This window comes from Phodopus roborovskii, unplaced genomic scaffold (genome assembly GCF_943737965.1).
Source record: "Phodopus roborovskii unplaced genomic scaffold, PHOROB, whole genome shotgun sequence".
In the NCBI taxonomy this organism is placed as follows: Eukaryota; Metazoa; Chordata; class Mammalia; order Rodentia; family Cricetidae; genus Phodopus; species Phodopus roborovskii.
The window spans coordinates 555707-627795 of record NW_026125538.1 but is presented as its reverse complement, the minus strand read 5'-3'; the positions used below and the strand labels follow the sequence as shown (position 1 = coordinate 627795).

Below are 72089 nucleotides of genomic sequence, written 5' to 3'. Positions count from 1 at the left end.
TTGTCTCTAATTTCTTCTTCTACCAACTCTGTTGCACATAGCTTGTTTGTAGTTTGTAAAATGGTGTGCCTTTCCAGGGCCCGGTAGGGCATATATTTAAAAAAAAAAAAAAAAAAAATTGGCCTGTTCCATTTACAGTGGATCTACTTTCTTGTCATTGGCAGTTTTAAGTCTTCCCTATGTCTTTAAATATCCTGTTTGCCACAATGTACAAATCAGAAATCACACTCTGATTATTTCTTCTTATTTTTACTCAGTCCTGTACATCTGTAAATGTGATTTAAATGTAACTTTATATATAAATGTAAGCTAACTCTATATACAACTTAAATTCAACTGTGCTGTTTCAAATATTTCTAAATTGTTATATATCTTTAAATGATGGTAAACATTTAAGGCTATAAAGGTCTATTTCAAATTAACAAAATATTTATGCTACCCAGTCCTTCCTGCAAGCTGTTTATAAAGTTTAAGCTTCTATTACAAAAGGGAGTTTTTCTCTACTTCTTTGTTCTTTACAGGTATAAATCTGACCTACTAAGCTAAAATCAGTTACAGTCAGGCTGGAGGGCTCTGAGTATCCCTCCACAGCCTCTCAGCTTGGATTCAGTTTTCCAGATAGATTAATTAACTACAGGGATAAAATCTTACCTAGTCACCTAGTGCTCAAGGCAAGTAACTAAAGAAAAATTTTGTCTGCTGAGGATATCTAGAGGATATGGTATTTAAAATGTTTTATTAAAAAGCTTTTATAACAGAGAGAGACAGACCAGCTGCTAGCACCACCCATTTCCTCCAAGAAGACTGATGGACACTGAAGAAACTCCACCCACTCCACCCACAAAAGTGGCAACACTAGCCACTGAGGAATCCTGGCTTTTACCTCAACTGCTGAAAAGGACTCTAAGGACCATGGACAAGAGGGCAGTGGAGTTGACATTCTTCAAGTTGGTTGGGCCAATGGTAGGTAAGTCTTCCAAAAGCTCCTAATCCACAGGTCTCAAGCTATCAGCAGAAGGCAGATGTCCTTAAAGCCTCTGACCTCAAAAACTGTGGAGGACCTGGGTTGGGAGGGCTGTCCATGCTGCCAGCTAGTAAGTCCCTGTTACTCTCTAATCATTCAGGTAAATTTTTATCCTTCTCAAGAACTCTGGTGCTTTTGATGACTGGTAGCTCTGCTTAAAGGAGCAGCCAAGGCTCTAACTGCTACAAAACGGATTTCAGGAACGGGTGTTTAAAGGTTTATCTATGTGAAGATAGGAAAGCATAAGATGTATGAGTGTACATTATAAAGGTCTGAGAATGGGAAGGTCTAACTAACAAGGTGGATAAATGCAAGTTATGAAGTCTGAGGATGGAAATGTCTAAGATGATTAAGTAAGGTATATGAATTCAAGTTGTGAAGATCTGAGGAGAAAAAAGGCTTAAGTGATGACAGAAAAGTGATTTGAGACACTCAAATGAATGAAACATGTTCCAGATTTTTCTCTCTCTCATTATACTACTGTCTTAACATTAATCAATGAAGTTTTAATGCAACACTAATCCAATTATGACAGAATACTAAACACCATACTATACCACTATAAGATCATAAATCAAGGTACTTTTCATTGTGCTAAAGATCTGTCAATTTTAAAAGTGCTAATTCTTTCAGTCAAGTCATTTCTGACATGAGTATGCTGCTAATGTAACTGATATTTATGTTTTCACAAAATCAAATGATTAGTGTAAGTTCCAGGAAGCTGAAATGGATCCACCTAAACAGGTCTCAAAGAGATGCTAAGAGTACCATACAGCCAGGACTATGATGGAACAACCAGCTACTCCAGGACATGGCAGCACCCCATCTTTCTCAGGCCCTCCAAAGATGATTAATGACCCCCAAGTCAGCAGGAAGCAATCTTGAGAACTCGGTGTCGTTATTCCCTAATATGCCATGCCTAACTCCCCACCTTTTTAATAATAATAAGAGGTGGGAAAGTTGGAAAGTGGCATCCCCCCACCCTGTAATGATGGGCAGGACATGTCACTTATTACGGGGCTGCGTAGGGACTCAGTACACATGTGCCAGCTTCCCCTTTTAAGCTAGCCCCCCACCCTCAAGTCCTCTCACCTCTCTCTCCTCTCCTCTCCTCACCTCTCTCTCCTCTCCTCTCCTCACCTCTCTCTCCTCTCCTCTCCTCACCTCTCTCTCCTCTCCTCTCCTCACCTCTCTCTCCTCACCTCTCTCTCCTCTCCTCACCTCTCCTTTCCTCTCCTCTCTTCTTCTTTCCTCTTCTCCTCTGTTCCTGGTGCCTCTATGTCTCTTTTCCCTTCCTTCTCACTCCCCTTTCTAAATAAGCTTCTCACTCAAGCTCTGTCTACCTGGTGTGTTATTTCCTCTGCCTCTGTCTCCCTCACCTGTTATGGAACCAACTATGCTCTCCCATGCAGTCCCTTACCCTGGGAGCCTCATGAAGAACACACCCATCACCTTCAAGCTTTATCCTATCCTAACTGTAACTGTAACAAAAGAACAACAGTGGAAACCAACACTCCTGTCTCTTTCAAGTCCTTGATAGTGGCACTAATTTCAGCAGTTCCTTCAGCTATATAATATTGGTTTTGTTTCACTATTTTCCCTGGTAGAGGTAACTCCAATAGTTTCCAATTGGCATTCCTAACCATAATAGCTTCTACTCTAAACATCAGGGAACAAATGTGTGAATTCTTCCAACTTCTAAAAATATATAATCCAAATATGCAGTCTGTAACTGGAGAAAAAAATCACAGGATGAATTATGAACCTACTTACCCAATATGAGTTGGGCTTCAGTCAAAACTCCATTTTATTGCCATTTCAGAACTGTAATTTTGTGCTATTATGAATCATAGTATAAATAGCTGATATGCAGGGTATTTGAGATGTGGCCCATGTGAAAAGGTTTTTTTTTATTCTATCCCTGTGGGTCACATCCCACAGGTTGAGAACCACTATCAAATATATCCAGGAAGTCTCATTCTCATTCAGTGTGTAGTTACTGACATGAACAAACAAGTTGGTTTTCAATGACAGGGTCCCAAGGAAGAGGTCCAGAGAAGAGAAGATAAAGGAGAAAGCTGGAACCAGGAAGTCTTGCACAAGCTGCTACATCAAAAGCAACTTTATTAAGAAGTACAATGTCTCATATACATTTTTAAAGGGAGAAATGGTACAAAATCAGCAGGAAATATATTCAGCAATGTTGTACAAGGTGAACGTTAGCATAAGAAAAATTGAGTTCTCAACATGAAGACACAAGTTCCTCCCAAGACTCTAGCCCCAGGCTTTTACTGGCTTTGTCAAACATGCTACTGAATTTCCTCAAGGAATTATGCTCCTTCTTCATGCATCAGAGTCTCAGGAAAACCCTTGATCTTCCTGGATCTCAACTTATACCCTTGTAAAATGTTTTAGATCTCTCTAAGGAAGGATCTGAGAAAGGCTAACAATAAAACTCGAGTATTTTTAACAAGTTCCTTCTTGAGGACAATCTATCTATTTCTTCATTCAAAGGGTTTCAAAGGGTTCTGAGCTGTTTTTATTTGTTTGTTTTGTTTTTTAGTTTTTGAGTTGAATACAACTTTTTTCTTCCACTGTTTAACATTTAATTTAACTTTTTTATTTAGATTAGAATCAATCTTATTTTACATATTAATCTCAGATCCCTTTCCTTCCCATCCTTCCATGCTTCCCACCAACTCCTCCATCCTATTCCCTTTCAGCTCCCCAGGGAGGATAAGGGCTTCCTTGGGGAATCATCAAAGTCTGTTACATCATTTGGGTCGGGGCCTGGGCCTCCCAAATGTGTGGAGGAGGCTGAGAAGGTATCCTACTAGGGGGAATGGGCTCCCTAAGTCCATTTGTACACTATGAATAAAAACTGATCCACTACCAAAGGCCCCATAGACACCCATGCCACACTCAGTGGGCCAGGTTCAAGTGCAGAAATTGGTTCATTGGCCCAGAGTCCCTGGTGCCATGATCCAATTTAGGCTTTGTTTCATTTTATTCTGAGAATTTTTATGTTTATAGAGATCAAGCAAATGTTCAACAGGCTTCTAGATTTTTTTTTTCATTCCTAGAAACACCATGCCTGATTAGCCAGTACCAGAGGTTCATAGGAATCAATTATCTTGTGCTATGCATTCCAAGTCAGATCATTACAGACATTTCCTTGTCTTTGTTGCCTATTATAATAATTAGATTTATCTTATCTTTGATGATTCAATACTGCCATTGTGCTCCTATTATTCTGGCACAAAATTAAACTTACTATATTTAGTTCATCCAACTAAGTAGCAATAGCTCCCAAAATAATTTTGGTGCTAGACCAACAACAAAACTCTTCTAATGTGCTGGTGATTTTCTAAACAATATTATTATTAATATACTGGTAAAGGAGATGTCTTGTGAGACTTCACAATGTGTAGGATTAACTTTTATATGGCAAATTTAACCCAAAATTGGTTATTTCTTTTAGTTTTAAAAGTCCTTTATGAACACTAAGCCAAAGGATATCATGTATCTCCTGATACTTTTCAGTATGTCATCTTTTGACAAATGCTTCGTCCAATTAATCAAACAAACATCTTATTTAATTGTTCAAGCTTCCATATAAAGCATAAACTTTATTTAGTGGGTCTGTAGAGATAAATTCATACTGATTCAGTTTTATGTTCCTTCCACCATTATCCCACACCCTTGAGATACATCCCCCAGACTTCTACTTGAACGAATTAGTAAACTCATTAAGCACTTCAGTGGTATGATGCACATCCTCATGCCATATACTCTCCATCTCCCCTTTAGATTCTGTTTTGCCCTAAGTCTGGATTTTGGTCTTATGGCTCTGAAAATTGGAGGGTTTAAAGTCTTCAGTCTCAGTAGGGCCTTCCCACACATCTCCATCCTAAATTTACTCAATCCCATCCCTTCCCAATTATCTCCCAAACTTTAACATCTCTCACACTCATTTATGACTAATTTTAGGTGTCGACTTAACCGTGTCTAGAATTTACTAAAATCCAAAAATGGAGGGGCAAATCTGTGAGAGATTTTTCTTTAATTTGAAATGGGAAGATCTACTTCTAATCTGGAAATTTGAAGTGGGAAGACACACCTTTAATCTAGACCATTTGAAGGTTGAAGACCCTCTTCTCTGATCTGGCCATGCCTTCTGCTGGAGGCCAATGTAAACACAGAAAAAAGGAAGCTTTTATTTTTGTTTTGTTTTGTTTGTTTTTTTTTTTTCAATTGCTCTTACCTCATTAACAAATCTGTTCTGTCACTGGCATCAGAGACTAGTTCTTTGGAATACCAGTGTATATTGAAAACCAGCTGGGACATCCAGGTTTATGGAATGAATAATATTGAACTATTTTACATTCTGTTCACAGGCAGTCATTGTTGGATTAGCTGGGCCACATCCTGACAGTCATTCTTATAAATGGAGAAAGATGGTGGAGGGAGATCATTCTGGCTGGCTCTTGAATTTTCATTGAACTCTGTGGCTGATGAACTTTCTTTTCCAAGGTATATTTAGAAACTTTTTTACAGTTTATGTCCATCTAGAACAAGTTGATCTTATCACTAAGTTTATTCTTTTTTCTTTGTCATTATGTTCTAAGATGCTAGATGCCACAAGCAAGAATAATTATTTTCCTTATTTTTCCGCAAATAAACAAAATTTTATGTATAGAATTACTAAATTCCTTGTACCTCATAATAAGTGAATCAGGCTAATCAAATACATTTGATAATAAAGCTATTAAATAGTTCACATTGTGAATTTTTAATAACTCCATTCTTTTAGAAGCTTCAGTAATTATAGGTGTTTTCAAATAGAAAAGATTATATCAAATACTTTAAAAATTTTTCATAATTCTGTTTCTCTAGATTCAATTTGTTTATCAGAATTCATATTGGGGTTCTCAAGAGAAACAGAACTGATATATTATTGTCACTAGAAAATGTGTGTGTGTGTGTGTGTGTATTTCATTAGAGGAACAGCTTACATGCTATGGTCCATTTAGTCTAGTAGTGGCTGTCTCACAACAACAACAACAACAAAAAAAACAAAATTCAACTTTTTTTTTCTGTTCACAAAGCTGAATGTCTCTTCTGGTATTCAGCATACATCAGAATCCCAAAAATGCAAGCCCAATGACCAGAGAAGAAATGCTTTATCAGCATGATAGATGAACTTGCCAGTGAGAGCAAGGCAGGCAGGCAAAAATTAAAGTTTTCTTCTCTCATCTCCTTTTATATGGTATGGCATAAGAAATTGTGGTCTAGATTTGGGGTTGAAATTTTGACCTCAAAAGATCTAGGAATATCATCAGTACCATCTTTTATCTTCACTATCTTCTTTTATTGTCTGCTGTACCTAGGGTTTTCTGGACTTCTTAATACTGGTAGCTCTTTTAGTAGATTTTGACAGTTTTTTTCTGTTATTTTATTGAAAATATTTTCTATGTTTCTGGTGAAGTATTCATCTGTGCCCATAATTTGGAAATTTGTTTTCTTTATAGTGTGTCATCTCCCATTAATAATTTTAATATGTCCCTTATCTTAATTGGATGATCCAATGAATTCCTTGATCCTATCTTCCAGCATTGATACTATGTTTTAAACATGATCCATACTAGTAGTGAGGCTTTCCTCTTAGTTTTCTGTTTGGCTTTTTGGGTTTCTCATTTAAATATCATTTTATTTGGTTTTTTCTTCAGGAATCATGTCTCTATTGAATTCTGTTTTAAATGCTTGTATCGACTTCCTTATTACATTCAGCTCCTTTTCTTTTCTCTTGGAATGTACTCATGTATTTTTATTTTTTGTTTGTTTCAGGAGTGATGAGTTATTTGAACATGAATATAATGATTATTTGAACTCTTTTCTGTATGGAAGCTATTCAAAATCATTCCTTTTCTACCCATCATATAGAACTAGAATTAATGGGAGAAGACATGCTTCTTTTATTTTTATTGCTTTTGCTTCTTCACTGTATTTTTTTTTTTTTACATCTCCAGCTATTTTGTTGGGGGATTATTTTTAGTTCTTATGATTTTAATACTTATGTTTAATGTCTTTTGAGATTAACATGCTGAAAAAATTTCTTTTCCTTCCCCTCTCTGCAACCCTTCTTATGGAACCCCCTTGCTGTCTCTCAAATTTACGGCTTCTATTTGTAATTGTTTTACACACACACACACACACATTCTTTCTCTTGAATATACATATGTGTGTGTGTGTGTGTGTGTGTGTTGTGTGTGTGTGGTGTGTGTGTGTGTGTGTGTGTGTGTGTGTGTATGCATGCTAATTGGCTATGTTTTTTCAACTTTTTTATTCAATCTTCTTTCAGTTTGTGTGTTTAAAATGTTCCAAATAGAACTAGTTCATATAAGGTTGAGATGTTAATTTTCTGTACATAATTGGTGTTTCTTTTGAGGCTTAATTTTTTTTCTTTCTTTCTTTCTTTTTTTTTTTTTTTTTTTTTTGCCTTCCACTTAGGACAAAATACCTAGGTGAGATCACAATTTACATATGGGTTTTCACCTTGTACTAGAAGTTGTGCTGAGGAACTCAGTGTGTACATATGGACCTTACATCATGTCCACATTCTGGGTTCATAGCTTCTTGTTGTTTCGGGCAGACCTTTAGGCCTAACCTGGAGTTAGATATAGTACCCACCCTGCTTTTTAAGTATCTGTTAACCAGCACTAAATGTTGTGCAACTCTTAACATACCTGGCAGAATTTACCCTTCTTTAGATCTCTTTCCACCCCATGTCACCAGATTTTGTTGACAACTGCTATGAGTTGCAGAGCTCTCTGCATGTCTATAGGACTAATTCTGGTTCAAATCCAATCCCTCACATTTTATTTCTGTATGACATTTTCTAATTACTGTTGCAATTTCCATTATGTTCTCTATAAATTAGTGCTTTCCAGGAATGAGCATATCTGTTTAGAATTAATTGGCTCAACCACAATGTGAGGCCACTTGTTTAAGAAAACATTGATAAAGATATTTAGGCCCTATGAATAATTGTCCAGATGAAACTGAGTTTGAGGCACTGACTAGCACATATAACATACATTAACTTGTCACATCTTCCATCATAATTTTACTGTCTTCAGGACTCCAGAGCTGAGTGCACTAACTTACAAACTGTAATTCTGAAATGATTATAGCACATGGATTCATGTCCCCACATTGGGCACCATTTTGTGACATGGGGTTTCTGTTCCAGCAGGTTCCACTGCCCTTCTTAGCCCCAAAAAAACCCATGGACACTATATTAGTTATAAATCAGTTGGCCAGTGACTATCACTTCTTATTGTTTAGCCCTGTCTTAATTATTAACCCATTTCTATTAATCCATTTATTTCCAAGTGGTCTAACCTTACTGGGTAATGCCAGACCTGCAACTCCTTTGCCTGATACATGATAACTGTTTAGCGTCTCCACAGAGAAGAGCTCAATTTCCTATTTGTCCTTGCTTAAATCCTGATTCTGTCCTGCTATATCAACTCTTGTCTGACAATCAGTGTTTTATTCATTGGCCAATAAGAGAAACATATACACAGAACATTCCCCATCAAATAACCATCAGGAAGATGTTTTGACTTCACAAGGAAAGGATCAAGTGGTTTAGAACTTGTGATGGTTTGAATTATAATAGATCTGTTTGGGAAGGATTATGAGGTATGTTCTTCTTGGATATAGTGTGGTATGGGGTGTTATTTGAGTCTTCAAAATCTTCCTAATACCAATGAACTCCCTGACTCCTGCTTGTGGTTTGACCTATGATTTCTAAGTAGTTCTTGGGCCTTGCCTTCACTCTTTTATCATGGACCCTAACTTTTTAAACTATAAATCCAGTTAAATATTTTCTGATGGGGGATGTTCTTCTGTGTATATGTTTCCCTTATAGGCTGATGAATAAAATGCTGTTTGGCCAATAGCAGTAGAGGCAGGAAGATAGGCAGGACTAGGAGATGAGGAAAATGCTGGGGAGAGAGACAGAAAGGTGCTGGAAGGAGTTGCCATGCAGCTGCCAAAGGAAAAACATGCCTGGACATTCTCCAGTAAGCCAAGACCATGTGGAAATAAATAGATTAATAGACATGGGTTAATATTTAAGACAGAGCTAGCCAATAAGAAGCCCTAGCCATTGGCCAACAATTTTATAACTAATATAATGTCTGTGTGTTTATATGGTGTTGAATTGGTGGTGGGACCTGGCATGACAGAAACCTCATGCAACAACTTTCTTTTTTTTTATGTTCCCTTGTTTGCTTGCTTATTTCATCACAGCAATAGAAAAGTAACATATACTGAAGGGTATAGTAGGAATGGAGAAATACTCCAAAGACCTGGACCATACTAGTTTTTGGAAAGAGTGGAAGACTTATGGAACTTGGACAATAAAGCATATTAAATGATATAATCTGGCTTTAACAGTTCATATTAGCTGAAGCCTTGAAGAGAGTTGAGAGATATGTGGACTGTAGAGGCCCAATTCAAGAGGCTACAGAGAGGAGTGAGGACTCAACAGTAAGTAGGCTTGAGGAAATCCACGTTTTATATTGGGAAAGAATGTGGCATCTTTTTGACCTCACCTTAAGACTTTGCCTTGCAACAGGTTACTTTAGGTGTATTTACATAGACAAATATACATGCATGTGTTCATTAGTATAAGAAGAACAGGGAAGGGTACATGGAAGGCTTTAGATGGAGGAAAGGGAAGGAATAAGGTAATTAAATCATAATGTCAAAAATAAAATATAAAAATATGTAGATCACTAAATAGTCCATGTTTTCATGTTTTTTTTAAATATTAGAATTTTTTGACTAAATTTCTATCGGTATTTTTTTTCATTTTTTCCACTTTTATTTAATTATTTATTATTCTTATTTTACATATCGATCCCAGTTCCATCTTACTCCATTCCTCCCTCCAACCCTCACTCCCTCTCTCACACTCCCAAGCCCCCATACCACCCACCAATCCCATTCCCCCCACTCCACAGGGAGGGTGATGCCTTCCAGGAGGGTAAAAGACTCTGTCAAGTCATTTGAAGTGGGGACTAGGCCCTCCCTCCTGCCTCTAGGTTAAGGGAGTAACCCTCCATGAGGAATGTGTTCCCAAAGGGAGGGATACATCCTGGTTCTACTGTATGAGGTCTCTTAGACTACCCAGGCCTTCTAAATGAGACCCATGTTCAGGAGGACAGAGCTGATCCAATGATGGATTCCCAAATATCAGACTGGGGGCCCATTGGCTCCTCCTTGCTCAGGTCTACTTTCTCTGTGGGTTTCTGTAGCTTGGTCTTGCCCTCCCTCTCTGTATCTGAGTTCCAGGTAGGTTCAGTGTTTAGCTGTGGGTGTCTACTTCTATTTCCATCAGGTACTAGATGAGGGCTCTATGATGCTGGATAAGTTAGTCATCAATCTATTATCAGGGAAGGACATTTATGGTAGCCTTTGCACAGTTGCTCAAATTGTCAGTTGCGGTCAGCCTTATAGGTCTCTGGACATTCCTCTAGAGTCAGTTTTCTCTTCAAACCTATAATGACTCCCTCTTTAATGGTTGCTCTCTCTCTTTTTTTTTCTATTCCTCCACTGACTCAATCTTCCTAGTCCCACATGCTTTCCTCTTTTCCCCTTCTCTTTCTCCTAGCTCCCTCTCTACTCACTGTCCCCCCCCCACTCCAAATATGCTCAGTAGATCTTTTTCCTTTCTCCTTAGTGAGAGAACTTGTATGAAATTCTTAGATTCTTCTTTGTATCCTGGTTTCTCTGGTGGTGTGAATTATAGGCTGGTGATCCTCTTTTTTGTGACTGGGTTACCTCATTCAGGATGATTTCTTCAAATTCCATTCATTTGCCTACAAATTTCAAGATTCCATTTTTTTTTATCAGCAGAGTAGTATTCCATTGTGTAAATGTGCCAGATCTTCTTTATCCATTCTTTAGTTGAGGGGCATCTAGGTTGCTTCCAGGTTATTGCTATTACAAATAATCCTGCTACAAACATAGTTGAACAGATGTCTTTGTTGCATGGATGTGGATCATTTGGATATATGCATAAGAGGGGGATTGCTGGGTCCTGTGGTAGACTGATTTCCATTCTCCTGACAACCGCCATACTGATCTCCAAAATGGCTGTTCCCCTTTCCCACATCCTCTCCAGCATAAGTTGTCATTGGTGTTTCTAATTTTAGCCATTCTGGTAGGAATAAGATGGTATCCAAGAGTTACTTTGATTTGCATTTCCTGATGGCTAAAGATATTGAGCACTTGCTTAAGTGTCTTTCAGCTCTTTTGGATTACTCTATTGAGAATTCTCTCTTCAGTTCTGTAGCCCATTTTTAAATCAGATTATTTGGTGTTTTGTTGACTAGTTTGGAGTTCAGCCCAATGTCAGATGTGAGGTTGGTAAGATTTTTTTTCAGTCTGTGGGCTGCTGTTTAGTCTTGTCAACTGTGTCCTTTGCCTTACAGAAGCTTCTCAGTTTAAGGAGGTCCCATTTATTAATGGTCAATCTCAGTGTCTTTGCTACTGGAGTTATGCGCAGGAAGCAATCTCCTGTACCAATTTGTTCAAGAGTACCTCCCACTTTCTCTTCTAAGAAGTTGTGTGGCCTGATTTATGTTGAGATCTTTGATCTACTTGGCCTTGAGTTTTGTGCATGGCAATAGACATGGGTCTATCTGCAGTCTTCTGTATATCATCATCTACTTGTGCTGGTACCATTTATTGAATATGCTTTCCTTTTTCCGTTATATACTTTTAGCTGTTTTGTCAAAATTCAGGTGTTTGTATGTATGTGAGTTAATATCAGGATTTTTGATTAGATTCCATTGGTCTACCTGTCTATTTGTGTGCCAATAACAAGCTCTTTTCAGAACTTTAGCTCTCTAGTAGAGCGTGAAGTCAGAGATGGCGATGCTTTCTGTAGTTCCTTTGTTGTACGTGGTTCTTTTGGCTATCCTGGGTCTTTTGTTTTTCCATACAAAATTGATTATTATCCTTTCAAGGTTAGTGAAGGATTGTGCTGGGATTCTGATGAGGATTGCATTGAATTGGTAGATTGCTTTTGACAAGATTGCCATTTTTATTATTTTTATCCTACCTATCCAAGAGCATGGGGGATCTTTCCATTTTCCATTTTCTGGTATCTCATTTAATTTCTTTCTTTAAAGACACAATGTACTTTCACATGTTTGGTAAGCGTTACCCCAAGATAGTTTATGTTGTTTGTGGATATTGTAAAGGGTGATGTTTCTCTGTTTCTTTCTCAGCCTCTTTGTCATCTGTATATAGTAGGGCTACTGATTTTTTTTGTTTGTTTATCTTGTATCCTACTCATTTGCTAAAGATGTTTATCAGCTATAGGAGTTCCCTGGTAGAATTTTTGAGGTCGCTTATATAAACTATCATATCATCTGCAAACAATGACAGTTTGACACCTTTATTTCCTATTTGTATCCCTTTGATATCCTTTGGTTGCCATATTGTTCTAGCTAGAACTTCAAATGAAATATTGAAGACATATGAAGAGAGAGGACAGCCTTATCTTGTTCCTGATTTTAGAGGAATCACCTGAAGCTTCTCTCCATTCAGTTTGATGTTGGCTGTTGGTTTACTGTATATTCCTTTTAATGTGTTTAGGTATGTTCCTGTTATCCCTGATCTCTCCAAGACCTTTATCATGAAAGGGTGTTGAATTTTGTCAAAGGCTTTTTCAGCATCTAGTGAGATGATCATGTGGTTTTTCTTTTTCAGTTTGTTTATATGTTGGATCTCATTGATTGATTTTCCTATGTTGAACCATCCCTTCAACCCAGGGATGAAGCCTGTTTGGTCATGGTGGATGATTTATCTGACGTGTTTTTGGATTTGGTTTACCAGCATTTTATAGAGTATTTTTGCATCAATATTCATGAAGGATATTGGTCTGTAGTCTTTTTTTTTTCTTAGTTGTGTCTTTGTATGGCTTGGATACCAAGGCAATTGTGGCCTCTTAAAAATAATTTGGTGACAGACCTTCTGCTTCTATTGTGTGGAACAATTTGAGGTGTATTCGTTTATCTCGTCCTTGAATGTCTGGTAGAATTCTGCACTGAATCCATCTGGCTCTGGGATTTTTTTAGTTGTGAGACTTTTGATGACTGCTTCTATTTCATTAGGGGTTATATGTATGTTTAAGTTGCTTATCTGTTCTTGATTAATTTGTTAAATGATAGTTATCCAGAAATTTGTCAATTTCCTTTGAATTTTCAAATATTATGGAGTACAGGTTTTCAAGTTATGACTGGAACATTATCTGGATTTCCTGTGTTCGTTGTTATGTCCCCCTTTTAGTTTCTGATTTTGTTGATTTGCATGTTCTCTCTCTGCTTTTCGGTTAGTTTGAATAAAGGTTTGTCTATTTTGCTGATTTTCTCAAAAAACCAACTCTTTGTTGCATTGATGTTTTGTCTTATTTTCCTGGTTTCTACTTTATTGAATTCAGCCCTTAAATCGATTATTTACTGGCTTCTACTCCTCCAGGGTTGAGTTTTCTTCTCTTTTGTTCTAAGGCTTTCCATTGTGATGTTAATTCTCTGATGTGACTGTCCTCTGCTTTCTTCATATGGGCACATGTGTAATGAACTTCCCTCATATCACTGTTTTCAAAGTGTCCTATAAGTTTGGGTATGCTGTGTCATCATTCTTGTTGTATTCTAGGAAGTCCTTAATTTTTTTCTTTGTTTCTTCTTTGACCCAGGTATGGTGCAATTATATATTTTTCAGTTTCCATGAGTTTGTATGGTTTCTGTGATTTGTGTTGTTGTTGAATTCCAACCTTAAAGTATGGTATCTGATAAGATACAGGGGACTATTACATTTTTTTTTTTGTATCTGTTGAAGTTTGTTCTGTCACTAGTATGTGGTCAACTTTAGAGAAGGTTCCATGTGGAGCAGAAAAGAAGGTATATTCTTTTGTGTTTGGTTGGAATATTCTATAAATGTCTGTTAAGCCCAATTGAGACATAATTTCTGTTAGTTCTTTTATTTCTTTGTTAATTTTCTTTCTGGTGGTCTTGTCTAGTGGTGAAAGTGGGAGTGTTGAAGTCTCCATTCTGAGTGTGTGATGTTTTATGTGAGCTTTGAGTTTTAGTAGTATTTTTTTTTTTTATGAATGTACATGCCTTTGTATTTGAGGCATAGTTGTTCAGAATTGAGACTTTGTGCTGATGGATTTCTCCTGTGATGAATATGAAATGACCTTCCTCATCTCTTTTGATTTTGGTTTGAAGTCTAACTTGTTAGATATCAGGATAGCTACACCTGCTTGCTTCTTGGTCCATTTGATTGGAAAATCTTTTCCCAACCCTTTACCCTGAGGTAATATCTGTCTTTGTAGCTTAGATGTGTTTCTTGTATGCAGCAGAAGGATAGAGTCTGTCTTTGTATCCATCCTTTTTATAGGAGAATTAAGACCATTAATATTGAGGAAAATTAAAGACCATTGATTGTTAATGCTTGTTTGTTTTAGATATTTTTGTTGGCAGTGGTCTTGTGACTATATTTTCCCTCTTTTACCCTTGGTGGGTTCTGGTGAAGTGGGATTATCTTTTGCCTATGTCCTGTGAGCGTAGTTAACTTCTTTGGATTAGAGTTTTCCTGCCAGATCTTTTTGTAGCGCTGGATTTGTATATAAGTATTGTGAAAATCTGGCTTTGTCATTAAATATATTGTTTTCTCCATCTATAGTGATTGAGAGTTTTGCTGGGTATAGTAGCCTGGGCTGGCATCTGTGGACTCTTAGTCCTTGTAGATCATCATTCAAGGACCTTTTGGCCTTTATGCTGATAGCAGATGTCTTGACCCAATTTTCACTCATCAGTTTGTTTCTCAGTTTCTATTAGTTTATATTCTTTATGTTGTTTCAATGGTTGTTGAAATACATGTGTAGCCAATACATAGTAGACAGGATGCTTGGTGTTATTTAAAACTTTTTATATTTGTTGAGACTTGCTTTGTATTACATATTGGTGAGTTCAAGAGAAAGATCTTGAGATGCTGAGAAGAAAATACAGTGTTTAGATGAAATATTCTGCTCATGCCTGATTGGTCCAATTATTTTATGATGCTATTTAACTAAAATATTTCTCTACTTTTTTTTCTTGATAACATGTCTATTTATGATAGTGGAATATTAAATCTACCTACTCTCATGATTTGAGATCCAATATATGATTTTTATCTGTGATACTGTTTCTTTTATTAGCTAGGGTACACTTGTGTTTGGTACATTAATATTTATAACTGTAGTATTCTTTTGGTAGTGGCTTTTTCCCTTAATGAGTATGTAATGGGGAGCATGGCAAAAAGTGGAGGACACTGTGTGAAAATAAGAAACTGAGGAGACCATATTTTCAAGATAAGCATGAAGTAGAGAGACTGAATTGCATATAGAACAAGACTGTTATTTCAAAGATCAATAATATTCCCCTTTCAGCAAGGCTGTACATCCTATAGCTCCTCCCCAAAGTACTATTAACGGAAAATGCAGAAATTTCTTATCTCCACTTATATATTGGCATGTATTAATTATTTTTTTCTTCTGCCACATTTAAAGTACACAGTCTCATATCACGATTCTCGCTCTATTTTGGGTTCACATAGTTAAACTCTTGTGCATGAGCATATCAGTTTTCCTAATACCAGTTGTTAATTATATTGTCTTTCTTCCAATGTGTGGTGTTTAGGAGCCTCCTTATGAAAAATACATGGCCATAATGCATGGATTCTAATCTGCATATTCTATTATTTTCCACTGATCTATGTATCTGCTTTTATGCCAGTACCACACTGTTTTCATTACGATAGCTCTGTACTATAACTTGAGATTGCGTATGATATTTCCTGTAGTATTATTAGTAAATATTTTAATCTTTCAAATTGCTCATCTGTTGCATAATCTTCAATTAAATTTATGTATAAATTATATGTTGAAGATATTATAAAAATTTATGAATTTTTCTTGAAAATTATCCACAAAAAATGGAAATTAACAGGAATGTAAGAAAAGGGGGTTCCATTCAATGAAATTATTCTAAACTTATTATAGCACCACCAGTGCACCAAGAACTTCATGGTTGTTATAATCACAGCACTACCCAGACATAAACATAGCTCATTATGAGGCAAAGTATTAAATGCAAGCATCTCTCTTGGTCATGCTAAAGTTGCAATAGCCTCATTTTCTAACAACTCCCACTGAGGTTTGGATTCCCAGTACTCCCCAAATTCTGTCTCCAGTATTAAAGGAAGTGAAAGATACTCTGAGGAATGGTATGCAGGTCATTAAAGAAAACAGTAAGCCTATTTTTTTAAATATTATTTGGAATATGATGATCCTCATACTGAATGCTGGTAAAGGTAAGTGAAAATATTGTAGAAAACAAATTCATTAAATGTATTATGACCAAGATGGTATTGTAATGGATTGTATTAACCAGAAGGCTGAGAGCTAAGTTAACACCACTTCCCAGTAAGGTAGAACTAATTGTTACTATGAAAATTAAAGAAATATGATCTCAAAGTTATACTGCAGAGGGAAAAAAGTGTCATTAGATTGTCATTCACTAATTTAAATGAATAAAAGAAATGCTGTATGATCATGAAAGCTCATGCTACAATTGAAAAAAAAACAGGCTAGGGCTGTTGTTCTTTTCAAGATTCAAGTGGTTGACAGAGTACATAATATGTGTATTTGCAGTTTGAGAAGGAAATAATGAATTACCCTGTGATTGAATTTATATATTTAGAAAAATTCTTAAAAATAATCTTTAGACCCTAAATGCAAACAAAAACAAAAAAACAAAAACAAAAAACCAACCAACCAAACAAACAAACAAAAATCAGTGATCATTGGATAAAGGGGAGAGCTATAAGATGTTTTACATTAAAATCAAAGAAGAAAATATAAATAATTTAAACCTCATGTTTTTGGTTGTCTTAGAGGAAACTGTGCTTGAATTTAAGTAATTGGAAACTATTAAAAAGATGTACTGAATAAATGTAATTTTTATAAATGTTCACATTATCCATATCACATCCTTTTTGGTTTATTCACCATAAAGTTTATTTCACTTTTGAAGGTGTCACATGGAAATGATCTGTCCTACACTGTTAAGGTTTTATTCACATAGCTTGTTTTCCTTGTAATTGTGTATTTCTAGATTATAAGCTCTCTGCATAATAGACATTGCTTACATGAGAACAGTTGTAGCTAATTACATTTTAAAGACCTTTTTGTCATTGAATTTTATATTGTAAGAAATTCATGTGAGAAATAGTGTTCAAAGAACATTTAATAATTTGATTATAGGATATACCCTTTCCATCTGGGGGCATGTGGCATGTTGATATAAACCCGCATTTTTGTTTTAGATTGACTTGTTTTAATCACTGTTACTCATTCTTGTTAGCTATATAATTAAAAATATCAATAGATTTTACATTATATCTTCCTTATAAGGCAACAATAACACTCTTATATCATGTGTTTGCTATGAGCATTAAACACTTTACCATCCATTAAATATTTAGGATAAAGCCTAGCACTTAACAATCACTTTACTGTAATTAATAATGCCTTATTTCTCCAGAAATCATGAATGATGTTTTAAAAGCCCACTAAGACAATTTAGCCTTAAGCATTGTATGCAGAGAGAATCTATACATGAAAACTGAGACAGCTTGTTGTTTGATCCTAAACCAGCAGATACAAACACATACATTTACCACAGGAGGTCTTTGCTGGGAATTGAGAATGAAGCATTTGAAGATACAAGCTCAAAACCATCTGAGTCTGGGTCTGCATTACATGAAATCTTTGGAATACATTAAAAAAAAAAAACACTGAAAAGAAAAAGTATTTTTAATGAATTTGAAGATTGGTTTCAATGTATGAATTGAATTCTAATTTATGTCTGTTCCAAAAACAGTAGATAACCTTTTTATTTTTTTTTTATCTTTTCAGAAATACAGAACACAGAACAATGTATTTATTTTTACGATTCTATATTCCTTATTTATTTCAATAACCTAACTACAAGGAATCCAATCAACTGGAGACTATGATAAATTAGAGACAAAATAGTTATTACCACCTAACTTTTATGTTTATTTCTATGTGAACAAATGAATGGGAAAAAGGAAGATCTACTAAAATGCATCATATGATATGATAAAATGATACAACTTACGCCTTTTCAAATGCTTTCCATTTTGTACAATAATGTTGTTTTCAAATGTTGTGATACATAAAATCATTTCAAGTTATACTCTGATATCCTAATGTGTTAGACATTGCATACTTTCAAATTATCAGTTGATATTATCAATAAATAGTAAAAATACAAATACGCTAACAGTAACTGTAGCTTGCATTTTTTTTCACCTCCTTGTTTTTAAGGAACTTCTGGAAGCATTCTGAATTGAATAAATGGGTTATGAAAATGGATCAACTGTGACAGAATTTATTTTAGTGGGATTTTCTGGAGATTGGCAACTTCAAACTTCCTTCTTTGTAACATTTTCTTTGATCTATGGTGCAACTGTGGTGGGCAACACTCTTATCATAGTCACAGTGGCAGCTAATTCTACCCTTCATTCTCCCATGTACTTTCTTCTTGGAAACCTCTCCTTTCTGGACATGTGCTTTTCTACTGTCACAACTCCCAAGATGATCAGAGACTTGCTTGCAGAACACAAGAGCATCTCCGTATGGGGCTGCATGGCCCAGATGTTCTTCATGCACCTCTTCGGGGGTGCTGAAATGACACTTTTGATAGTCATGGCCTTTGATAGATATGTGGCCATATGTAAACCCTTGCACTACAGGACGATCATGAGTCACAAGTTGCTGAATATCTTTATAATACTTTCCTGGACAATTGGCTTCATACACACCATGAGCCAGATGGTACTGATAGTGAATTTACCTTTCTGTGGCCACAATATTGTAAATAACATATTTTGTGATCTCCCCCTGGTAATCAAGCTTGCTTGTATCGAAACAAACACTCTGGAGCTATTTGTCATTGCTGACAGTGGCCTGCTGTCTTTTATCTGTTTCATCCTCTTGCTTATTTCCTACACTGTCATTCTGGTCACTGTAAAACACAAATCACCTGGCAGGCTTTCCAAGGCTCTGTTCACATTGTCTGCCCACATAATCGTGGTCACTCTGTTCTTTGGACCCTGTATTTTCATCTATGCCTGGCCATTCGGTAGGTTTGCGAGCAGTAAAGTGCTTACAGTATTTTATACTGTTATCACTCCCTTACTGAATCCTATTATTTACACACTGAGAAATCAGGAAATGCAAAATGCCATGAGAAAATTATGGATGCAACAAGTTAGTGTCATGTGAAACATAAAATGAACTGTATATATTACTACTGCCTTTGAGTATCATGACTAGTTAAATTAAAGACTATGGATAATGTACTGTTTTACCCTTTATGTATGAACCATACATTAATAAAAACAAATGACACCGATGAATTACTCTTTCATTAGCAGTGATTGTTTCATGTTTTCTCAGCATTTTTATTTTGGACATTCCCAATAATGAACATTTCCCTTTTTTGAATTACTAAATCTATTAAATCTACTGAAAACTTTTACTAAATTAGGAGACATAATATAAATTATGATGCCCTGCATTTATATCCTGGCACTCTATACTATTCATACTCATATATGTATGTAGGTGTGTGCGTGTGTGTGTGTGTGTTTGTGCTTTTATCATAACACTATTCTAATAGTGGTATTCTCATGTCAGGTCTGGGAGCAGGAGCTTTTTGGTCCTCTAAACTTTGGAAGACAGTGTCCTGCCCCAAACAGGACTCAGTAGCTTCTTCAAAGACAGGGCTGTCTAGAGTACCAAATTCACAATCCTTTCATGAGACAAAGAGTACCAGGAAGAACAAGGAAGGAAAAAAAAAAAAAAGGCTTCTCTCCTTTCCTAACTACCTGGACTCTGAACACAGCTCAAAGACTTGGCTCTCTCATAGACAAACCACTCTGACTGAACAATTTTCAAGTATGTTTTTTCCAAGCAAAGGCTCCAGTGCTAGCTCAACTAAATCAGGGCTATGACGTGGAGGGCACAACTTCCTTGTGCTGGCAGATAGCAACCTGGAAAGTTAGAATTGGGTGTAGTTAACAACCTGGTGATCTTTGGCTATCTGTAGGGCCAGGAGTCAACAGAATGCCCCAGACACCTGAGCATTATTTTTCAATCACTAGAACCCATTCTTATGAAAGAGGTCCCATGTATTTGCAAAAGAATTGGGTATTATGTTTATGCCATAGATCTTTATCCTGAGTACGGCTTCTGAGTCCATAGAACCCATTCCTATAGAAATGGTCACAAGTACTTTGAAAAAGACATGCATGTTGCAAAGGAGTTTCAAGGTAGGTATACCTTAAGCTTTATTGTAATTCTTGTCATGAGAATTTTCCCCCAAAGTTGCACCGTGCTTAAATATGAGGAAAAAAAAACTGCTCAGGATCAGAATCTAAAAGTTTGAACCAACAGAACCTAACTAAATTGTCTTGAACTGGATTTTTCCTTTAAAAAACATTCCTCTGTCTGTCTTAGCATTTGCAGGGACCTCCCTCCCCTCACACACACACATCCTTTGTAGTGAAGCAGACCAATTTTACTTGGTAGTTTGGATGAATTACCCCTCATATGGTATTGTTCTTTTCTTAGTCTGTTTGATCCGAAGATCAAAATGGTCAAAGGAAGTCTGAGCTTCCAATTCAATTGAATATTTGTAATGTTTACCACCTAGAGTACTCTCAAATCTGGAACCAAAACTTCTAGGCTTTCAGAATTCAAAGTCACTGGAACAGTAATCAAAAATTTTCCTAGTGGGCCATTAGGTGTAATAATGAATGCAAATATTCCCATTTAGATCCCTTGACTCCTGGTCCCATTAATACTAGCTATGGGAGATGTAGCATTTCCCTGGCTGTGAAGTAATTTCCTTGGCAAAGCATTAATTTGCTGAGCAGCATGACATTGGATATGATATATTGTAAGTCCAGGAACAATAGTTTTGCCAGATGTATTAGGGCAGAAAACGTAGATTCAAAAGTAGAATAAATACCTCTTTCAGTAAGGACAAATCATTGTCATTTCTACAAAGGAATTGGTTCAATATTGGCAACTTGTCTCCAAGTTACTGTATGGTCACCTGCAGAATGAATCCATATTGGGGGCTTAATGTTGTCTCTGCATTTGGCAGATCTGGTACTCAGCAGCAGCTATAGTGAGATCAGTCTTAATGAATGGAAACCTACCCCATAAATAATCTCCATCTCCTTCAATATGGATACTTGCTGTGGGGCCACTGAGAAATAACCGGAATCACCAGGTAATAAGGCTAAGTGTTGACAGAATGGGTTATCCTATCATCTTGATTATTCAATTTCTACTCAGCTGAAATCATCTTGTGGAACAAAATTATCTTCAAATCTTCTACTCATTCAAGGAGATACATACACATATTTCTCACACAAATGAGTAACTATGTACATGTATAATAATTGTTTTTTTTTTTTTTTTTAAAGAGGCCATGATTTTGTAATAGAGTGAGAGGAGTACATGGAAAGGGTGGGAGGGACAAAATGTAAATGCAAAAATGACACAATTATGTTTAAATTACACACACACACACACACACACACACACACACACACACACACACATAAATAACAAAGAATTATTTCACAGCAGCCTTCAAAGCCAGTGGGGTCATCAAAGACTCTACCCAACAAAAGTATTTATTAATATTAAAAAGAAATTAAAATTTTATAAGGTAAAAACAGAAAGGAATCTATTGCTACAAAATCAGTTCTACAGAGAATACTAGAAGCAATGCTTCAATATAAAGAGAATGATAAAAAAAAACAAAAAACAAAAAACAAGAGACTACAGGAAACAAAGCAAAATTGCCAGAATATTTAAGCAAAAAAAAAAAAAAATCACAAAAAATGAAAGGAATAGACAATTTTAATAAAAACTGTGTGTTAATGATCATAATTACCAGTAAAAATCATAGCAATAATGGATTAGAAAACAAAATCCATCTTTTTACTGTCTGTAATACCATTTTGTATTAGGTAATTTTTTTGTCACTGTAATAAAATACTGTCTTAGTTAGGGTTTCTCACATTTTTTAATTTGGTTTTTCAAGACAGGATTTCACAGTACCTGTGGAGCCAGTCCCGGAATTTGCTCTGTAGTCCAGGCTGACCTCCAACTCACAAGCCTGTCCTGCCTCCCAAGTGCTGGTAGCTGGTATTAAAGGCACATACCAGCACAGCCAGGCCTTTAGTTACAATGTCTCTTGCTATGAAGAGACACCATGACTATGACAACTTTTTTTTTTTGTTTTAATTTAAATTTGAAACAAAGTTGTTTTACATGTCAATCCCAGTTCCTTCACCCTCCCATCCTTCCCTATCATCCCCACAAAATCCCAGCCCATCCCCCTTTTGCTCCCCAGGGAGCATGATGCCATGCCTCCCACCCTGATAGTAATGGACTAAACCTGTGAACTATAGGCTAGCCTCAGTTAAATGTTTTCCTTTCTGAGAGCTGCCATGGCATAATGCAGGCAGATGGTACTGGAGAGGTAGTGAGAGCTCTACATCTTCATCTTTAGGCACAAGGATTGATCTGTCTTACTTATATGATAAGTAAGCTTGCCTCCTCATTGACATATTTTCTCTAAAAAGGCCACACCTACTCCAACAAGGCCACACCTCCTAAAAGTGCCAATCCCTATGGGGCAGGCATTCAAACACATGAGTCTGTGGGGGTCATACCTATTCAAACCACTACAAATACCCTGAGAAAAGCAACTTAATATAAAAGGGAGAGTGTATTTGGGTTTCAAAGGGATAAGAATCCATCATCATCAGGAAACATGTAAAAAGCAGAAGACATTGTCTCAGAGTAAGAAGTTGAAATATCACACTTTTAAAGAAAAGCATGAAGTAGAGCGTGATGACATATTAGTTATGATTTACTAAAGCTTGCCTGAGGATTCAGAAAGCAAAGTCAGCTACAAGCCTTTGAAGCCGAGCACATACTTTTAATCCCAGCTGCCAGAAATTAGGAGGCGGTGGTATGGTATTTTAGAACTCAGGATTAAGAGGTAGACAGATCTCTCTGAGTTCAATGCCACAGAGGGATCCATGAGATTGAACCAGTCTAAAAGAGTAACAGATCACAAGCCTTTAATCCTGGCACTAGAAGGGTATAAAAGACAGAAGCAGGGTCTTCAGTATTAGGATCAGGCATTCATTCTCCAGCCACGCTGAGGAGAGGTTACAGTGAGGCTTGGTGCCAATTTGTGAAGACAAGATTAGCCTAATCAGTCAGAGGCAGAAGTAAGGAAGTAGTGACCAGCTGCTTTGCTTTTCTGATATTTAGCTTGAAGTTTGAACCTCAATATCAGTCTCTGGATCTTTCATTTATCATGTTACAATAGAGAGAGCAAATTGGGTGTAGGGCAAGGCTATGTTACTTCAAAGCCCAGCAATATACTTCTTTTGGCAAGGCTAAACCTCCTACAGCTCCCCTCCAAAGTGCTACCACCAGAGAATGCACAAAGTTCTCATTTCCACTTATATGTATTAAATAATTTTTCTTCTACTTTTCTGTATGTACACATCTAGCTTTCCTAATACCATTTGTTAAACATAATGTCTTTCCTCCAAGGAGCCTTTTTAATAAAAAAAAAGAATAAGAGAATGTAAATGCATGAATTCTAATCTGTGTAGTCAATTATTTTCCATTGATCTATGTATCTGCTTTTGTGCCAGTACCACACTATTTTCATTATGATATCTCAGTATTATAACTTGAAATTTGGTTTGGTTGTTCCTCTAGTATTATTAACAATTTTTGGTCTTTTAAATCTTCCCTTTCCTGCATGATCAAGAGTTTATATATAAATTATATATTGATTATGGATTATTCTTTGAAAATATCCACAAAAATGGAAATTAACAGTAATGATTTCAAGTAATGTATGAAAAAGGAAGTTCCACTCAATAAATCATTCTAAACTTATTATATTACCACCAAAACACCAAGTATATTATGGTGGTATAATCAAGGTGCCACACAGATAGAAACACATCTCATTACAAGGCCAAGAATTAAATGTAAGCATCTCTCTTGGTCATGCTAAAATTGCAATAGCCTCATTTTCTAACAACTCCCACTGAGGTTTAGATTCCCAGTACTCCCAAAATCTGTCTCCAGTAATTGGTCCACATCTTTAAAGGAAATGAAAGATACTCTGAGGAATGGTAAGCAGGTCATTAAAGAAAATAAGAAGCATATTTTCAATTTATATACAACTTTGAATATCATGATCTTCATTCTGCATGTTAGGAAAGGTAAGTGAAAATATAGTAGAAAACAAATTAATTAAATTTATTAAGACTAAAATGATACTTTTTTGTCTGCATTGACCAGAAGGAAGGTTTTAACCTTTGAGGCATTAAATACTTGATCTGAGAGTTAACACTACTTCACAGTAAGCCAGAACTAACAAATACTGTGAAAATTGGAAAAAAATATGCTCTCAAGATTGTACTGCAGAGAAACCAAAATGGCACTAATTTGTCAATGACTAATTACAATGAATATAAGAAATGTTATATTCACAATAAGCTAGCACTAACAAATACTGTGAAAATTGGAAAAAATATGCTCTCAAGATTGTACTGCAGAGGAAAAAAATTGGCATTTATTTGTCAATGACTAATTACAATGAATATAAGAAATGTATTCACAGTAAGCTAGAACTAAAAAAATACTATGAAAATTGGAAAAAATATGCTCTCAAGATTGTACTGCACAGACTAGCGCTATTGTTCTTTTCATGATTCAGATAGTTTACAGAGTACATAAACATTTGTGTATATTCACAATTTGAGAAGAAAATAGAGGATGAGATTGCATTCTAAATTAGATATTTAGAAAACCCCTTAAAAATAATTCTTAGACTGTAAATGAAAACAAACAAAAATCAGTGATCATTGGATAAATGGGGAAGAAATATGAGATGTTTTACATTCAAATAAAAAATGTAAATAATTTAAGAATTTTATCATGAGTATTCCCCACAGGAGGAAAAACAAAACAACTGGTAAACAAAGCAGCCAAAGGTATATATCCAAAAAAAAAAAAATGACTGCAATAAATGTAAAAAATATATGGAATTTGATCCACAAAATGCTTTTGATTGTCTTGGAGGAAAATGTATTTGAATTCATGCAATTAATAAATACTATAAAGTTGTATTTAACACATTTCATTTTATAAATGTTCATATGTTTTCTATATCACATCTTTTTTTTCTTTATTCTCCATGAGGTTTTTTTCAGTTTTGAAGGTGTCATATGGAAATGATCTTGATTTTGTTTTGCATAAGTTCTACACTAAGTTAAGGGTTTTTCACATAGCTTATTTTCTGTATCATCATGTACTTGTAGCTTATAAGCTTTCTGCATAAGAGATATTGCTTATGTAAGAACAGTTGTAGTTAATTACTGTTTTGTTTTCCAAGCAGGGTTTCTCTGTGGCATTGGAGGCTGTCCTGGAACTAATTCTGTAGATCAGGCTGGTCTGGAACTCACAGAGATTCTCCTGCCTCTGTCTCCCGAGTGCTGGAATTAAAGCCAAGTGCCACCACCATCACATGGCTTGTTAATTATATTTTTAAGATATCTCTTTTTTTGTTGAATTGTATCTTGTAAGAGATTCATATGAGACATAAGTTCAAGGAATATGAATCAATTTTTTAAAAAATATGTCCTTTCTATTTTGGATGCATGTAGCATGTTGATATAAACCTAGTTGTTGGTGTCAGATTGACTTGTTTTAACCACTTGCATTTATTCTTATTAGCTATATAATTGTAAAAGTGTCAATAAATTGTATATTATAACTTCCTTCTATATACATGGCAACATAATATTCTTGCATCATGTGTTGGCTATGAGCACTAAACACCTTTAATGTCCATTAAATAAACAGCTTCAATGTTCATTAAATATTTAGAAAGAAGCATAACACTTAGTAATCACTTTACTAAGAATAATAATCTTTTATTACTCCAGAAATTATGAATGTTATCTAAAACACCTAATAAGATAGTTTAGCCTTGATCATTGTAACAAAAGGAGAATCTATACATGAAAACTGAGACATGTTGTTATTTGTTTCTAAATCAGTGAATGCAAACACATACTTTTAACATAAGAGGCCTTTGTTGCCAATTGACAACAAAGTAGTTGGGGGACACAAGCTCAAAACCATCTGAGTATGTGTCTGTGTTTCTTGAGATTTTTACAAAATGCCAAAAAAAATATTAACAGGAAAATTATTTTTAATGAATTTGAAGATTGGTTTTCATGTACAAATTGAATTCTAATTTGTGTCTGTTTCAAAAACACTAGATAATCTTTCTTGATCACTTCAGAAATACAGAGCAATGTATTTACTGCTATGATTCTACATTCCTTTTATATTTAAATATTTAAATAACCTAACTGTGAGGAATCCAATGAAATGGATGGAGACCCTGGTATATTAGAGACAAAATACACAGCTAATACCATCTAATCAATATTTTTTATTTCTATGTAAAAAAATGAATGGGAAAATAAAATTCTACTAAAATATGTCATGTTATAAGATAAAGTGATAGAACTTCCTCCTTTCAGCTGTTCTCTATTTTGTATAAGAATATTGTTTTAAAATGTCATGATGAATAAAATCATTTCAAGTTATAAGCTGATATACTGACGTGTTAAACATTGCATACTTCCAAATCATCAGTTGATAGTATCAACAAATAGTAAATATACAAACACGTTAATAGTAACTGTGGCTTGCATTTGTTTTCTACCTCCTTGTATTTAAGGAACTTCTGGAAGCATTCTGAATTGAATAAATGGGTTATGAAAATGGATCAACTGTGACAGAATTTATTTTAGTGGGATTTTCTGGAGATTGGCAACTTCAAACTTCCTTCTTTGTAACATTTTCTTTGATCTATGGTGCAACTGTGGTGGGCAACATTCTTATCATAGTCACAGTGGCAGCTAATTCTACCCTTCATTCTCCCATGTACTTTCTTCTTGGAAACCTCTCCTTTCTGGACATGTGTCTTTCCACCGTCACAACTCCCAAGATGATCAGAGACTTGCTTGCAGAACACAAGGGCATCTCTGTATGGGGCTGCATGGCCCAGATGTTCTTCATGCATCTCTTCGGGGGTGCTGAAATGACACTTTTGATAGTCATGGCCTTTGATAGATATGTGGCCATATGTAAACCCTTGCACTATAGGATCATCATGAATCACAGGTTGCTGAATATCTTTATAATACTTTCCTGGACAATTGGCTTCATACACACCATGAGCCAGATGGTACTGACAGTGAATTTACCTTTCTGTGGCCACAATATTGTAAATAACATATTTTGTGATCTCCCCCTGGTAATCAAGCTTGCTTGTATCGAAACAAACACTCTGGAGTTATTTGTCATTGCTGACAGTGGCCTGCTGTCTTTTATCTGTTTCATCCTCTTGCTTATTTCCTACACTGTCATTCTGGTCACTGTAAAGCACAAATCACCTGGCAGGCTTTCCAAGGCTCTGTCCACATTGTCTGCCCACATAATCGTGGTCACTCTGTTCTTTGGACCCTGTATTTTCATCTATGCCTGGCCATTCGGTAGGTTTGCGAGCAGTAAAGTGCTTGCTGTATTTTATACTGTTATCACTCCCTTACTGAATCCTATTATTTACACACTGAGAAATCAGGAAATGCAAAAAGCTATGAGAAAACTATGGATCAAACAAGTTAACTTTGTGTAGAACTTATAGATTGAGCAGCACATTATTACCACAGCTTTTGAATAGCATGGTAGATCAGTTAAAGACTACTGATACTGTACTGTTTTACTTTTATATTTGTATCATACCCTAATAAATAGAACTTTATACAAATGTATTACTGTTTCATTAGTAGTGATTGTTTAATGTTATTTTTTCATCATTTTTTATTTTTAATATTTTCCAATAATGAACATTTCCTGTCATTTGGATCTTCAAATCTAAAGAAAAACCTTCCTTAAATTACCATATATTATAAAAATTATGGCATATAAAACCTGGCATTGAATATATTTATGAATGCATGTAGAACTGACACCCAGTTCTAATGGTGGTATCCCAGAGTCAGGCCTAGTAATAGGAGCTATTGGTAATCCAGACTTTGGATGACAATGACCAGTCCCAAGTAGGATTCAATACCTTCAAAGAACAGTCTAGACTACCAAAGTCCCACGCCTAGCTTGAGATGAAATACAGGATATTTTGTTTTTCTTTCAACTTAGTGTCTTCACATGAATCTACTGATATTTTAACTACTGTCTGTTTCCTCTTGGGCCCAGAGTCAGAACCCCACTGCTAAAGCTGCAGCCTAATGAGATTTCTGGTTCTGTCAGCAGAGGCTCTGTGGCTGCTGCCAAATGTAGTTTTTAACTAAATATCTTTTTATTTACCAATAAATACTAGGGAGTCAGATGTTGGTTTGAAAACCTGCTAGCTCAGAGAGGCTGAGAAGCCACAGCTAATCTTCCTTTGTGGCCAGAAATCCAGCAGGAGACCACCTCTCCAGTCATGCCAAACAGGGAAAAAAATATGCCAAACTCTAAGTCCCTCCCTACTCCTTCCTTTGCATACCTATATTCATCTTCCTGACTCCTCCATACTCTCCATAGCTAATTCCTGTCATCTAGCTGCTGGATCTGCCTCCTAATCCAAGGTTATTTTATTGACCGTCTTGAGTTTCACAATTCAATCAAATATCCTACAACAGGGAAGAACAAGAAAAGCAGGCTTCTTTCCTTTCCTAAGTTCCTGGATTCTGTTCAAGGCTCTCAAACCTGCCTCTCTCATAGACAAACTATTCTGACAGAATGAACTCCGAGCAATTTTCAAATACATTTTCCCAAGGAAATTTCCCAGTGCTAAATCAAGTAATTAATTCAGAGCTATGAACAAGTTCTTCTGTTATTTCCTGCAGGCCAAGACCCTGTGTTATCTATCAGAACAACAGATCACAAAAGTACAATATGGACTGTGATCATCTTAATCTGCTTCTGACTCAGACCAAATGCAAATGAATGACTATACAGACATTACTTTTCAAAAACTACAACAGGAAGGCAATATCTCTTGGTTGATCCCTTGTCTGTGACCTCATTGAAACCCCCACTATTAGAAAAATCCAATAGAAACATGAGGAAAGGTAGATCTATAATTCAAATCTTTCTCTATAGCCGGAGTTCTAACACTGCCATGGTCTGTCACTTTGGCTGAGTAGGACCATGACTGTTGTTCATTTGATTGTACACCCAATGGGTCCCTGTCTTGCCAATTCTGCGGCTCTGTGGAAATGGGCTAGTTTCCCTGACTTATGCATAACTGTTACCAACAATCTGGTTCCAGTTAGAACTGGGAAGCAGATGGAGGGGCAGAGACGCAGGGTGGCCTTTGGGAGCATAGAGTCCATTACATGGAAACAAACTTTGTAATTTTTGAATGGTTATTCCTCTATCATTTTGAGTCCTGATAGTTACTAAAGGGCTAGGGTCCATCCTAGTGTTCTAGTGGATTCTACAGAGGGAAACAACCATCCCACTGTTTTTTTTTTTTTTTTATAGGAAAGAGAATACTCTTCTCTGGAGTCTCTAAGATAGACTGTCTTGCTGCTGCATAAGTGTCTGACACTAATCAGGACAATGCGTGAAAGGAAAGACAAAAGGTGTCTGAACCCCAAGCTAGGCAAATATCTGGGACATACTTAAGAAGCCTTTGTTAAGTGGGGGACAGGTTGTCCTGTATTAATGGGGCCTGGGATTAATTATTGCAACTTCCTATGTACCAAGATAACAGATACATTATTGTGGCTCATTTGGAATACAGCACAGTTCCTTCAGAAATCCTTTGGGTATTTGGACTAGAACAAGGGAAAGGTGGATCTACACAATTCTAAAGTGAGCAGACAATACCCTCAGATGTAAATGATAAGTAACACAAGAGCAGTGTGTCCTGTTTATATCCAGAAAATATAGTGGTACCAGGAAAACAGATCACAGAGTATCTTTAGAAAAATAACCTTAATGTAGAAGGGTGAGGGTTAACAGGCCATACTGAGCACCTACCCTATCCAGTCGCAGTCTCTTCTTGATTTCTGTATTTTACAATCTAAGGTTTTGAGTTTTCATATATGTTCAAACCACACCCAGTGTCTCAGTTCTTTAGATTGGGTAATTAAAGTCATTAATATTTAAAGCCATCATTGAAGAGTGTTGCTTTATTACAATTACTGTATTGTTGATTTTGGCATTGTGTGTTGTCTTCTCAGTGATATTTTGTTCTTAAATAATTATGGTTTTGTATTATTTCTTTGAACAACCCCTATCCCATGTTCATTATACTTTTTAGCCTGAAATAACGCTTCAGTATTTTCTCAAGGTTTTAATTGTTGAAATAAATTTTATATTGTGGAGAGTTTTTCTTTTTCAATAATGGCCTATTAGACATTGCGTTGTTTTAGGACATAGAATGCATTGCTCCAGGCTCCTCTGTATTGCAAAGTTTCTTTTGGGAAACCAGCTGTTATTCTGATGGGTTACTCCTTATATATGACTTATGCTTTTTTTTTAATTGCAGCTTTCAATACATTTTCTTTGTTACGTATAGATAGGGTTTTAATTGTAGTACACTATGAGCATTTTCTTTTCTGATCTTACCTGTTTTGGTGTTCTGTGTGACAATTATATTTGCGTGGGTATGTCTTAGCTTTAGATGTTTTCTTATATGATCTTGTTGAAAATCTGACCTGTGTCATTGATTTGGGATTCTTCTCCTTTATCTATGCCTGTAATTCAAAGGTGAAGATGGAGGTTTCTGTACCACTTGGTCCCACAGCTGCTTTGCCCCAAATAAACACAGAGATGCTATATTAATTATAAATTTGTTGGCTGATGCCTAGGGCTTTTTGGCTAGTTCTCTCTTAATTACTAACCCATTACTATTAATCTAAGTATTTCTATATGGTCTTATCTTACAGGAAAAGTTTTCAGACTTGTTATTCCTTCCTCTGCTGCATGGCAACTGTCTCCGGGCTTCTCCCTCCTTCCTCTCCCCAGCCTTCTCCTCATCTGGTGACCCCGCCTATCTTCCTGTCTGTCTATTGGCCAAACAGTGTGTTATTCATCAATCAATAAGAAAAACATATATACAGAAAGATATCCGCCATTACAAAGATTTTATTTTTTTCAGCATATTCCACATCTCCTATGTGTTCTTTTTCATTGTTAAAATTTTTTATGTTCCTTGATTATTTGTTCTAGATCCTTTATTTTACCTTGAGATCTAATTTTGTATCTTCTGCTGTATTCATTTTATTTGTAAGATTTTCTTTTAAGATTTCTAGTTGAGCTATTGGGATTTTCAATCCTATCTTCATTTCAAATTGAGCTATGTTCAATATTTGTATCTCCTGATTGAAATCCATTCTCAAACCTTGGATTGTCTTCAATTATTTCTATCAGCCATGTTTCCTTGGACATCACTCACACATTAATTCTTAAGAGTTTTCTCCTTGATTTCATTAAGATGTTCCTTTGTGTTTTGTTTAAACTTCTTAAACAACTATTTTCATGGGAGATGTTGAAAGACCTCCAGAGCATGGACTTTCACACTCTGACTCAGGAAAGGCGACACCCCAAATCACTAAGTAGAAGAGGTCTTGATGCAAACTGCATGAGGTCTTTTTATTCCAAGTGCACTGAGGTCCACAGTCATGCAGGGGTAGAGGACTGAGGACCTCAAGGACAGAATTAAGACAATTTTTATAGGGTTTATAACAAAGCCCACACACCAAACCAATCATCCCAAAGTGTCAAGATCCCACGTGGTGCAGGCCAATCAATTTAAACAAATTTTGTTTTTCTACAGCTGTATTGGTATGGACTCCAGGGTGGAGTGATAATTGGCAGTTAGGATTTGGTGTGTGTGTGGGGGGGGGTTCCGCAAGCATTTTACTAAAGTTAGATATGCATCTGGTTAACTCATCTCCTGTTACCCTTATTCAGCCAGAAAGCAAGGCCTTGGGACAGTTCAAAACTTGGGTGGTTATGACTTTTTGAACAAGATGACCCATTATGATTTCCAGAAACCAGACTGTTACTGAGAATAACAACATTCCTCAGAAACTAAGTGGTTATGAATAATAATAATTCTCAGAAACCAGTCATCGTGACCAGGCTATTTCGTGTGTTCCCTTTTTCCTGAGCTTTGCATGTAGCTAGGGTGATTTTAAAATACATGTTTGTGATATTTTTAAGCTTCTAACTTCCAGTGGTCATTGGTATTTTCTATCTTTTCAATGTCATTCTGTAAATATATTTCTCCTATTGGTTAATGAATAAAACATGGTTGACAAATAGGAAAGCAAGATAGGTGGGACTAGGAGACAAGTAAGATTCTGGGTGATGTAGTAGAGATTCAAGATGTAGAGACCTGAGAGAGAAAGAGGTCTGGACCCTCTCTTCGGTAAGATAAGACCACATAGAAACACTTAGATTGATAGAAATGGGTTAATGTTTAAGACAGAGCTAGCCAATAAGAAATGCTAGTAACAGGCCAACAACTGTATAACTAATACAGCATTTCTGTGTTATTTGGGGCTGATGTGGCTGTGGGACCAAGCTGGCAGGAAAATTGCTTATAATACTGTTTGATGAAGCTTTTGGTTGATACAGATAAATATACAGGATAGGGCCAAAATCTGAACAGTAATAAGTCCACAGATACAGAGGTCCACAACCCATAGCAGAAGCTATAGACCCAGGGTTGTAATGGTGTCTAATCCAAGGTAAAACTCACATGGGTGAAGGGCAGTCCATAAACTGTGTGTTAGAGGCTGTGAAACAAAGAGGGAACTCAAGATGTCTGGACATACATCGTTGGACTTTGTTTGAGTCACCAGATCCCAAATAATGACACAGAGACTTCCTATTAATTATGAAAGCTTAGCCTTAGCTTAGGCTTGTTCCTAAACTAGCTCTTACAACTTAAATAAAGCCATTTATATACTAATCTATGTTCTGCCACATGGCTCATTATCTCTCTTCCATATTGTAAATTAGACTTCCCATGTCCCTGAAGAATTCACTACCTTTCAGATTCTTCCCAGAGTTCTTATCTCTGCTCAGAAGTCTCACTTCTGGTTGCAATGTGATTTCAGGAGAAGAGATCACGAGTCTAGCATTCTCAGTAAGATAAGACCATGTAGAAATACAGTTGTTAGTAATTGTGAGTTAATAATTTATACAGACCTAGCCAGTAAGAAGCTCTAGCTATTGGCCAACAGCATTATATTAATACAGCATCTCTGTGTGTTATTTGGAGCTGATGTGGCTGTGGGACAGGAAGGTGCTCATAACAAAATGGCGCCTGCAAAGTGGGTACTAAGGACTTCACTTAAAACTTGACAAAAGCTTAAAAAGGGGTTTTAAAACAAAAGAACTGAGACAAGCAAGGCCTCCTGGTAGCAGCATTTTTCTCATGTTGGCTCTGTTTTCCTATAGACAAGCAGAGACTAGCATGGCTCCTTAAAGAAGTCTTCCTGACTCAAAACTGCAGGGTTCTTTTAAGAGGCCCTGCTACCAAACAAGAATGGTGTGTATGAGAGCAGTCAGTGGCAGTGACCACATGTCCAAGCCGGCAGCATGCTGCTTGATGGCAGCATAGACCAAGGCAGTGAGCACAGCTCTCAGTGCTGGCAGTAAAATTACCCCCACCATCTTGGAAAGACAGTGGCTAAAACAGCTGCCACTTTAATTTTAGCAATGCTATTTAGCGGATACAAGACTTGTGGCTAGAAAAAATATAGAGATATATAGTAAAGACAGATTCAGATGAAGTAAAACTTAAAGGTTTTTACATTGTGTTAAAATATATACATAAGCTTGGGAGAGAAGATAAAGAGAATATTTGGTTAAAAAAGAAATAAAGTGACAGGACAGTGTTGGCTCATGCCTTTAATCCCAGTACTCAAGAAGCAGAGGCAAGCAGATATCTATGATTTCAAGAGGAACCTCGTGTACAGAGTGAATTACAGGACAGACAAAAGTTCACAGAGAAACCCTGTCTCAGAAAATAAAAAATAAAAGGAAAAGTATAATAAATAGTGTACTAAAAAGTCACATAAAAATGAAAAATGTACAGAGTCTGGATACTCTATGCTATTGTGTTGTCTTTCAATTGATTGCTAAGGAAAGAACAACTGCCAAAATACACTTGATCATCAATTCTGCTAATTTAATCCAACTTCTATATTTTAAAAATGCTTTGACTTCAAAATTTAAGTTTAAGGTCAGGTTACTGTGGAAAAGAACTTCAATTTTTGTTTCCACAGAAAATGAAAAGCTGTGGATTTCTTAAAGATTAATATGGTTTAATCAAGCAAGACCTCTTGAAGCAGTGGCCCAGGTGATCAAACATTCAAAACAGCTGTGACAGGGCAGCCTTGCAGACCACTACTCCAGCCAGGATTTCTGGGTCTTCTTAGGATCCCCATGGTATTACAGAGTCCCCAACCAACAGGAAGCAGTTTAGAAAGGACACCCAAATTTCCAAATATTATCTATAGATGTTTGTTTTCATCTGAATGAGGTTGGTTATAAATGGTTGATTATCACAACCAATCTCTTTTTAAAGGTAAAAGAGGAAGATGGTATAGAAATGAATACTTTGTATTGGAATAGATTTTCATTTATTGATACAAATTTAAGGTCAATTTTGTGACATGTTTATTTCTCCTACTGTTTAGGTATTGTGTTTGTATAGCTCATTTAAAAATGTAATAATTAAGTACAGATTATCGATAGTTACCTATGATAGTCAAAGCTTATAGTTAGGTTGGTTAGGTTTTCTAGATATACAGAGATATATTTTAATTGGATAGGCATTCTTCAAACCTTTCAAAGACCTACATAATATGGCATTTAAAATGGTTTAAAGTTTTTCTTGACAGTGAGATATAACTGCTCCTGGCAAGATGAACAACAAAGAAACTCATTATGGAGTTTACTTTTAATATGGCAAGACTAGCCATTTGGGCAAGAAACTGCTCTTGTCTGGACTGTTTGACTTTATGCTGTATAAACTGGATATACAGGACCCACAGGAAAGTTGCTGCTGAAAAGTACTACAGGGTTTATGCTTCATGGAAGGGTCTGCCAGACATTCTGCAGAACACAGAGAAAAATGACTGATAAACTACTAATACAGGCAGACTGTTTGAAATTTCCTGCTTTGTGGAGAAGTCTGCCAGATACACTGTCGCCTATGGATGAAGATCGATTGCCAAATTACAAAAGAAATTTGGATGACTGTCCAGGTAGCGAGGAATCTCTGTCATTTCTAGAGTTTATATACTATCAATCTGTGGTCTTTGATGGAGTTTAAGACAGTTATGGTTATAGTTTTCCTTAGTTAAATTTAAAGATAAGTTACATATAAGGCTTTAGACTCACAAAGATAGAATTGATGATGGAATATTTTCTTTAAGTCTTGCTAACTGTTAATGGACTAAATATTGTTAACTATAGTTTTTATTTGATAACTTGTTATGAGCAGTTTCCCACCAACCTGGTCCTAGAGTCACATCAGTCCCAAAATAACACACAGAGACTCTAATAGTTACAAAGCTGTTGGCCAATGGCTAGAGCTTCTTACTGGCTAGCTCTGTCTTAAATATCAACTCATTTCTATCAATCTAAGTGTTTCCATGTGGTCTTACCTTACCAAATAAAGAGTCCAGATCTCTTACTTCTCTCATGTCCTACATCTTGACTCGTCTTTACTACCTTTCCCAGAATCCTCCTTGTCTCCTAGTCCTGTCTGTCTTGCCTTCCTATTTGCCAACAGTGCTTTATTAATTAACCAATAAAAGAAACATATTTACCAAATGACATCTTCTATCAATAACTTTTGTTATATATTTTACTATGTTAAAGTTAAGACCCTTCTTTTTAAATTAGACAGAAAAGAGGAGATGATGGGAGAATGTCATTCTGTAAATATGTTTCTCTTATTGGTTAATGAATAAAACACTGTTGGCCAATAGGAAAGCAAGATAGGTGATACTAGGAGATTTGGACGATTCTGGAAAATGTAGGAGAGTCGCAATGTGATTTCAGGAGGAGAGGACGCAAGTCTGGCATTCTCCGTAAAATAGGACCATGTAGAAATACATATGTTAGTAATTGTGGGTTAATAATTTATACAGAGCTATTGCGGTAAATAAGGATCAGGATAAACAAATAGGCCGAATAGATGTTTATTCAGGGAGAAATAACTTACAACCTAGACAGATGAACACCAGGAAATTCAACCCGATCCTCTCCTGTCCGAGTCACGCCAGAAAGAGAGCGCACCTTCCTGGCCCCCTCCGACCTCCTTCCTCAGGTCACCTCCGCCCATCGCTCCACCCCCCCAATGGGCGTGGTCAGTGCTACAGAAGGACTACCTCACTACAATTCCCCTTTTAGTCTAAAGAAAAGATTTAGGCTTAATACAAAACTATACACAAAACAGTGAATAACAAGTGTACTCTAAGAAAAGGAAAATCGAGAACAAAATGACCTACATATCTAGTCCTAGGGTGAGGGCATAATGGAGTTTACAATAGAGTTGTCCTAAGCTGGAAAACCTAAGTCTAGTACCTAATATATCTAACTAGGAAGAGAGAATAATAGTTGTGATAGTTTAATCTTCAACCTCATCAAGACCTGAGAAGGAAATTAACAATACTAGAGTAGACAGGAAATGCGGATGGACAACTTCCAAAAGGTGCAGCAAGGACAGAAACAGCAAGCCTCCTGAACAGTCACCCTAGGTCTCACAGCGACGTTGGTACACCCAGATTTGGCTAAGGCCAAGAGAACTTGACAGACCACAACAACAGCAGGGAAATAGAATGGCTGTCTTACCCTGACTTGGCAAGGTCAAGCAGTCTTCTATATTTGTCTCCTGCAAGCACATAGGACTGCATGTCCAAATCAGTGGTCAAGGTGGGGGCAATTCTATGCCCAACAGGCCATTAGCTGAGGCAAGATTGAACTCCAGCAGGAGCAACAACAGTGTCCAACATATTTTCGGGAAAGTGCATGGTGCTGTCAGGAGCAACAGTGTCTCATGTCAATGGAGTACTAATATTAAAACATTTAAATGCCATGTTCTGCATGTCTATGAAGTGATTGAAGATTAAGCATCTATATCTGACTAATCTCATAGGTACAGGAAATGTGAGTGAAGATAATCTGTAATACTCGGGAACTTAGCTAAAAAGACTGATTAAAGCTTTCCTGAGTAAAGCAGGACCAAATACTTAAACAATATAACTATTTACATATACCTACATGTAAATCCCTAAAATAGAGGTAGAGTATAAGTGTCAAGACAAGAGGTAGAACTATAAAGGGCAGCAAGATAAATATCCCAAATTGTATCAATATACAAAATGTCTTGAATACAGGAAAAGTATACATACATAGAATATGGTAAAAAATAATGTGCATAAAATATTATAAATGGAAACATTTAACACAATATAACAAAATAGAAACTTAATTTTACATAGCTTACCACATAAGAATACACAACAATGTAAGCTGTAAAATACTATCTCATTCTTACTCAAATTCTCAAGAAAATAGGCTAATCTACCTATATCCCATCTAAACCATACCTTTACCAACCATTCCCTATTCCTGTCTAAAAGATAAACCCGAGTGTAAGCATCACCCAATCCCAAATAACTAAAACCACCCAAAGACGATGACTATTATCCTAAAAGAAGAAGCTCTAACCATTGGTCAACAGCATTTTATTAAAAAAAAAAAAAAAAAAAAAAAAGAAGTCCCACCTATTCTCTCCTGCTTAACTATTGGCTATTTCTCTCTCCATCCCAAAATATTGCTTTTTTTTTTTTTATAATTTTCTATGTTTTGGCTATTAAATAAAAATTTATTTAGGTTAGTTATAGCATGGGAAATGTTTTAGATATTTATTAGCCATTTTTATTCTTTTATAATTCTCTGTTTAAATCCCAAGCCCACTTTTGAATGAGTCATTTATTTGTTTGGCTTTCTGTTCTTAGAGTTCCTTACATACTCTGGATATTAATCCTCTATCAGACATATAGCTGGCAAAGATTTTCTCTTACTTTGTGGGTTGTGGGCTTACTCTGCACTCTATTGTAGCTATATTGAAGTATTTTAGCTTCATGCAGTCCAACTTGTAAATTTTGGCAACAATATTCAAGTCAAGTACGGTTTTACTCACAACTACTTTTCTACACATATATCATATAGGGCACTACCTGTGTTCTTTCAGCAGTTTCAGTATTTTCAGGCTTCATACTGAGGTTTATTTTGAACGAGTTTTGTGCAATGTAATAGATACATGTTGAATTTCATTCTTCCATATGTTAGAAACCCAGTTTCACCCTACCATTTGTTGGAGATACTATCTTTTCTCCAGCATCTGCTTTTGGAATCTTTGTCTAATAACAGATTGTTGTAGTTATGCTTACTCATTCTGGGGTCTTCATTTTTTTCTGTTAGTCTTCTTTAAACTTTTTAAATTATTTGATGAAGTTTATATGATTAAAAAAATCTTTTAGAACTGGGTAATTCTTGTAGAACTGTTCTATTGAGTTGCTAGAATTGGGCTGGGATGTACATTCTGTGTTGATCTTTCATATTGCTTGCAATTTTGTGATAAGACCTGAGCTTGTGGATTTTTTATTTTTTTTATATTGGATGGGGCATGGCTTGCTGTGATAGACACTATAGGATGTGGTGACTGGTGTGGGTCTAAAGGCTGAACATGGCACGGGTGTAAGGAAGTCATGTAGATTCAGTAGGCTTGACTAGAAGGAAGGATGCATGTCTTTATCCAAGCCTGAACAGACTAGGCTTGGACACTGGATGTTGAACCTGAGTATTCGGTTAGTGCATGGAGTGGGGTAACAGGTAGATCAATCTTTGGGAAATTCGGTGTTGATGTTGGAATGAGGTTTTAGGAGCAGTCCTGGTTCAGTTTCAGTTAGGCAAGATTTTGAAGCTCAGGAAGCAATCATGTGTAGCATAACAGTCACTCTTCAGGAGTCTGGGGAATGTGATCAGAATGTTTTATCAGGCATTGGCACTGGGCACTGGTGGAGTTGACAACTCAAGTCTAGGACCCCTATTTAAAGGAAATGGCGAGGAAGGCATTGTTGGATACCTGGTCTTCTGGTGATCCTAGAGTCAGAGTTGCTGACATGGGTCTAAGTCAGCCTCCTTAGAGAAGGATGGTGCTAGGAAGAGGGGATGGGTGTTGTTGACTGAGCAGAGTCAGGCTGGTGTCTGCTTAAAGAAAGAATCAGAAGCACAGAGCTGATGGCTCTGTGAGGAATGAGGCTGGTTAGAATGAGTGGAGAGGATTGGGGAGGAGTCTAGGTTAGGGGTGGAGCAACTGAGATTTTTGGTGTGGTGGGTAGGTGGAATTAGCAATGTAAATTAGAGCTCTGGGGAAGGATCAGGTAGGTACAGGCTGAGGGGATGTGTGGAGTGAGTTAGTGAGTAAGAATTTAAGTTCCCCATATTGGGATAGGTACAAGCAAGAGTTCTTGAAGTAACTGGATGGGACTAGCAACACAAGTTGGGGTTCCCTACACTAAGACAGTGTGCTAGAGGTAGTGTAGAGAGGCAGAAGAAACACATGTTCCTAAGACAAGTCACAGGGGTAGTTCTAAGTATTTGTTTTTTATTTGTCTTTCCTTGTGTTTCTTCTTTCATTATAGTTTTCCTGTGCTTCTAAATTACTGTATTTCTGAAAATATTTTCACTCAAGAATAGTGATATAAGCATAAAATATTTATTTTCAGGAGAGAAATGTTACTCATCTAAAAACAATTGCTATGAGCAAAAGAAACATGCTAAAAAGGATCCGACTCTTCTTGCCTCTTTAGTTCACTTTTAAACATCACTGACATTATTCATTCTAAGTTAAGTTAATTAAAAAAACCCTAAAACAAAAATATCTCATCAATGTTCTACTTTTTATTCAAATTGTTTTTATACAATATATTTTTATCATATTTTTCCCACCCAGAACACTTCTCAGATCTTCCCTTTATACATACCCACTTAAATTTGTCTTCTTCTCTCTCTCAATGCAAAGACAAAGAAAGAAGAATTAAAAATTTCAAAGGCAAGGAACACAAACTCAAAAATCTAAACAAACAGCAAAGAATCAATAGGCCAAAAATATATGCCAAAATAAAGCAAAATGAAACCCACTATTCTTTAACACATGAACTATATATATATATATATATATATATATATATATATCTCAAATAAATATATGTCAATACAATATTTAAAAAATAATTAACTTTTTTTGTTTAAGAGGACACTCTAAGAGGAACTATTGGACTGCAATGTACCATAAAGGTAATTTATTGAAGATCAGTATTCATTTAAAAAAATGATACATGGGGTACTGGAGAGATGGCTCAGAGATTAAGAGCACTAAGTGCTCTTTCAGAGGACCTGAGTTCAGTTCCCAGCAATGACATGGTGGCTCACAACCATCCATGATGAGATCTGGTGCCCTTTTCTGCCATGCAGGCAAGCATATAGACAGAACACTGTATACATAATAAATAAATAAATTTTTTAAAAATGATACATGGTACAGGATGATTTATCTGTCTCTTCACCTAATAAGTGCATATTCCAGTATACATATTATTAACTAAGTCTTATTAATTAACTTTCAAAAATATGAATGGATTTTTATTGCATATATTGGTATTTTGTTTTCCCTTGTGAACTTAAGTGCCAGACCATTACAGTTTCTGTGATAATTGGAAAATTTAAAGCCTTATTAGGAACAATGATGTCTTAGATGCCATCTTCTTTGATCATCTACTATTCAAAATGTGCCTGTGACTGTTGTACCTGATCAAGTTGTTGTTCTACTAATTCCCTTTTGTATTAAATAGGTGCTAATAAAATCCCCAAACACATTTTGTTTTTCATCATAAATGTAAAGAGGAGATTTATTTCACATTCTAAACATTTACCAACATGAGAAGACATATTTTAAAAAAAAAACTTTTACATGATCAGTTGATTTTTTTTTCTACATGGTTATAGCTATTTGATTGAAAAAACACTGGACTCCTATTAAGGTAAAACTTTATTGTAATTCTCTATATTTAAAGGAAATATATAGGAATAAGAAATAGAAAAGTAATCCTATTTTTCTGGTACTACTTTTACCTTAACATTCTTGAGATCAGATCAAATGTTGCTGAAGCAGAATAAGAATGGGCACTAAATTCAGCTGTGCACTACTTCCTACCCTCTCATTAAATGATACTCCTGCCACATCTGATGCCCAGAGTTAATTTAAAGAGGCTAACATATTATTATAAATAAGAGGCAATAACAATATCTTTGGTATCCCAAAACTTAAGTTGAATTTGAGTCTAATACAAACAACTAATCTTCCCTAATGCTCAGCCAAAATAAAATGAATAAAGAGATTAGCATCTCATTATATCAGAAAATGTAAGTAAACTTAGACTCACAACAAACTTCACTGATTCCCCAAGTCTGAAAAACTCCCTGTGGCCCTGCTTGTGTGAATTGTTTCTTGCTTTATACTTGATCCTAGCATAGAGCAATACAAGGATCAAACTTAGAAAGCTGAAATTAAGAAAGAATGGTTTAGTCAAATAATCACATATTTACATAAACCTCTCTGAGATCCTGGGTTCAACACCAGGGCAATCACAGAATCCCTACTAATATATCCATTCATAATATTGTAGTATAATTTAGCTAATCAGTGAATTCTTTTTTAAGTCAGTTTAGACACTAACTGCTAATCATGCTATTTTATTTTGATGCTCTGTACTTCTGAGCAAAGCAGATAAATTCATTCTCCTCCATAAATGTAATTGAATACTTTAAAGAAAAAAAAATGTCTTGCCAGGTGGTGGTGGCATAAACTTTTAATCCCAGCACTCGAGAATCAGAGACAGGTAGATCTCTTAGTTCAAGACCAGCCTGGTCTATGAAATGAGTTCCAGGACAGCCAGGGCTACACAGAGAAACTCTGTCTCACAAACCAAATGTGGAAAAAAAATCCATATTTTTTTCTAAAATAACATATGACTGGATTATACATAAAACATATTATTTAGTAAGCATAATAACTAGAGCTGTACCTTATGAACAAATACCATCATTTGTTTCAAGATGAGTTAGAAAGGGGGAAAATGTAGAAGAAGATGGAGAGTAATTCATGAGTAATTTGGATTAAAACATTTCAAAGTAGAGAAAATTGAGTAGAAAAGGCTCAGCACTGACAAGTAAAACATTTTAAACATTAATGAATCCATCAAAATGTACACATGAGAAGTATTTACTGTGTCCACAGTTCTTTGTAAATGAGTAAAGTTATCCAGACATAAAAGAAAAATTTCTGTGTGTGTGTGCATTTTCAATTATTTATTTCATTTTTTTAAGAGTATAATTTAATTATATCATTTCCCCCTTCATTTTCCTTGTTCCAAACCTTCTTTGCTCCTTTTTTTTTTTTTTCAAATTCATGGCCTCTCTTACCACTAATTATTGTTTGAACATAATTAGCTGGTAAGCATAAAGAACAAAGCAAAAAACACTAATTGAAAGAATTTGGGAAAATGAGAGGATTAGAGAAAATGATAGACAGAAAAATTGGAGGACTACATTGCAAGAAAAATAAAGATAAACAATGAATCCCCAACATACACATGAAAGAATACAAGAAATGAAGTCAAAATTGTCAGGGATCACATGGAGAAAGGAGGCCTAGGAGAAAACCTGCCAAGATGATAGAGAATGAGATAGAATGTCAATGAACTCTGAGAAAGGGAGAAGAATGTTTTTTCTTCTGTGCAAGTATTTTCAATGACAATTGTTTTCTTTTCGTCAGTTGAAACAAGCAAATTTAGAAACTACAAGGGATTAAGTCTTCTATATTAGCCTACACTAACAAGCCTTCATCATCTCAGCTCATCTCTTTTCAGATTTCTCCCCACTGAACTTATATTTTACAGAGAAATGTCCACTTGTTGCACCTCTATTCTCAATTACTGGCATCAGTACAATTTGAGAGTCACTGAAACAAACATATAACTGGGAAGGGCTGAAGGCAAGAGGTTGCTGAAAGGTGTTAAATAACATAGGATTCCATATGATAGGCAAGCGGGACCAAGGTGGACACAGAAAAAAAGCCAAGAAAGAGTGAGATGGCCACCCTCTGGCACACTCAAGTCTTCAAATTATGAATCTACGGAAGAGTGAGAAGATTAACTGGGCATCAATGTTGTAATGTCACAATGTATAAGTAGGAAAGGGGGCTTGAACTTATTTTTCTGAGAGAATTTTGCAGGCAGTCAGAGTCTGGTATAAAGTGATGGTCAGCAGGTATATAAGTAAGTAAGTGACAGAAAAGTTCTTGCGTGAGTTCAAAGAGTAAAGGAAGGTTTTTTTCCTCTTTCTGCTTGCTTACACTTATTATGCAAGTGATTGTATATTTCTCAGTATGTGTTGGTGTGTTCAAATATGTGCCCACGCATTTTACAAACTTGTCCATAACATTTTAATGCCATTTGCACCTGTTACTAATCACCTATAAATTCAGATATATGTGTAGTAATATAAAATGATGGAAAATTTTTTTCATGGGTTCTTTTTAGGGACTTATTCTGACTTTTCATTTTTTCCTCCTAATATGCTAATATGGAAAGATTATTAAAATTTTCTACAATTTTTAATCAAAAAATTATCCTTTTTGAAATTATCCCTCAAAATTAAATAGCAACTCTACACATGTTAAAATATCATCATTTGATAAGAATTCATAATTTGTTGATCACAAATATATTTAAGAATTGTACACATTTCTAGACTTTATCATATTAAGGCTCTCATGTATGTTGTAAGCCTTCATTTCAATCCTCACCCTAATCAAAGCCTAATCAATTTTCTGCCTCTATAAATGCTCCATTACATGAATTCATTTTTTTACTATTTTCCTTCAAACACATGCTATTTGAGGTGACCTATGTTCTAACACTTATTAGCAATTCATTGCATTTTTTTATTTAAGAATTGATTACAACTGTAACTGAAGCACAATATAGTTTTTAGTTCAAGTCCAAGGGCATCATTTTGTATGCCACATTACAGTGAATTATTGTATAACACAGTAGTCCATCTTTTAAGGCATATATCCTAAAAATGGAGTATGCACAAACACAAAATATGACTGCTTATCAAAATGATTTTTTAAAATTGTGACATCATAAATTATAATACAAAATAAGATTATTTTAGACATATAGAGAGAAGTTTCATTATATAAAAATGGATCTTTGTGCGCACATCTCTGAATTAAATACACTCTATTCTGAAGAAAACTATTCAGATGAGAATTGAATCATAGATTTTTCTACCATAAATGTAACTTTTACTAAGACAAAAGTTACAGATGCAAAGAAAGAATGTTTTGATAAACAGTGGCATAATTTGTTGTGGCTAAATAAAAATTTCAATAATTAATGAAACACAAAATATTTCCTTATCTTTGAACAGTAAATACACATTTCCCTTAATATTTGGCAATGATAACAAAAAAGTTAACTGATTACATACTTAAAATTAATTTAAAAATTTTCAATTAAAGAACCATATTAGATTATATCTTCTTCATGTCCATTTATTGCTTTATGAATTGAGGTCACCATAATTTTTACATGTAGTGATTAAAGGTAAAATATGCCAAAAATTTTGTGGAAAAGATGTCATTTGGGTACCATTTTGAGATATAGGAGTAAGTATATTAAATCTAAAGCAAATGCAGTTGGAAAGTAATAAGAATTTAGGCACAGGATGTATGTGTAGGTTTTGGCTGGTCAGAATATAGTTAGGATGATGCCTATAAGTGAAGTGAAGGTATAGATTTTATTTGAGACCCTGACAAAATACTTGGAAGTTATAGTGCACATGGGCAATAAAACAATGTAATGGGAAATTAAGGAATGGAATTAAGAACCAAATGGAAGCATGTCATAGGAATTTAAGTAGAGAAACTATGTCAAATATAGTTTTCTCTGTGATGGTACAAACAAGGAAAAAAAAATCAAGCAAATATTCTAGCAAAAAATCCAGTCACCACCAGCAGAAACAATAAAATCATATAAAGAATGGTTGACATAGCTGTGAAATTTGGACCAGAGTCAAAATTTCAGTTATGTACAAGCATGGAATGAAATGGAAATGAAAATATCTATAGAACTGAGTCTTAGTGAGGAGTTTGACAAACAGGGGTTAACAGGGTTGGTATTAGCTATGGTGCACTGGTTAGGGAAAACATTGCTTTCATGTGGATTTTAGGTGTGAAACAGAAGAAAAGGCATGCATAACACATAACATGTTTTATTCTATAGATTAGGAACTGATGGAGACCAAGAACAGCTCAGTAGTAACAGAATTCATCCTCCTTGGCCTGACCCAATCTCAAGATACTCAACTCCTGGTGTTTGCTCTACTTTCCGTTTTCTACCTAATAATTCTTCCTGGAAATTTTCTTATCATTTTCACCATTAGATCGGACCCTGGACTCACAGCCCCACTTTACTTCTTTCTGGGAAACTTGGCCTTCCTGGATGCCTCCTACTCTTTCATTGTAGCACCTAGGATGCTTGTGGATTTCTTCTGTGAGAAAAAGGTCATTTCTTACAAAGGTTGCATCACTCAGCTATTTTTTTTGCACTTTCTTGGAGCGGGAGAAATGTTCCTTCTTGTTGTGATGGCCTTTGATCGTTATATCGCTATATGTCGTCCTTTATACTACTCCACTCTCATGAACCCTAGGGTCTGTTATGCATTACTGTTGGCTCTATGGCTTGGGGGTTTTGCTCATTCCATTGTACAAGTGGCTCTTATCGTAAACTTGCCCTTTTGTGGCCCAAACCAGCTAGATAACTTTTTCTGTGATGTTCCACAGGTCATTAAGCTAGCCTGCACCGATACCTTTGTAGTGGAGCTCCTGATGGTCTCTAACAGTGGTCTGCTTACCCTCTTATGCTTCCTGGGACTTCTGGCCTCCTATGCTGTCATCCTTTACCATGTCAAAGGACATTCTTCTGAAGGGAAAAGCAAAGCTATCTCTACATGCACTACCCACATTATAATTGTATTTCTCATGTTTGGGCCTGCCATTTTCATCTACACCCGCCCCTTCCAGGCTCTCCAAGCTGACAAAGTTGTTTCTCTCTTCCACACAGTCATCTTTCCTCTGATGAATCCTGTCATCTACACTCTTCGCAACCAGGAAGTGAAAACTTCTATGAGGAAGTTGTTAAATCAGTATGTGGTATGCTGACTGGACAAAAGAAAGAAAAAACAAAATAAAGTGAGAAAATATTGTTTAAGTAAATTAAACTGTGTATTTATGCAAGCATAGAATCAGTTCTTTAATGAATACTGTTTTATGTACTACTTTTCTGATACTATTCTAGGCACGTGGATAAGACAGGTACATTTCTAGGTCCCTCGTGGTTATAGTCAAGTGGATGAAGCCATGCCCTACTACTGAACTAGAAAAACCTCACCAGAACCAGTGCTCTGGTATTTCCTGAATAGTATTATGCTATCTATAAACCAGAGAGATAACCTTGGCTCTGGTTGTAAAGCAGGTTCAGAAGTGACATTTAACTGAAATCAAGAGTATTTAGGTGAAACAAAGAACAATGATAAAACAAAATAAGCATCATGGAAAGCACAGGAATTCAAGGATTTGAAGATTTAGGCACATTTGAAAAACATAAATGTATTAGAATAGTTACAAGGCAGTTAAGAAATACAGAAGTAGCAGAAATACAGAAGTAGCAGAATTTAACTTATATAAATAAGAACAAAATATTTTAGATTTAGAATATTCCAGATAACTTTAATTATTGAAATCTTGCAATTATACAATTGAAATACATAAAGATTATTCAATGTTTTACATGTGATTTAAGACAAATCTTGAAAATTCTGTATAAAAGAATATGTATGAATTAATAAAATATTAAATGGAATGTTACCTGCTATGTGTTTTTTCCTGAACACAATACTTAGTTTTACTAGTTATAGAAAAGTGAAGTAATTGTAATATATACCAGATATATTATAAAACAGTTTATATATTGTAAAAGTTCACTTTTAATTCCAGTGTATTGATCTTGTAGTAAAATTTGTTTTTTCTTCTATTACTTGAAGAATTTCATTGGCATTTTGTTAGCAGTTATTTTGAATCTCATAACAATTTTGAACAGTAGGGACATCAGAGCAATAATGATTCTTCTGTTCATGAACTAAGAATATTATTCCCTTGTCTAACATGTGAATTCTAGGATTCAAACAGAGATTATTGAGCTAACTAGTATATACTTTTACTTGCTGAGAAATCTTGCCAGTTTATGGATAATTCTTTTTCATTTCTGTTTTATAAATCTCATTACGAGTTCTGTCAATTCAAGATATCTCATTCTCATATAACAGTTATTCAAAAAAATACTGATGCCTGAGAGAAAATATAAATTTACATCATCATTACATATAGTTTCTTTAAAAAAATATAATTTAAGCCGGTTGGTAGTGGCGTATGCCTTTAATTACAGCCCTCAGGAGGCAGAGGCAGGCAGACTCTGTGAGTTTAAGACCAGCCTTGTCCAGGACAGGCTCCAAAGCTACACAAGGAAACCCTGTCTTGCAAAACAAATCCACAAAACCAGCTGACTTGAACAACAGGTAATTCATGGACCCCAGTCTGATACCTGGGAAACCAGCATAGGACCAGCCCAGACCTCCTGAATTTGGGTGCTAGTTAGGAGTACTGGACAGTCTATGGGGCCTCTGGTAATGGATCAGTATTTATCCCTAGTATAGGAATGGACTTGGGAGCCCATTCCACATAGAGGAATAGTCGCTCAGCCTAGACACATGGAGAAGCACTTGGGCTCTGCTCCAAATTATATGATAGACTTTGATGATCCCCCATGGAAAGCCTCACCCTCCCGTGGAAGCATAAAGGGATGGGATGGGAGCTGGGGGGACAGGAGAGGAGGGGAGAGTGAAGGAACTGGGATTGGCATGTAAAACAAGCTTGTTTCTAATTTAAATAAAATATTATCATAAAACAAACAAACAAAACCATATATATATATATATATATATATATATAGTTAAATAAGTAAACTTTGAAAATCTAGTAATATTTAAGTACATTGCTGAACCACAAAGCTGTATAGTTACCATCTATGCTGTCTTGTTAAAATATTTAATAATATATTTTATTTGTTTTATTATGTTAATGTGTCTGCTTTATGGAGGACAGAGGGTAACATTGTAGAGTCTCTCTTCTACCATGGTTCCTGTCAAGTTTTCAGGCTTGGTGACAAATGTTTTTATCCACTGAGCCATCTCATTAGCTCATTCCATGATGTCCTAATGTTGTTGAATCTTTGTGAAGATATGCATACATTTTGAAATTATAAATCTTGGATTAATTGATCCCAAACATTCATTAATTTATCCATGACTATTTTCCATTTTCATCAACTTATACATACTTTCAGTGTAACACACAAAATAACAGGTCTCATGCTGACATTTTCACATATGTATGTCCTGTACTTCACTCATATTTACTTCCCTGTCTTTCTTTTCAGTTGAAAAATTCTTTTCATCTAATATAATTTGATGACTGTTTGTTTCCCCTCCCCCAACAACTCCCAGTTCCTCCCTTCCCTTCCATTCACCCTACTCCACACACTTTCTTTCTCTTTCCTTAGATAACAATGAGGCAAACAAACACAATGCTCGCAAAAAGCCAGAAGTTTAAAAATGGGAAAAGGGGCAGTACTAATGAAAGGTTATTATATATCACCTCCCATTTCACTGAAAGAAGATTTTTTTTCTCTTTATGTTAAAAAAAAAGTTGATTTTCACCAGGCAGTAGTGGCACACTCCTTTAATCCCACCACTTAGGAGGCAGAGGAGGATGGATATCTGAGTTTAAGGCTAGCCTGGTCTACAAGAGCAAGTTCCAGGACAGCCAAGGCTACACAGAGAATCCCTGTCTCAAAAAACAAAACAAAATAGTATTGTCTAATTTTCTCATAACCCTTGCTATGAGTAAGTATATTTTATCTTTTTGTACATTGGGTTTACTTGGATAAACATTTAGCTTAAATCATCAGATGTTTTAGCTAAAACAAGGAAATTTAAATTTCATCAAACCTATTATCTCTGACAGGTTGATTTAGTGATGTAATCATTTCAATCAGAGTTTCCCAGGTAGGCAGAGGAAGGAGGGCTCTCTGTGAATTTGAGGCTAACCTGGTCTACAGAGTGAGTTCCAGGACAGGCTCCAAAGCAGTACAGAGAAACACTGCCTGGAAAAACCAAACCAAAACCAACCAAACAAAATCAAACCAAAATAAAACAAAGTTTTCCAGGCAATGTGTTTTCTAGAGAAATTCACATGAGCCCATGAATTTGTGACCTATAGAAATCCTTTCTTTGAATCCAAAATAAACTTATAATGTACTTTTGAATAATCCCACAGAGACAGGCTAGACCAGCATTTTGTATAAGTTTTCAATGTCCAATTTTCTTTAAAAAAAGGAAACTTTATTAATCATATGTTTGACTGGAGTTAATGAGGACAATATCTTTATTTCAATATCTAGGCCTTCGCAGGATTCATGGAACAGATCTCAGCATGAACACTACAAGTGGAGGTCCTACGAGATCGGCAAACAAAGCATCACGTAAGAGATCGCCCTCGAAGGCTGGCCGGCAAAGTAAATGAATGAAGATGTATTGAAGGATGGGTGCCAGTAACTCTAAGGAAATGCTCAGTGGGCAATTAGTGGCCCTATTGAAAAGGCAGGGCACCAGGATTAAAACCAAGACAGCTAAAGAATTTTTTGACATGTTAGAGGAACATAGCCCCTGGTTTATGCACTCTGGAGGCTTTAACATCCCCAATTGGGAACAGGTAAAAGGAGACCTCCAAAAGGCTTATAAAAGGGGCCTGATAATTTCCCTATTGCCACCTTTTCCCTTTGGCGTCTAGTTGAAGATGCACTCCTGAGCAACAATGTTAAAGTAAAAGAACAATTGGCAGAGATGAATAGGACTTTTGAGGAAGTACAAGATTTAGAATCTGTGAAGTCTATCAGGGAACAAGAGGGATCCCAACTAGGAGATGATGATAGTCCTACCTTAACTGATGAAAAGGATACTTTGTAATCAGAAACTGAAGCTGATGAGCACATATGCTGTCCACCATGGCACACCCTTTTGTGATCCTCTGTGCCTCGAGGGTTAGAAGAAGAGGTCAAAGATTTAATAACCAAGGTAGAAGCATTAGAAAAGGAAAGACAAGTGTTTCCAGTGATTGAGACAGTGGATCCTCAGGATAAAAGGGTTAGGGAGCACAGCCCATTACATTTTAAGGATATAAAACAGCTTAAAGAGGCTGTCACTGCTTCTGTGCCCCATGCTCCTTTTACTCAGAAGAATTTTGCAAGGTAACCATCCAAAGCAATGCTGCTGCTGGATTTCCTGCTAGAAATTTAGATATGTTCATGGGTGCTTCGCAATATGCTACCCTTGCAGCTCAAATTCTTTTTGACCCAGCAGTCTATGCACAAATTGTTGTTGCTGCTACTAGAGCTTGGAAAGGCCTGCCTAATAAGGCTGCAGGGGATCAACTATCTAAAGTATTGCAGGGACTGTCTGAGCCCTATTCAGAATTTGCAGACTGCCTCTTCCAGCTGGCAGGTCGCATTTTTGGTGATGTTGAAATGCCATGCCAATAGTTAAACAAATTGGCATTTGAAAATGCAAACAAGTATTGTAAAGAGGCTGTATGTCCCTATAAGGCCAAAAGTCTTAATGACTACATACGCATATGTCGGAGGTGGTCATCACATCATGGGCCAGGTTATAGCTTCAGCTATGAAAGAAGGTGGGAACAATAGAGGAGCCAGGCCTCCTTTGGATGTGGATGACCAGGACATTTCAAAAGTAGCTGCCCCCAGAGTGTGACAATGCAATTGAGTCCTAGGCCGAGGCTTTGTTTCCATTGCAGTAAGGGTCACCATTGGAGCAAGGAATGTAGGTCAAAAACAGATGCCCTTGGTAATACTTTACCAGCTCCAGGAAATGGAAAGAGAGTCCAGCCTCGCACCCCTCAAGCCCAGGTGTTAAGAGCCATTGTTTACAAGCCTTTGCTTATATGGGAATGCCCAGACAATTAAAAACTGATAATGGCCCTGCATATACTAGTCAGGGTTTCAACTCCTTTTGAAAAACATTTTTATCTCACATAAGACTGGCATCCCTTACAATCCTCAGGGTCAGGCTATGGTCTTAGGTGGCAGAGGAGGATCAGGCCATGGTCTTAGGTGGCAGAGGATGTCAGCATAATTCCTTACCCATCATTGGAGAGGTCACCCAGACCGGTAACCCCCCTATCTTAGGTTGGATATTTGCCCTCTCTGTTTTAGATCTCTCTGGTGAATAGTTTGTCAGCCATACACAGGCAGAGGTATTTTCTCTTGAGCCAAAGACAGTAGAATCTGTCTTGTTTGAAAGTTGGTCTGGGCCTGTCTAATGCTGTGGCAAAGTAGCACCAAGTGCAAGGGCTACGAACTCCAGCAATCTTCCCCCAAGTTGAAGTCCTTGTAAAAGGTCGTCTGCACTGGCAGGTGGCACTCAGGTTTCACTGATGTTAATGGCCTGCATGGCTAATGCATGTGTATGATTTAAAAACTGATCACTCCAGGATCCCTGGAGAAAAATGATGCATTAACACAGATATGTGTGAAAGACAGAGAACAAGAAGCCATATGTGCCTCTCACAAAAATATCCAAGTGTTCATATAGGAGGCTAGTTTGTAGAGTTAGTTTAAAAATGCCAATTTGTACTAGATAATCAAGTGTGTTTTGGGTGACTGAGGCTTCAGCCAAATCACCTGATAGTTGATCCACTATGCTTGCAGTATTTATAGATTGGGAGAGGACTATCCTAGAAACTGTTGCTTTAGTGGTGGAGGTGGCACTGGCAGCTGCGATCCCAAAATCTCCTTCCCTCTCTGCTGCACAAGTTGGTAGAGGTCTCTGGCATAGGTACAACCTGGGGTACATGGTCCACGACAGCTGTTACTTCATATGTCCAGTAGGTAACCAGTCATCAGACCTTCTGAGAACAATTGAAACTTCCTACAAAATTAGTAGCATTGGTTACAACAAAAAAGAAGGGAACCAGAATACAAGTGCCTGAGATGGAGGTAAAATTCTTATCCTTTGGATCAAAGTGTAAATTTATAGCCACTTGACCTAAACTATAATTAGTGGTCAGGAAAAAGGGCCATGTAGGGCTCCTCAGACCCACAGGCATCAGAATGGGTGCATCCTTGATGAAGGCCCATCGGACCTTCTCATTGGCTGCTACAATCATATGGTGAACTAGAGCCTCAGGCACCCAAACAGGGTTTTCTGTGTCTTGTGGAAAGACACAAACTGACCCTCAGGCCCATGCTAGAACTGGATCAGGGCCGCACCATTGTCCACTAGTGACATTCTTCCACATAACTGAGCCGTAGTCAGATGGTTGAGGGCGCCAATGCCTGTTGGCTGCAGATTGAAAAGCTCCACCAATAGTTAAACTTTTTAAAATATAGAGGATAAGAGAAAGGACCCTGTAAACTCCCCCTTTTTATGTTTTATGTTTTATGAAGATAGGCTTTAATTGTGCGATGTGCATGCTCCACCATGGTCTGACCCTGAGGATTGTAAGGGATACCCATCTTATGTGAAATTAAAAAAAAGTTTTTCAAAAAGCGTTGAAACCCTGACTAGTATAAGCAGGGCCATTATCAGTTTTTAATTGTCTGGACATTCCCATATAAGCAAAGGCTTGCAAACAATAACTCTTAACATCCTTAAGCCTTTCTCCTGTAGGGCAGAGGCAAATATGAGATGAGAATGGGTATCCACAGATACATGAACAAATTGTAGTCGCCCAACAGAAGGAACATGGGTAACATCCATCTGCCAGATATCATTAGGTGTGCCACCCCGGGGGTTAACTCCAAGTGTGGAACAGGTAAGAACTCTGCACATAGGGGACAATTCTTAATTATGGTAATAGCTTTGTCTCTAGTAATTTAAAAATGAAATTTAAGTGACCCTGCATTAAGGTGGAAGGTTGTATGAGCTTTGCAGGCTGCTTCATAATCAGACTCTCTCATCATCATGTTGGCACTATCTGTTTTAGTATTAAAATCATGAATGGCATTTCCTTCCCTCAAAGGGCCAGGCAAATCAGAATGAGCTCAGAGATGTACTACAAATATTGGATGAGAGCACCTCCATAGTAGGCTTTGTATGGATAGTAAGTGTTCCTGTACACGAGAGACCGCAGTTATATAGGCAGCAGTTTCTAAGGGGCCCAAACTAGTTCAAACCCAATTTATATCTCCCAATAATTTTTGAAAATCATTAAGGGTGGTTAGTCTATCCAGCCTTAAAGTAATCTTTTGAGGACAGATACCAGAATATAACAATTGATGACCCAGGTATTGATAAGGAAATTCTTGTTGTACTTTTTCTGGGACTATTCTTAAGCCAGCTAGTTGAAGATTATGTTGCAATTCCCCAAAAGCCTCATTCACTTCCTTAGGATCTGGGATGGCTAAAAGAATATCATCCATATAATATATAGTATACAGAGATTGAAATTTCTCCCTAATGGGGGCAATGGTCAAAGATACATAAACTTGACAAATAGTGGGACTATTGGCCATTCCTTGAGGCAACACCACCCATTGATATCTCTTATAGGGCTCTTTTAAATTAATAGAAGGAATGCTAAATGCAAATCGCTCACTATACTGAGGATGCAATGGAATGCTAAAAAAGCAATCTTTTAGGCTTATAACTAATAAATGATAGCCTCGAGGAATACCTACAGGGGAAGGTAAGCCAGGTTGTGTGGCTCCCATAATTTGCATACAATCATTAACAGCTCAGAGATCTTGCAGCAGTCTCCATTTTCCAGATTTTTTCTTTATAACAAAGATTGGAGTATTCCACGGTGAAGTGGAATGAACAATATGCCCTGCCTCTAATTGTTCTTTTACAAGTTGATGTGCAGCCTGTAATTTCTCAATAGATAAGGGCCATTGCTCCACGCATACTGGGTTGCCAGTTTTCCAGATAATAGGAATGGGAACAGGCTGCACAGCAATAGCCCCTAAGGAAAAGGTCCCAACCTAGAGTGATCTCCAGCTCTTGTGATAATTAAATTTTTGGATGCAACAGACTAAGGGTCACCTTGGAGGAATTTACCCAGTCCTCTTCCTTGTACATAACCTTGGTCAGCCAGCATATTTTTAACAGGCTTAGTAGTAAGGATGGCTCCCATGGTCTGAAACACATCTCTTCCCCAAGATTAACAAGGATATGACTTAACACAAAAGGTTGAAAAAGACCTGTATATCCTTCATCATCTGACCATTTAAGAAGCTGAGTACTACATTCTGGAGACACAACAGTTCCCACTCCTCTGCTAAAGGCTAGCAAATCATCCATACAGATTCTTTTAGCTCTTAGGCCATGCTGGCTTTGGCCATTTCTCGTCGACCTGCTCTGGAGGCCATCTGTGGGAGGTGCAGATCGCCAATCCTTCCAATTAAAACACTGACCTAATGTCTTTTTTTTTTTTCTTTTTTACTATATTCCAAGCAACTCAAATAGTACCTTTTATTAGGATTCACACATTCATAATCATACTTCATACACACATTTGTGTGGCCACACCATACATACTGAACATACATACATACAAGATTGCATTTGTACTCATAAACTTCAGAAATTCGTTGTTCTAATTGTTCAAATTCTGCTTCCAAATTATCTTTTTCATCAGTTACTGTAGAACTATCATCTCCTAGTTGAGATCCCTCTTGTTCTCTGATAGATTTCACAGATTCTAAATCTTTTACTCCCTCTGAAGTCCTAATCATTTCTGCCATTTTTTTCTTTTACTTTATGACAATGAATTCTTTATCTGTCTTGTTTTAATTTTGGTGCCCTGTCTTTTCAATAGGGCCACTAATTGCCCACTGAGCATTTCCTTAGAGTTACTGGCACCCATCAATACACCCTCATTCACTTACTTTGCCGGCTGGCCTCCGAGGGCGATCTCTTAGCTTTCTTTGCCGATCTTGGTGGGACTTCCACTTGTAGCGCTCATGCTGAGATCTGTTCCATGAATCGGGAGAAGGCATAGAGATTGATAGAGACAAGATAGCGGGTCATTCGACAATGGCAATGTTGGAATGCTGAATGCTGTTTATTGAGGGGATGGAATGGGCTTAAATACTGACAGCAAAGTGGGAAATTACAGGAATTTTAGGCTTAGCTCCTCCCCATGAGGTGTGTGTTGTCACGATGTATGTTATCAAAATGAGAAGAGTACCAACAACAGCTTTAGGGCAACAGCTCCAGGCTTGCTCAAGGTGTCTCGGGGGGCCATGCAGGGCCCTAAAAAAGCAATAGGTTAATATATTTGATGGAGAAATTTTTAAAGTAGGATCTGGTCTTTGGAATGGTTATTACTCACCTTTCGTACCTAGGTCTGCAGTGAAATAGGACAATATATGGGGCAAGATATTGTAAAAATGTTAAGTTTTTCAAAAGAAGGAATATGAACAGATTTAAAGTTGGAGCCAAGGTCCATGCAAGACAGTCTATAACTTTAATGAGAAACTTCCATCTCTGTACTGGGAAAATAGGAAAGTACCCAAGAACAAGACCCTGTGCTTCCATGGTTCCAAACTGTGAAAACACAAATTCCTATAAAAAGAGATAACAAACTCATATTGCCAAAGGTGTTCATATTTTGTAAGTATTTTTCTGGGGTCATCATACTGTTCCTACTATAACTGTGGTCCTAGGTAACTAGGATCTATCTTTAGCTGACAGTAAAACTTGATAGTGTCATAAGTATTGTACAGATTTTATAGATATGAAAGATACTAAAATGAAGTGGTCATGAAATCTTGTAGTACAGTTCTGAGAGCCACTTTGGCCAGAATCCTAGCAAGGAGGCCCTGAGGGGTCATTTTATGAAAATGTAAAACAAAGGTCTAAGTATCACTATAGATCCTAGGTTGTTGGAAATACTAGGACCATAAATATTTGCTTAGAAAAATCTCAAAATGACAAACAGAGCCTGTCCCCAAAGAGAGGAAGCTGTGTATATTACAGACAGCAGAGATGAGGAAGTGGTATCTTAGTTAAGGTGGCTATTGTGGTGATGAAATTCCCTGACCAAAAGCAAGTTGAGGGGGAAGCAATTTATTTCACTTACTCTTTCATATCACAGTTCTTCATCAAAGAAAGTCAGGGTTGGAACTCAAACAGAGCAGGAGGAACCTGAAGGCAGAAATGGATTCACCAGCCAGGGAGGAGAGCTGCTTTACTGGCTTGCTCCACATGGCTTGCTCACTCTGCTTTCTTATAGCTCCCAGGACTGCCAGCACAAGGGCGACAGACATCATCCACAATGGGCTGTGTCTTCCTTCTTCAATGATCACCAATTAAGAAAATGAACTGTGAGCTTATCTGCAGACTGATCATGTGGAGTGTTTTCTTCATTGAGGTTTACCCCTTTTAGATCTCTCTGTGAAAGGCTATAGAGACTTTTGATGTTAAAAAAATGTATTTTATATTATTATATGGCCATGAAAATATGAAGATCAAAAGAATTTTATGGTTCAAACTTGATGTGTCTAGGTGTTGAGTTGACAAGAGGGAGAGGCTTGTGATGGCTAATATTGATTGGTAACTTAAAATAATTTAGCATCACCTAGGAAACAAGCATTGTGGAATGCCTGTAAGGAATTACCTAGATTAGGTTAGTGGAAAGAAGGTTTAGTTATTGTGTGATAAGGCTCTATGACCAAAAGCAACTCATAAAAAATAGGTTATCTTTTTGCAATAGAGAGGGAAAGTCCAAATGAAGAGTTGGTTCTCCAAGAAAGTTAAATTAAATAAAAGACAGAGAAAGAAGACCCAGGGTAATGAACTTATTAATGAAAGGGGAGAAATCAAAACAGACACCAAGGAAATCCAGAGAATCTTGAGGATATACTTTGAAAATATGTACCCCACCAACTAGTTATATATGTTGAGGAACAGAAGTATTTGAAGTAGAAGTCCACCACACCTTCAAAGAAGAATAATTGCCAATGCTTCTCAAATTATTCTATAAAATAGAACTTAAAGCATGTTGTCTAATTTTTATGAGGTAACTATTACCCTGACATCTAAACCATACAAAGACCCAAACACAAAAGAAAGTTACAAACCAATACCCCATAACATAGGTGTAAAATTTTCAATAAAACTCTTGCACACCAAATCCAAGAACACATCAAAAAGATTGTTCAACATGATCATTTAGGCTTCATCCCAGAGAGAGGCATAGATAATAAAACACATGTAAACTTATAAACATAATCTTCCACATAAATAGACTTAAAGACAAAAACCATGGGATCATCAAATTATAGGCAGAAAAGACCTTTGACAAAGTTCAACACCCCTTCATGATAAAAGTCCTGGAGACTAGGGATATAAGGGACATACCTCAACATAATGGTGATATGTAGTAAACTCAAGACAACATCAACCTAAATGGAGAAAAACTCAACCCATTTCCTCCAAAATCAGAAACAGGACAAGGATATCTTCTCCATATCTGTTAAATGTACTACTTGAAACCTTAACTACAGCAATAAGACAACTGAAGGACATATATGGGAAACAAATAGGAAAGCAAGAAGTCAAAGTATTTGCATTTCCAGACACCCTGAAAACCCCACCAGTAAACTTCTAGAATTGATAAATACTTGCAGCAAAGTAGCAGGAAAAAATTAATGTGCAAAATCTGTCTTTCCTATAGACAAATGACAAACAAAAAGTAAGAGGAACAATATCTTTCACATTATCCATAAATAAATAAATAAATAAAAATCTTGGGGAATCTCTTTCCAAGTAAGTGAAAGACTTGCATAATAAAAACTTTAAGATAGTGAAGATGATGCCCGAAGATGGACGATCTCCCATGTTCATTGGTAGAATATAGTGAAAATGGCCATCCAATAAAAGCAATCTACAGATTTAGTGTAATTCCCACCAACATTTCAGTTCAATTCTAAACAGAAATTGAAAATAATTTTCTTCTTCAAGTAAATCTCAGGATAGCTAAAACAAACATTCCCCCACCACTACCCCCCCAAAAAAAAGAAAAAAAAAGAAAAAGAAAAAAAGAAATTAGCTGCTGTTATCACTATCCTAGGTCTCAAGTTGTTTAATACAAAGCTTATACTAATAAAACACTAGATATACAGTGAGCAATGGAATATGATTAAGATCTAGACATAATTCCACATACCTTTGGATACCTGCTTTTGATAAATAAGCCAAAAATACACAGGAGACAAAAGATAGCATTTTCAATAAATGATGCTGTTCAAATTGGATGGGTAATGTAGAAAAATGTAAAAAACAAAATATAATATTTCATTTCTTCTAGGAATAGAGGCATAATATTAACAATGACTTATATTTAACACTATCATCACTTAACACCAAACTTTTAGCATCTACCAGAGCTTTTTGTGAACTGACAACTGAACCTTCAGAAAAATTATTATGGTGCAATATAACTTATGACTCAATATCTGGATTAGATTTTTCCAAAGCCTCCAAAGTAGGTCCTGATTCATTAAAATTATATCAAGATAATTTATTAGTATATTTTAAAAACATAATATTACAGTATTTTGCATAACATATAAGCCTAATTTTTGATATGTGAGATACACATTAACAAAAATATATTCACTTACAAGGGATTTACATACGTGCACACACACAAATATACTTAACATTATTGTTTATTAATGGCTTAGTTGATGTATATGTGTTTTATTTTTCTGTTGGTTTTTGAGACAGGTTTTCTCTGTGGCTTCGGAGCTTGTCCTGGACCTAGCTCTGTAGACCAGGCTGGCCTCGAACTCACAGAGATCCGCCTACATCTGCCTCCCAAGTGTTGAGATTAAAGGTGTATGCCACCAATGCCCAACAAGATATATGTACTTTTTAAATAAGAAATTTAAATGTAAGAAAATTCATGATAATCACAAGATATTTAACTAACTATGTTAATTAAAACTCATTAAAAAAATCTCACATGAGGTAATAGGCAAAAATAAATTTTGGAAAAGGAAGATACTAATGTTCCTACTATTTGGTTTCACTAAAGTAATGCAAGTGATTAATGATGTTATTTCATAAATTATGAATACAATGGTGATTCAGACTAGCGAATATCCCTCTCTATAACTCTCTCTACTCCTTTCTTTTGTCGCTCCCTCACATCTGTTATAACTCCATGCTATGAATTGTCCATTATAAATTATACTTAGCATATTGAATTTAAATAAATTTGGGGAAATTAGCAAAATTTTGCTTACAAAACTTCTTTTAAAAAAGCAGTGATAGAGACAAACTCAGAAACTTTAACAATGTAATAAAGCAAGAGGCATATCTTTTAAATCTGTGTGAAGGAAATCCATCAGGCCTCACTCCTATATTAATTGCTACAGGTGATTAACAATTTTCAGGGGAAGAAAAAATTATTTTTTCCCCAGGGATCAGTCCCTTAGATTGGTTATACAATGCTTGGGGAAGGGAGACCAGCTCTAGAAACATGCAATAAGGTAACACTAATAGACTCAGTAGAATATATTTACATGGATTATGTGTGCATGTAAATATAACAATAGTTAAGAAGAGGAGGACTTATGAATTTGGTGGGCTGCAAGGAGCACATGGGGAGGAGGAAATGGAGTATTATGTAATTATATTTTAGTTAAATAATTGGATCATTTGTTTTTCTGACTGATTTTTGAGTTCTTGGTACATCCTAAATATTAATCTGTCAGATGTAAAGCTGGCAAAGATCGTCTCCCACTCTCCGGAATTTCTCTTTACTTGACTAGCTAGTTCTGTGTCTTCACAGAGCTTTGTAGTTTTTCTGAGGTCCCATTGTCAATTGTTGAGTGCAATTTTAATGATTTATAAAGTGTACTAACCTCTGTATGCTGAGCCAGCTCCTTAGGCACTGCCCCATCCCCAAAGCTGCTGTGGGTGGCTGGGCTCCTGCATCACTCACTCCCTGTGTCACTGCTGAAGGCACCAATGCGCAGACTGCAGACTAAATGGCAGTCCTTGCTGGGGACAGACCATGATCCAGAGACCGTAATTCAAACCCAAGCTCAGGTGGGTCCTTTGCTTAAGTTATTCTATTTACTCCTCCAAGGTCAGGTTGTCCCTGTTTTATCAAATATAACAAAACAACCTAGGCTCATAAAGTTTATTTATTCAAAATTACTTAATAAAGCTAAGAACTATTAGACTCTACACTTGGGTTTCCCCCACTAGCTGCAAAGCATTTGAAGAGATCATTACTAAAAAACAGCAAGGTGGATAACCAGATTGCAAGAGAACATAGGGAACAAAGTGGCCATCATAGTCCAGGACTGCAGCCAAGGGAAAAAAGAACTACAGGGAGACAACATGTGACAATAGCATTAATGGAAATGAGCTGATGTAAGCCTTGTACCAGGTTCTATAATGAGTGTCTTAGCCTCACTGTGTTCTAATACTTAACAGCAGCCCCTGAAGAAGGAAAGCTTATTAATAAACACAAACTAAGACACAGAAATTTTAAATAATTAATCTGCTTTCACTTATCTAGGAGGGACTTCAAGCCGGCAATAAGGACCTGTTCAGCCCTTCCTTAGAAGCAAGAGCAGCTTTAGTGGAGCTATACTACCAGCCAATTTGCTGCTTTTCTGGGAGAAAGGGCAACAAAGAGCCTAGGCTCAAAGTGGGTGCACTACTCCCCCAGGCTGCCAACACGAAGCATTGCAGGCTGAGCTATTGGAAACCATGGAAATTTATTCTTGCAAATCTGTGAAAACCCAAATCCAAAATCAAGGTGTTGTCAGGACCACTCTCCATCCTATGCCTCCAAAGGAGAATGCAGTCCCTTCCAGTTTCTGGAAACCTCATGGAAAGTTTGATTCATAGCAAAAGTCTAGTTTATTCCTTATATGACCTCTTCACTCTGTCCAAACATCCCTTCTTATGTAGCCATACTAGATTAATACTTTTTGTATGAATCATCTTTGCTGAATAAATATACAAAACTATACTTCAAATAAGATCACAAACAAAAGAACTGAGTTTGTATTTTCAATTTACTTCCTGGGTAAAAAGGACAGAATTCAGCCACCATTGGAACTATAGGCTCTAGGGGTTAGATGGTTAAGGATGAAGATGGGAAGGCAATTTACTCCTCACTTAAAATAATGTTTTATTGAGGATTTGTAAGCAGGTCACAATTTTTGTCTAAAAAAGCAGAATTGTTAATTATCTTCCTGCTAAGGAAGGCTTGCCAGGCCACACTTACCATTTTTAGCATTCTGTTTTGATTTAATGAGTTGGAGAAGGACACAGCCTCATAGCCTTGGCCAAGAACACTGTGGTCCTGCCATCCATCACCACTTCTCCACTCATGTCTGCTCTTCTCAATAAGGAGGTAAAATCAACGCACATGCCAAGCTGCACAGTTAACTCTCAATCACACCAGCTGACAGAGGCAAGCAGTTGTGCACACACCAAAAGTGACCAACAGAAACCTTCTACAAGGTGCAATTGATGTGATTTTCAGTTGATGGATAATATTATCTTTTCTTTTTTCTTTTGAATTGCTGGATAATTTCCTTGATCAGTTTAAATAACTTCTTTTTTATTTTGTATTACTTCAATTAGAATTTTCTTTTTTTATTAATTTATTTTATTTTATATAACAAAGTCCAATTAAATGAAAACAAACATTTATACACACTATTTGGGAATTTGGCCGTTGTTCTTTCCAAACTATTTCCTGCTGGTAAGGGGCACTGTCATGGGGGATACCAAGAAGATTCAGAAATCCTGGCTGTAGTCTGTAAGGCTGATTTGTCCAGCTGTTTTGAATGTAGGATCACCTGGTACTCTGTTTCAGGGGGTCTGGCTTGATCAAACCACATTAGTCTGGAAGTAATCCACAGCTTTTCATTTTCTGTGGAAACAAAAATAGAAATCCTTTTCCCCAGTAACTTGTCCTTCAACTTAAATTTTAGAGTCAAAGCATTTTTTTTATTTTTAATTTAATTTATTATTTTACATGTTGATCCCAGTTCCCTCTCCCTCCCTCCGACCTTCTCTCCCTTTTACCCTCTCTGCCCTCTCACATGCACTCTAACCACCCTCCCCTCCCAACCCCCACCACAATTCCATATGTAGGGGAATGCCATCCAGTTGGGGTCATGTAGATCTGACAGGTCATGTGAAGTAGGGACTAGGGCTTCTCTCCTGTCTCTAGAATAAGGCAGTTATCCCTCCATGGGAGATATGTTCGCAAAGTCCTTTTGTGCACCAGGGATACATCCTGGCTCCACTGTCTGAGGTCTCTTAGACTGCTCAGTCCTTCTGGCTGAGACCCATATTCAGGGGGCCTGAGTCAGTCCCATGCTGGCTTCCCAGCTATCAGTCTAGTGGCCCTTAGCTCCTCCTTGTTCAGATAAGCTGTCTGTATGTGTTTCTGCCTCATGGTCTTGTCCTCTCCATCTGCATCTGGGTTCTAGTTCGACTCAGTGTTTATGTATGGGTGTTTGATCCTGTTTTCAACAGTTATTAGTTGAGGGCTCCATGGAGAAGTTAGTTGTTGATCTCACTCTCTGGGAAGGGCATTTATGACAGCCTTTCCACAGAAGCTCAAATTGTTAGTTGGGAGAAGTCTTGTAGTTCTCTAGACCTTTCTTTGTGTTCAATTTTATCTTCAAACCAATATTGGCTCCCACTTTTATGTTCTCTCTCTCTGTCTCTGTCTCTTTCCTGTCTTCTATTCCTAACCAGGCTCAATCTTCCTGGTTGCACATGTTTTCCTTTCCTCCCCCTCATTTTCTCCTACTTCTCTCTCCATTTGCTGCCCCCCCCCAGTTCCACTGAGCTCTGGGGGACTTGTCCCTTAGTTCTGTGAGGAACTTTATATGAATCTCTTAGAATACACCTTGTATCCTAGTTCCTCTAGTGATGTGAATTATAGGCTGGTGATCCTTTGCTCTAGGTCTAAAATCCATATATGAGTGAGTACATATTCTGTTCCTCTTTTTGTGACTGGGTTACCTCATTCAGGATGGTTTCTTCAAGTGCCATCCACTTGCCTGCAAATTTCAAGATACCGTTATTTTTTTCTGCAGAGTAGTATTCCATTTTGTAGATGTGCCACATCTTCATTAACCATTCTTCAATTGAGGAACATCTAGGTTGCTTCCAGGTTCTTGCTATTACAAATAGTGCTCCTATGAACATAGCTGAACAGATGTCTTTGTTGCATGGATGTGGATCATTTGGGTATACGCCTAAGAGGGGGATTGCCAGGTCCTGTGGTAAACTAATTCCCATTTTCCTGAGGAACCGCCATACTGATCTCCAAAATGGCTGTATGAGTATGCACTCCCACCAGCAGTGGAGGAGTGTTCCACTTTCTCCAAATCCTCTCCAACATAAGTCATCACTGGTGTTTCTAACTTTAGCCATTCTGTCAGGGGTAAGATGGTATCTCAAAGTTGTTTTGATTTGCATTTCCCTGATAGCTAAGGATGTGGAGCATTTTCTTGAGTGTCTTTCAGCCTTTTTGATTTCCTCTATTGAGAATTCTTTCTTCAATTCTGTACCCCATTGTTTAATAGGGTTATGTCGTGTTTTGCTGACTAGTTTCTTGAGTTCTTTGTATATTTTGGAGATCAGCCCTTTGTCGGATATAGGATTGGTGAAAATCTTTTCCCAGTCTGTTGGCTGCTGTTTGGTCTTGTCCACTGTGTCCTTTGCCTTACAGAAGCTTCTAAGTTTGAAGAGGTCCCATTTATTAATTGTTTCTTTCAGTGTCTGTGCCCCTGGAGTTATGTTCAAGAAGCGGTCTCCTACACCAATTTGTTCAAGGGTACCTCCTACTTTCTCTTCTAAGAGGTTCAATGTGGCTGGATTGATGTTGAGGTCTTTGATCCATTTGGACTTGAGTTTTGTGCATCGTGACAGATATGGGTCTATCTGCAGTCTTCTACACACCCTCATCCAGTTGTGCCAGCACCATTTGTTGAAGATGCTGTCCTCACCCCATTGTATAATTTTAGCTGTTTTGTCAAAAATCAGGTGTTCATAGGTGCGTGGATTAATATCAGGATTTTCAATTCAATTCCATTGGTCTACCTGTCAATTTTTATGCCAATACCAGGCTGTTTTCAGAACTATAGTTCTGTAGTAGAGCTTAAAGTCAGGAATGGTGATGCCTCCTGAAGTTCTTTTATTGTATATGGTTGTTTTGGTTATCCTGGATGTTTTGGTTTTCCGTATAAAGTTGATTATTATCCTTTCAAGGTCGGTGAAGAATTGTGGTGGGATTTTAATGGGGATTGCATTGAATCTGTAGATTGCTTTTGGTAAGATTGCCATTTTTACTATGTTTATCCTGCCTATCCAAGAGCATGGGAGATCTTTCCATTTTCTGGTATCATCTGTAATTTCTTTCTGTAGAGTCACAAAGTTCTTATTTTATAGGTCTTTTACTTGTTTGGTAAGCATTACACCAAGATACTTTATGTTGCTTGTGGCTATTGTAAAGGGTGATGTTTCTTTGAATTCTTTTTCTGTCTCTTTGTTGTCTGAAAAATGTAGGGCTACTGATTTGATTGAGTTTATCTTGTATTCTGCTAGTTTGCTAAAGGTGTTTATCAGCTATACATAGAGTTTATTGGGTCGCATATGTAAACTATCATATCATCTGCAAATAGAGACAGTTTGACTTCTTCCTTTCCAATTTGGATCCACTTGATCTCCTTTTGTTGTCTTATAGCATTAGCTAGAACTTCTAGTACAATATTGAAGAGATATGGAGAGAGAGGGCAGCCTTGTCTTGTTCCTGATTTTAGAGGAATTGGCTTAAGTTTCTCTTCATTCAGTTTGATGTTGGCAGTTGGTTTGCTGTATATTGCTCTTATTATGTTTAGGTATGTTTCTGTTATCCCTGACCTCTCCAAGACTTTTATCATGAAAGGGTGTTGAATTTTGTTGAAGGCTTTTTCCGCATCTAGGGAGATAATCATATGGTTTTTCTTTTTCTGTTTTTTTATATGGTGGATCACGTTGATAGATTTTTGTATGTTAAACCATCCATGAATTCCAGGGACTATTCCTATTCTCTTGTATTTGTTGAGATTTGTTATGCCACCTAGTATGTGGTCAATTTTAGAGAATGTTCCATGTGGAGCAGAGAAGAAGGTATATTCTTTTGTGTTTGGATGGAATGTTCTATACATGTCTGTTAACCCCAGTTGAGACATAACTTCTGTTAATTCTTTTGTTTCTTTGTTGAGTTTCTGATTTGTGGTCCTGTCTAGTGTTGAGAGTGGTGTATTGAAGTCTCCCACTATAAGTGTGTGAGGTTTTATATGAACTTTGAGTTTTAGTAGTGTTTCTTTTACGAATGTGGGTGACTTTGTATTAGGGGCATAGATGTTCAGAACTGAGACTTTGTGTTGATGGATTTCTCCTGCGATGAATATGAAATGACTGTCTTCATCTCTTTTGACTAATTTTGGTTTGAAGTCTAACTTGTTAGATATTAGGATACCTATGCCTGCTTGGTTCTTATTTCCATTTGATTGGAAAATCTTTTCCCAACCCTTTATCCTGAGGTAATGTCTATCTTTGAAGCTTAGATGTTTTTCTTATATGCAGCAGAAGGATGGATTCTGTCTTCATATCCATTCTTTTAGCCTGTGTCTTTTTATAGGTGAGTTAAGACCATTAATGTTGAGGGTGAGTAAGGACCATTGATTGTTGATGCTTGTCTAATTTAGGTTTGTTGTTGGCAATGGTATTGTGAATATATTAGTTCTGCTTCACCCTTGGTTTCTGGTGTAGTTGGATTATCTGTTGCCTACATTTTTGTGGGCATAGTTACCTTCCTTGGGTTGGAGTTTTCCTTCCAATGCTTTCTGTAGGGCTGGATTTGTAGATATGTATTGGGAAAATCCAGTTTTGTCATTAAATATCTTGTTCTCTCCATCTATAGTGATTGAGAGTTTTGCTGGATATAGTAGCCTAGGCTGGCATCCGTGTTCTTTTAATACTTTTAGAACATCTATCTAGGACCTTCTGGCCTTGAGAGTTTCCATGGAGAAGTCAGGTGTAATTTTGATAGGTCTGCCTTTATATGTTACCTGTCCTTTTTCCTTCGCTGCTCTTAATATTATTTCTTTATTCTGTATGCTAGGTGTTTTGATTATTATATGTTGAGGGGTCTTTTTTCTTTGGTCCAGCCTATTTGGGGTTCGGTATGCTTCTTGTACTTTCATGGGCATGTCCTTCTTCAGATTGGAAAAGTTTTCCTCGATGATTTTGTTGAATATGTTTTCGGCACCTTTGACCTGGGCTTCCTCACCTTCCTCTATGCCTATTATTCTTAGGTTTGGCCTTTTCATGGTGTCCCACATTTCCTGGATGTTTTGTGTTAAGGATATGTTGGATTTATGATTTTCTTTGGTCTATGAATCTATTTCTTCTAGTTTATCTTCTGCGCCTGAGATTCTCTGTTCCATCTCTCGAATTCTGTTGGTTATGCTTGTGTCTGTATTTCCCGATTTTTTGCCCAGCTTTTCAATTTCCAGTATTCCTTCAGTTTGTGTTGCCTATATTTTCTCTATTTCAGTTTTCAATTCTTGAACTGTTTCCTTCACCTGGTTAATTGTTTTTTCTTGGCTTTCTGTACTTTCCTTAAGGAATTTGTTCATTTTTTTCCACTTTTTTGTTTGTTTTTTTCCTCCATTTCTTTAAGGGATTTTCTCACATCTTCTTTGAGGGCCTCTATCATTTTTAAGATGGTAATTTTTAAGTCGTACCCTTCTGCTTCCTGTGATTTGTTGTTGTGTTCCATTCTAGTTGGTGAAGATTCCCTAGATTCTGGTGTTGTCATGCTTGTCTTTCTGTTGTTAGGTGTTCTCTTGTATTGCCTTCTTCCCATAGCTTCTTCCAGTAGGTTTTGGTCGGGTCTCCCCCTCTCTCTATGGTACTTCCCCGATGGGCTTATGTGGGTCTTATATTCAATATCTAGCTCTGTGTGGTCCAATCTCTCTAGGAGGTTTCTCCACTGACAGGGATCCAGGGATGGGGTCAAGAATGAGGATCCAGAAGAAGATGCCAGCAGGTACTCACAGTGGTCTTCTGGCCAATAGCTGGTAGAAGAGGGCAAGGGCTGAACTGGAACTTGAGAATGTTTTGCAGAATAGTCGGATCTCACTGGAAACCGAAGCTCTCCAGCTGAGACCTCTTTCTTTGGCAGAGGCCCAGATTTGTGTGTCAAGGATCTTGCCTGCAGGAACTCAGAGTGGACCCGCAATGATAGGCGGATCTCTGGAAGGGGCCTGGGACTCCAGCAGAGGACTGGAGGCGGGGTCAGAGACCAAGCTGGTGGAAATTACAGGTGGTCCCGCGTGGATAGTCAGGTCTCCTTTGTTCAGAGTTGCTCCGAGAAGTCTCCAAAGTAGGGTGGACTGTTGGCTCTACCCTCTGTCCCAGTGCTCAACCAGAGTGGCAGGACCGTGGGTGGGGTAGGGCACAGAGTAGGGGGGGTAGGCTGGCCGTGGGGTGGATGGGGGTGTATCAGAGCTCCAAGGGTGCTCTCGATGGGGACCGGAGACAGGAGCAGCAGGATCAGGGGCCAACCCAGGGAGTTCCTTAAATAACTTCTTAGACATCAAGCAGACATAATACTGGAAGCAAGTATACTGGAAGTAGCCCCTAGCCTGGCAAAGTATACTAGGACTTGCCTATGTTTAGTAACATGAGTAATTGTGGAGGGAGAGTGTCAACCATCCCAAATATTGGTATTAAAATTCTGCCTTAAATAATTCAATAAATATTGGCTATCATAAGAAAATGTCTTGATTTCTATGTATTCATTTGCTTTTCCTGAAATGCTTAATTTTTCCCACCTATTCCTCCCTGATTCCTAAACATGAACATTCAGCCAGTCTCTAAATAGAAATACCTACAGGGTGGGAACAGGCACCAGTGAGTTGTTAATGTATCCCTAATGTGATAAAACACACATAAGTGCCACCAGAACATTTACATTCACGACCACTGTAAATCTTGGTTGAAGAAGACAGACTTATCAAGGACCAAGAACCAGGAATCCTCTTAAAATAAACACAATTCTTTCTATAAATGGACAGTGTTGCATTTCAGTAAGCAGGTGAATGACTGTCATTTACACCAAGTATACTGACATTACTCAAAACCTTTTTGAAAAGCTCTTTGCCTACAATTCCCACCAGAATAAGTAACACATTCTTTGGAATACACTTTTGAGAATTTACTGAACTCTCTTTTTTATACCCATGTTATGTGGTATAGTTCTGAGGGTCAACGATTTTTTTTTCTGAAAGATTTAGTAGTAATTCAAAACAAAACCAGGTGAATAAATTGTTGATTATATAGGAAAGTGCTATCTTTAATAAAAAAAATGAAATGATGAAACCATCTGTAGTTAGCCAGAGTACTGTTTATTGTTGCACTGAATCAGCCCCTGTTGGTTTCAAAATTTCTTATGAGCACGTCACTTGACTCTGAGGAAGGACTCCTAGCCAGCAGGTTGTTGAGCAGCACTGGATCTACCTGCACACACTGCCTGTAGCCTCTGTATACCCGTGCCCCTCCAACCTCCAGAAGATCCCTCCAATCACAAGGCAGGCTGTGCAGCCATGATAACCATGTCTCAACATTTACTATCATCCCCACAAATCACAATGTTTCTCTTTTGATTTACCTCAAAACAGATGATGGTGAATTTCTTTAAGCATCTTCTCCCCTGAGCTGCCCTTGCTCCCAGTATAGACCCACACTGTCCTTTGGAAGCAGCCTCTTTCCTTCTCTGATATGCTCTTTTGTTTCTTTTATTTCATCTTTAATTGTCATACCTAATTATGGGGGATAATTTAATATTCAAGTACATGGACACATCATTGCATTATACCCCATAAGTAGGATTTGATAAAGCAACTTGAGTTGTAAGCTTCTCTAGAGTGAAGCCCATGAGATACTTGTCACATAGCCTCTAGCCAACAGGACCTGAAACCTTCCCTCTTACATCACAGATTCAAAGTCTGCTAACAATCATATAAGTTTTGAGGCAGGTGTGCTCTAGTCAAGTCCTGGAATAAGACTCAACCATTCCCTCCAAACTGAGTCAGAGAAGAGGTGGACCCTGGTAAGCTGTGTCTTGCTCTTCACATTATTTCATCTCAGAACATGTTGCTATGCTTGTGGTCTTGCTGTTTGCTTCATAACAAATGATCACAGATTTTTGTTTTTAGATATTCCCAGGGCAATTTTACAACTATGTGATTGACCCTGGTGTTTAGAGAATTTTCTTCATGGGAAGAATAAACTGCACATCATTCTACAGTTCTAATGAGAGACCAAAGATAAATTCTGACAAAGCTCACCCTGGGGAACCAATGAGTTATTAAGCTTAGTTACAGAGATATGGGTGAGGTGTTGAGGCAGGGACATGGATAATCTTAAAGTAACTCTACCTGGAGCTGCAAACCTACCATGGATGAGAACTCCCCTTGGCTGCATAGATGGAGTCCATCTGCCCTGGTCTTCACCAGCCTACATATTCATTCTATTCTCTCTCTGAGACCAACTTCCATCAAGGCAGAATTTCATATAACTCTGAGGGAAGAATGGCTGGATATTTAGGTGAGGATCCGATGACCCTGCCCTCCCCTTCCTTCTCTGGAGAATGACTACAATCATGGGGCTCAAGTGTGCAAATTCCCTGCTAGCAGGCACAGCCTAATCCTGATGATGGCAGCTGTTGTGTTCAGAGGATGGTGCTGTGAAGCAGATGTTCTGCCTGGTGATGGCAGCACCCCACATACAAACATGTTATCACATGTGTGGCCCTGCCTCTGCATGCCAGCTGAGAAAGTCAATTCTGTTCTAAATAGCTGCCTTAAGGAGGAAATGGAGTCAGGAAGAGGAAAGTGTGTTCATGGTTGCCATGGCAGAGGAAAAAAGACAGGTAAAGTAAAACACTTGCCTAATGAATGTGGGATTTCCTCTAAGAGTGATGAAAATTTCTTGGAACCAATACAGGTGATGGTAGCAAAACATAATGTATATTAAATATCAATTAATTCCACACTTTAAAATGGTATATTTTATGATATGTAAATTTACCTCAGTTTTAAAAAATAATATAAGAAAGAAAAATTCTCTAGCTAGGCATGGCAGCATATACCTACAGCCCAAACACCAGGAAAGTTGAAGCAAGACAATAGGGAGTTCAAGGCTATCCTTACCTATCTAGTGGGTTCAAGGTCAGCCTGAGATATATGAATGTGTCTCTCAAAAAGCAATGGCAGAGGTAGATGGAGGCTACAAAAAGTTCAGCAAGTGTTTTTAAACCATTAGGGAATCATATAATAGGGCCAACAAGGTTACTATTCTATAAGGAAAAGTAAAATCAAGTTGCTACATCCAAATTCCAAACCACACATTCTATGTAAGTTACTGATTGTAAAATTTATCGACATTAAAGTTATATATACACTACAAATATATGAAAAATAAAACAAATTTAAAGGAAATTTTAAATAATTTTAAGGAAGTTATAAATATAAGGAAAACAAACAGTAACAAGTTTAGTACAGTGGGCACAGGGTTGTGGGTGATGACTTAGGGAACAGTTATCTCTTAAAGATTCTCCCAGGTGAACTCTGCATATGTTTTTTTTATTAATATTATTATTTTTATTTTACATGTCGATCTCAGTTCCTTCCCCTCCCTCCGTCCTTCATTCCCTCCCTCCCTCTTACCCTCTTTCCCACCTCACTTGCACACTGACCATCCTACTCTCCCATCCCCTCCACCCCAATTCCACATGTAGGGCAATGCCATCCAGGTGAAATCATGTAAATCTATCAAGTCATTTGAAGTAGGGACTAGGACTTCTCTCCTGTCTCTAGGTTAAGAGAGTATCCCTCCATGATTGATGGGTCCACAAGGTCCTTTTGTGCACAAGGAATACATCCTGCTTCCACTGTCTGAGGTCCCTTAGAGTGCTCCAGGCCTTCTGTCTGAGACCCATATTCAGCAGGTCTGAGTCAGTCCCATGCTGGATTCCCAGCTATCACTCTGAGGACGTGCTAGCTCCTCCTTGTTCAGGTCAGCTGTCTCTATGAGTTTCTGCAACCTGGTCTTGTCCTCTCCCTCTGCGTCTGGATTCTAGTTCAACTCAAGTGTTTAGTTATGGGTGTTTGCTTCTGTTTCCAACAGGTACTAGATGAGGGCTCCATGATGGTGGATAAGTTACTTGTTGAACTCACTATCTGGGTAGGGCATTTATGGTAGACTTTCCACTGTTGCTCAAATTGTTAGTTGGGGTCAGTCTTGTAGGTCTCTAGACCTTTCCTTAGGTTCAGTTTTCTCTTCAGACCATAA

General features: G+C 37.0%; 3 protein-coding genes across 3 annotated transcripts; all 3 read left to right on the top strand.

Annotated features, from left to right (window-relative positions):
- The first annotated feature begins 18533 nt into the window (after positions 1-18533).
- LOC127216213 (olfactory receptor 4L1-like) lies at positions 18534-19463 on the top strand. The gene has a single exon (XM_051176839.1). It carries the CDS (start codon positions 18534-18536, stop codon positions 19461-19463), a length of 930 nt encoding a protein of 309 aa, XP_051032796.1.
- Positions 19464-27084: 7621 nt separating this feature from the next.
- LOC127216212 (olfactory receptor 4L1) lies at positions 27085-28014 on the top strand. The gene has a single exon (XM_051176838.1). The coding sequence runs from the start codon at positions 27085-27087 to the stop codon at positions 28012-28014; it is 930 nt and encodes a 309-aa protein (XP_051032795.1).
- Positions 28015-45789: 17775 nt separating this feature from the next.
- Positions 45790-46716, top strand: LOC127216221 (olfactory receptor 4N5). Its single transcript, XM_051176846.1, has one exon. It carries the CDS (start codon positions 45790-45792, stop codon positions 46714-46716), a length of 927 nt encoding a protein of 308 aa, XP_051032803.1.
- Positions 46717-72089: the final 25373 nt, after the last annotated feature.

Excerpts from the sequence above, each read along its gene's own strand:
- LOC127216212 (XM_051176838.1), top strand. The coding sequence starts at position 27,085 with ATGGGTTATGAAAATGGATCAACTGTGACAGAATTTATTTTAGTGGGA.
- LOC127216213 (XM_051176839.1), top strand. The coding sequence starts at position 18,534 with ATGGGTTATGAAAATGGATCAACTGTGACAGAATTTATTTTAGTGGGA.
- LOC127216221 (XM_051176846.1), top strand. The coding sequence starts at position 45,790 with ATGGAGACCAAGAACAGCTCAGTAGTAACAGAATTCATCCTCCTTGGC.